The 72,089-nt window shown below is 46.1% G+C and overlaps 1 non-coding gene across 1 annotated transcript; it reads left to right on the top strand.

The window, feature by feature from the left end:
- The first annotated feature begins 25,017 nt into the window (after nucleotides 1-25,017).
- Trnat-cgu (transfer RNA threonine (anticodon CGU)) lies at nucleotides 25,018-25,090 on the top strand. Its single transcript has one exon. It is a non-coding gene; the product is annotated as a tRNA-Thr (tRNA).
- The last annotated feature ends 46,999 nt before the right edge of the window (nucleotides 25,091-72,089 follow it).

Raw genomic sequence — 72,089 nt, 5'->3', positions numbered from 1 at the left:
TATTTTTCTATCTCGGAGTTTGTTGATATGTGTTGCTGATGACACCCAACCTGACCTGGAAGTCCTGCACGCTTCTTGTGAGTCGGTTACGGTCACTGTGACTGTCGTTTGCGTGAGGGGCAGCGCCACAGCTAGCTCTTCCGTTTCCTTTGTCGATGCTGTTATAAGCGTGGCACTGACCAAGAGCTCTGTCTTTGTGGTGGCCACCACGGCCTGCACTCTTCTACTGTGAATTGCGGCTGCACCCGTACAGACCGCTTCCGGGAGTATGCCGTATGTCCTCTTTAAGCCTTTGTCTCTTGTTGCACGCCGACCGGAGTGGTGGACCGGGTGCTTGTTATTCGGCACTGGGTTGGGTATGATACGGTGCGGCGACCGCTCGGGAAGCTCTTTGGTCGGCGTGACGTCTTGGGAGCTCCATTTGATTCGGTTCAATAGTGTTTGACCAGTTTTAATCACTGCAAGCCGTACTGTCTGGCTTGACAGGTGGCCCTCTATGAGCTCGTTCACCGTGTTGTGCAGGCCCTTGGGAGGACTTCCCGACTGCCAATCTTGGTGGCAAAACAGCGCAACTTGTCATGGGGAAAAACTGCTCAACTTATAATGTAAATAGGACAGGAAGACTACAGCATAACAATAAAAGCAAATAACAAAAACAAGCTGGCTCAGTGCTCGTGCTGTGTTTTTGTTTCTTCTGCCTACAGTAGAAGCTGCGCTGCTTTAGCACCCCGAATAAGGTAGTTTCATTTTAGAACACCGGCAACATAACATGTCAAATACCATTTCTTTTTTGGAAACAAAACCGTTCTTTTCTTGCGAAGACAGATCGCGGGGTGGCCACACCAGAGTGAAAAATATTTTTCCCATCACCCTCGGCTCGCGCGAATCCGGAATGGAGTTATTCACTCGGTAGAATTTTTGTCCTGTCTCAATAAATGGTTATTTATGGGCCATCCAGTGGTTAAAAGCAATAAAGGTGGCCGTTCAAGCACCATTACTGCAAGCACAGTGGCCGAACCTTCGCATGTAAATATTTGGCAGATATCTGCCTCGTGGGGAAGGTACGATTGAGAAAAATAAGCGCATACTACCAAAGAAAATACAATACATTGAGAACCCGGCTGAGGCCATGCTACAGCGGCGTCTGATGGTCTGTCCGTGCGGTAGGTATACCTTGCATAGATATTCGCTCTCGAAAACACACCAGCATGCCTGTACACAGAGGATAGCTTCAACATAGTGATTAAGGATTTTTATGGGCGCAGCCCCTTAAGGTCTCGGGCTGTCGGCGTCTCCCCTCGTCGACGTCATTTCATGTCCTGACTGTACTAAACAGCAGGGCACTCGTTTTCCAAGTCCTCACGCTCAACGTAACGCTGTTAAAGTACGCAACAGGGCAGTCGTATCCAAACGCCTTGCGTAGATCGTCTAATCTCCGTGGGCAAGAACACGTACTAGAAGAACGCACCGGGACAATCGTTTTTCAACGCCTCGTGCTGAAACACTTTGTGCTTGAAAGACAGTACACTTTTACAGCAATGTTGCATACCTCTACCCCCAACGGTTCTATCTTCGAGGGTGAAAATACCAAGCGGCCAAGAATGCACTCATACAATGCATGCTTTGCCCCTCTTCAGGTTTCACGTTAGTGTAGATGGCCCGGTTTTTTTGAGTTGGCTCTGCTATAAACAGTAATTACCTACGACAGCTATATCGTAGCTTCTGTGTACGGTTGAATATCAGAATCTTTAAATCCGCCTTCAATCATATTAAACCATACTTATTTCGTTTGAAAGCAAGTGCACCCTCTTATTGGTTTTAAAGCCATACACAAGCCCGAGCTACAGCCTGGCAAGCATCGTCGCATACTGCATAAGAAGTAAGGAGGTATATGCAGCCACATGTTGCCGTAATAAAAGGCCAAAGCTGTCTCACCGCTTCCGGCCACCTATTCGTCCAGCTGAATGGGTGTTCTAGATGTCTGCTCTTTCAGAAATCCAATTGCATTCTTGTAATTTCGATGGCATCTGCAGTTGAATGGTTTATTCGTTATAGTAATGCTTTAGAGCTCCGCTTATAGAAAATCAGATCCTGAGGGTGGTAATGTGCGGGTGAAGACAATGCATGGTTGTGTGCGACATAACGCAGCACTTGGTGTAAGTTAAAAGCACGTCAATTTGTGCCTTTTGGAAAACTGAGCACCAATGCTTGTACGAAATTAAAAGAAAAGAAGTTTTGCGTTTAGCACTGGCGCCCGCAATCTTTATGACTTGAGCTTCCCGAAAAACAAATTTCCCTATCCGCTGGAATATTCCCATACATCGCATAAAGTAAATACTAAAAACGTGCCCCAAAAATTCAGTCTTACATAAGACAAGCCTGTTCCTTTTACCGGTTATTCACGCTACTCCATATCAGGTGCTCGTTTTCATAGACAACCAGGAACACAACGCCTTTGAAAACTCCAGTGGTCCTGGCGTAAGCGTAGCTTCGGGACAATGCTCCTCCCTCCGTAGTTCAACTGGGATATTTATAAAATTTCAAATATATCTCGCATCCGACTTGAGACCCATGGTTGCAAATAAAAATAGTGAACATCTTTTAAACTTGTGAGCGAAATTGTGCGTTTCCGGTGTCGGCGTTTTGTTTTGACGCAGCGTCATCCCTCTTGTGCTATCTCGTTCCCAGAGCACTTCACTCACACACACAGTTTGGCTGTAACTCCGTACAGCAGGCCATTTACCATTGATTTCACATTATAAATTAGGGCAGTGTGAGGCTTGGCTTCTAAGCCGTAGCCTCAAAGTACAAATTGCAATCATAGATAAATACACCACACTCATCATACTCATAAAGATACCACTACTTGCCTGCAGGACAAAGATAAGACGAACGATTAGGTGGAGAGAAGCGACTAACTTGCAATATGTGCTCGGCAGCCATGATCAACCTTGCGCCCGCTGCTACCCGCCGCCCTTTCATCGTCCTCGTCGTTGGCGATGCTTCGCCCATTCGCCATGAATCATGCGGCAATACCAGCACGGTCCTTGGACGTCTTGCTTCGCAGGGCATAGAGGCCGGCCATACACTTACGCCCGCCGACACCCTCCCTACAACTCGACTCCCTCTGCCTACATTACAGCAGATAAGAACTTATCGAGGTGCATAGAACCTCACAATACATGTGCCTCTCTCAATCACTTACGTGCTGACACAGCCTACACAGTACAAGCATGCCCCTCTCTTCTTCTTGACCATGAAAAACACGTCCCGATCGCCTCCTCCACAGTGTAAAGCCCACCTTCCATCAGATATGTCACCTGACCGGCTCTCACCCTCACATCTTAAAATCCCCCCCCCCCCCTACCAATACACAGCGTACATCGACGCGGCAGACTATCTAAACGGTTCCGATATCGCGCTCATCATCAGAAATTCATCAACTATGAAACCAACGACATCCGCCACCATACACGTCAAATCACCAATCACTCCAGTAGGGGGCGGCCTTCGCACATCGACCAACCCTATCTTTGTGCTATCAGACTCGCCGACAGCGATACGGAACTTCTCCAAAGGCATTATTTCCTAAACCGGTGTCATAATTCCTTTAGCAAACTCCCTTAATCAAGACGTGTGAATTTTATCTACTACTGCCCATATTAGTATCGGTGCTAATGAGGCGGCACGTCAATGTGCTTGAGCTGCACTTCTCTGGGCTTCCGCTTTTTTTCACCCAAGCACGGCATCACTGAACTGACCGGATCACCCCTTGTTTGTTTGGACATCGCATAATTATTCCACCTCGTATTCGTAGAATCGTACACTCCCCAAAACATAATTACCCTCCCCCCACTGCTTTTCAATGGGCACATTAGACACTCGCAATCACTCTCTATATGAATGTCCAGATGCACCCGTTTCCCTCTGCCCAACCTACCCCTTCCCACTGGGAGTAGCCACTGGGGAGCTCGGATCAAGCAACCCACGAAGTAGCGACCACCCCGACCCTGGAAGTAGCGGAGGCTATGTCGACTCCATCCGTTCCCCCTCCCGGAGCCCTTTGTTTCAACAAAGTGTTTTCCTCCTTCAACGAGCTAAGGTCCCTGAAATTACTAAGGTAGCGCCATCTATAGATCTCGCCGCCTTTCGCCCTGACCCGCGCTCCTTTCCTCCTTTGTTTTTTGCCGGCGAACGCCGCGCCATTGGCCAACGGCCAGTGACGTAGTACCTCGTCCCCGCGTTGTTTGTTTTTTCTTCTCTTCGCCGCCACTGTCCATTTAAATTCGCCATTTTAGGCTCAGCTGCCTCGGAGCAGGCCTTATCGAAGCCGCCAGCGTATAACAACCGATAATAACCGAAGCGTCAGCTGCTCGTTTGAAACAAGTGTTGCGTCCGCGTCACTTTATGTAGCTTCGCGATGCCGAGTTGTTGTGACTTCGGCTGCTCGAATAAGGTCAGTGCAGTCACGGCCAGCTCGGCTGTAGCAAGCTGTAATTTATCAAAGCCCACACATGAATCAATGTTAGCTGTACAGCATGAAAATGATTCACAATAGCGCTTGTTAGCGCGCTTGTGCCTTTGGAATACGGTAGTTATTATAGAACTGGGAACTACAGCTAATTGTAAGCTAAGCGCATTCTTTAACTGCGCGTTCTTTGTGCCAGCCTTTTCCAGATATGCCCAACAGGGCCTTACTCGCAGTAATTGTGAACGCCAATCGCACGAACATTGGTATGCCGCGGACGCACTGCCACAATAGCAGCCGTCATGGGCGAGGCCAACGAGGAGACGCGAGAACTTTGACCTGGACAGCAGCCTATAACGACGTGAGGGTGACATATATTTTGCAACAGCATCAAATCACCGGAAAGTGCACGGAATAAAGGTGGCATGAATGTCAGTAGCTAATGCGGGACGCATACTGAGCGCTGCCTAATGATCTACAACTAACGCAAAAAACGCGAACGCAAAAAAGCCAGCGCAGCGCTCGAACTGCCGCGAACCAAGGTCACCGCGAACCATGCGCAAGCCCTCTGTGCAGCGCTTGCACGACCACAACTTAATCACACAAAGGCAAGAACGGAATTACTGTAACAGAGCAATTTGAAACGTCCACATTCGATCCTTTCGCGTTCACGAACTATCGTGAGCATGCCGCACACGTAAACAAACACCGCGCTGTCCGTATGCGCCAGGGGCATCCATCCCGCAAATATCCCCTTCTACACAAAAATATACAACAAAACAGCCTCACGTAGGGCGTGTTGATAATACGGGGCTCTAGAAATACTATGTAACAGAGCAGTTTGAAACGTCCACGTTCGATCCTTTCGCGTTCACGAACTATCCTGAGCATGCCACACATGTAAACAAACACCGCGCTGTCCGTATGCGCCCGCGTCATCCACCCCACAAATATTCCCTTCAAGACAAAAATATACAACAAAACAGCCTCACTTAATGCGTGTTGGTAAAACGGGGCTCTAGAAATACTTTTATGCTACCAAAGATCGATTGCGGCGCGAAAACAAGAGAAAACAGCACGAAAAACTACGAAAAACTGCAGCGAGCGGCCCGAAGCGTTGCGAGGGCGTCTGCTCTGAGGAAGCCAACAAAAATGGCGGCCCCGCCGAGGAGTTAAAGGGACCGCGGCGCCGCGGGTGAGGGGAGAGAAAAAAGAGGAGGGCAGCGGAGAAGGAGGGAGCAGTTGGCGCTACCTTAGTAATTTTAGGGACCTTACAACGAGCTGGTGAACGACGCCACCTATGCTCACGGGCTCGTGGCCGTCGTACAAAGCACCTACCCTTAACCATCTCTTTAGGGTCGTCTGGCTTAGCATGATGAATAATCAATTTTCCTCCATCCCTCGATCTATCCATCTGTCCTTTTTCCCCACGTTTTCTTTCCCGACGACCCTCGGCACCCAATTGCACAGGTTATTCGCTACAAGTTGCTTGGCCACGTACCCAGACCTCTACATTTTCTGCTTTTCTTGTTCCCTCACACAGCACCAGATTGAAACGACCTTCCCAGCGATATTTCAACTTTTACCTGTCCGTAATTCTTCAAACAAAAAGCATCCAGCAGTTTTCTTTCTGTTGCATTCTTGGCTTATCCGTTTGTTAATTAAGCCGCCCACCCGTGATACTCCTACAAGGGTCCATAAGAAAGTAGACTGAAATGAAATGAAATGATACGACTCTTGCTCAAGCAGAGGTAGTACCCTCAGCCAATCGAATTCGTCGAGTTGGTTGCGGCTTCCGCGGATGTCAGGCTAGCTGTGTTCTGGAAATCATCGCAAAGAACGCAGTTCGTTAGTGGCTAGTATACCTCGCTTGCTGCCACATAAATGCCCCTCGTCTCTTCCCCGTCCACCTGTGAAGCTTTTCCCCTGTTGCCTCGCTCCTTCCACCATTAACACTATTGACTTTTGCCTAGTCAATTCAATTTCGCCGCGTTCCACTGCTCGCGCTCCATCTATTGGTACATTTCGTTACTGTGGGAATTCTTGAAATGTCACCACAAGGCGCGAGATACTAGCGTTAGCGCTTTATCTATTTTGTGGATCAAAACATTGTTTTTGAACCGTATTTTTTATTTCACATCGCGGGAATCAAGCCGACGTTTGTGTTTATTTAAAATACCTGTGCAAACACGAGTCAAGTACTGATGTTTTGCCTCATATATGCCTAATGTTTCTTTTTCCTGAACACTGTTGACATGTATGAAGTGGGATTAAAGATTTTTTCGTTTGGAAACATTTTGACTGTATAATCTTCCTGTTCAAGCATTCATTCGTTTAACATTTGGCATGAAGGCTCACACAATAGCGTTCCACATACTGCCCATAGTAACGTGATCGTGTTGACCACTCTCAGTGTCTGTATATACGTGTACGCTTTGCACGTGAATGTTGTGTGTGTTGTGATTGTAGTGTAACGCTTTGTGCGTGTTGCTAATACACTTTTTCTATAAAAAAAACAGGCCAAACACACCGAATTTCGTTCGGTTAAAGTGGCCCAAGCAGAACTGTACTGTATAGTATTCCCATTACACTTGCCTTTGAAGCGTGAGGCACTCGACAGCGTTAACCGTTGAACAACGAACGCACGGGTGTGTGTACTATTAGCAGACAATCAGCACCAAATATGGCTACCGTACAAAACATGATTTCGACGTCATTTCTTCATTTGTGTATGCACTTTCAGTGGGTAATGGTACCAATGGGCATGAGTGTCTAGATAAGTGGAGCTAAAACAAAATTGTATGCGTGTATGCATACGTTTTTCTTTATGATAATCGCTCTGAAAGCTCAAGAGAAACAAGATTTGCCGTAACCAGTGGCCTAAGTTCTGCGCTTCACCTGAATGTCATTAATCTAAAAGCTCCGCCGGTCACCCACCTTCACTTGAGAATAATGGCCAGTGTTTTTCAGCTTCTGTCGTAAATTTATTTAAAATGCCTTTTTTATTGCCATCTGGTCTTCCTGTTTCGCGTATTGTATTTACCTTATTTGAAATGTATGCAGCTAGACCCTGTTTGACATAGCGCTCTTATACTGACAGAGAGACAATGAACTTTATTGTGACAATGAACATTGCTGTGTTCTTATACTTCATTCTTATTTTTCTATTGTGCTGTTCCATTTTTCTAATGTCAGCATTCTCCCTTTCTTAAGTTACAATCTCAAGGAACAGGAACAAAAGGTGCCTGACTGCACCTGTCTGGGTTCATGACTGCATGCATTCTGCATGACCTACAAATTTGTCCGAATCTGTGTCCGTGTTTATATTTTAAAGTGAGGTATTCAGCCTCACTGCGGCCGGCTGTAGTCCGCCCAAAACGCCCCGCAGGAAACCAACGTTGCCTGACAATGATGATAATCACTGGCGAAATGAACAAAAATTAAAACGCTTCCCATGGTAGCACTGGAACCCGGGTCCCTCGTGTTATGAAGTCAACGTCTATGCGACTGCACCATTCCCGAGCAGTTTAATTCCAGCGCAGTTTGAATTTGAGAGGGGTGCAAGGACCTAAAAAAAGTACCCTGAAAATGAGCCGCTCCATCTGAGGACGACGATGGTTGACCGCAAAGGAAAGCCCCAGAAGGCCCGTATCCATAAAGCACAGGAGAACGCAGTAGCGGTGTAGTAAACCTCCCCGTTACGTAACAGGTGTTTGCATAAATAGCTCACAGTTTTACGTCGTGCTCGCTTCTGGGTTGGTTAATTCGGTGTTGGACTTTATATTTGAAAACTTCTCGGACCCTCATCGTTGTCGTTCCGACAGATGTATGGCCAATTGTTTTGTTTCTCAATTTAACTCTTCACGTTAAAAGCTTTGCGTATATCTTTTTCCTTTAAAGACGATAGTCTTTCTTGGGCTACTTAAACCCAAAAATTTTGGTCTGTCCGTATGCCTGTCTGTCTGTCTGTCCGTCTTGGGGGGGGGGGGGAAATCTGACTGCCACCTGCTCGTGGTCCCCCCTGCCAGCTGGCTGGGCAAAGGCGGTTTCGGCTGCCTAGCTTTGGTCGGTTGCCAACGGCAGCGGTGGGTGAGGGCCAGGTCTCACCCGGTGATGAAAAACCCTAAGGGAGTGGCAGCGACTCCCTGGAACTGTATGGGCCAGTTCCTGCCCCAGAGCCGATGCTGGACGCGGAGGCAGGCCCGGACAGCCTGGGTGGCTACCGAGGTTGGCTCTGGGAACTTGGCAAAAAGCGGTGAAAAAGGTTCCTTTATTACAGGACCGCCGCAGTCACCCCACGCGGGCACGACTGCTCGCTGCCGACACGAAGGTTCCTGAACAACAGGATTCAGGGCCTTCGATAGGTGCTCATGATGGCCAATGTCTCTGGCCTTTAGTAGCGACCAGTCTAGGAGGCGCGCACTTGCTAGGACCGAGGAAAGAGGGATTGGCTCACTTCTTAGGAAAGCTTCTCGTTCTCAGTGTCGGGAGTAGGGCTGGTCGTACTGTATAAGGATTACTCCTTCCACCTGATGACTGCTGCCCGTATGGGGAGGGGTTACCTGGTGGGTGAGTGGTTGGCATAGGAGCACATAAGAGGTCCACCGAAACCATATAAGTCACATAGGCCTTCCTATGGAGATAGGTGATTCAGGTGCACATAGGGATCGACGGATGCGTACAGGGTACAGTTTACCCCGTCTGTCGGACAGTTAGCTTTACCAGTATCCGAAACCGCTGAGACGAGGGGGATTAGTACCTATGTAGGCTGGGCAGGGTCTCTTGAGTACTCGGGGGACCTGGTGGGTGCTAGCTGGGGGGCTGGCTGTGAAAGGGATCCGGAGACTAGGTGTCGTCACTCCGTCGCAGGTTCTCCCTGTTCTTCGATGTCGGAGCTCAGAGGTTTGGAACCTATAGTGGGGTCCGCTGAATTCTAATTTGCACCGTCTGATGCCAATCCTGAGTTTTAAGGCCTATTTTAGGAGTCAGACATCTAAGGATTAGAACAAAAACCTCGCTGTCCCCATTCCCACCCTCTTTCCCATAACCCATTCCTTATCACCACCATCCACATCCCTTATCCCTACATTTCCTGCTACCGTCCCAGGCGAGATCAGGGGAGTCTCCCCGGGCCCGCTCTCCTGGCTGTGGTGTCGCTGTGTAGCATTTTTCCCTTTTATTTTCCACTTCGGTGGGTATTTCCTTCTCGTCAAAACTCTAGTTGACCTCGGTCCAGTTTGTTTATTTTTAATTGGCGTCACCCGTGATACGTACGTGGTACGGGGTGGCCTTTTATTTTATATTATAGCCCTTTAGCTTTATGTCTGTCCGTCTGTCTGTCTGTGTGTCTGTAACTCGATTCAGCCACCCAGCCAAAGTAAATTGCTTACTGCGCAATAGTCTTATATACTCACAGCTAAATGTAAACGTCTAAGCCTGGTTAATATGTTCATACTTGTGAACTTTGTTGTACAAGAACAAAAAAATACGCAAATATAAGGAAGGAAATTGGTACACAGGGGATATTTACAGTGTTCTTTTATTAAAAAATTCCTCGATGCTTGGCTTTTGGATAGCAAATAATATTCTACATCTACTGCAGAAAAACGCGTACCGCCTGCTGTTGCCCGCGCCACCTCCGGGCTGCATATCAGAAATCACGCGGCAACAGCAAAGGAAGGTTCCACTAGTTAGGCGTCACGTTCTGCTTGGAACGCACGTGGAGCACGGCAACGCGGTTCTATAAACCTTGAAGTCGGCCACCTCGATTCAAGCGCGTCTCCGCCGTACTGCAGCGCTGGCATCGAGGAACCCCGCCTGTAGCAGTGGAACGGGGTAAATTCAAATCGCCTTGAGCAAACCTTTCGTGTGTTTATCTTGGGATGAGCGCGACGGAACAGGAACAGCATGAGAGGCGAGAAGGAAAGCGAAGGGGGGCATTTTCTTGGCAAATGTCTACAAAGACTATCGTCTTTTGACGACATTTGCAACGAAAGGAGCAGATACGCGGTCAATTTTTTTTGTTGCGATGGGTAGCCAGTGCGAAAGCAGTTTCCTTCTTTTCTCACCTTAGAAATTGACGTTGATCGCGAGCACAAAGAGGAAGCCTTAAGCTGATGCCCGTTCTATCGATTCGAAATTGAATTTGAAAACTGTTTCCTGCCGCTACGTCCTGGTTCTAGACGATAGCGATGGGGAAGAATTCGGTGTTTCCAGTCTCTGTGTGTGCCGAAGGCTTATGTGTAAGCCCTACGAGATTATTTCCGCCTGGGCCTTCGACTATGTACCACTTTCTCTCTTGACCCCACGTGAGGTTTTGCGTTGGAAATATTCATATACGTGCCTTTTATCTGTATTCTCTTTAAACCGCAGTTGCTTTGGCCATAACCAAAGAAAGCTTGGCTGGTCGGATACTGTTCGCAATAAAAACAGACAAACCAGCATAGGGTACGATAACCTGAAGAAAGGCAGCACTAGCGTTAGTATCGTCCTGTGTAGTTTGTGCGCAGTCTTTTGCTGTAATCACAGTTGACCACTCGATAAGAAAACTAACAACATGGGTCATCGGGTTGAGGGATGGGTGAGAGCCAGGGCTGAGAATTTTTTTCTGACAGGCATGAACCTTTGCGAATCCGTCGTAAAGGCGTAAATATTTATAAAGAGCATAAATACCGAGCCTAGATAGAGGATGATGAGGGGGACATGTGAAAAAAATGTTAGGTTCTCGCTGGTGCGTATACAGCACCACCGTGAGACTTTTAGGGGTTAGAAAACCTGCTGCTATGCACAACCACTATTTTGACCTGGGCATGACCAATGACTGTGACGTGCAAAATTTGTTAGATTTAAGGACGTGTTTCCAGAGGCTTTTCGATATGATTTGGTCAACTGTTTATGTACCCTGTCAGCTTTTTAGCATTATCATCTTGGTTACCAGAGCACTACGCGGATGACTAAATTGGCCGCAAAAACTATTTTTCTTCTACCGACGGGGAATGGAGGACTGCCTCCGTTGAAAAAAAAAATGGTTAAAGACAATAGTCGCGTCACGGGTGACCTACAAAAAGCGCGCATCTTACACAGACGCAAGGCCTTGCGCAGTCAAAGGTATTCAAGTCCTCGGCTTTACTACCTGTCGTTACTCGGCGCCACGCAGTTCCCTAATCATGGTAAAATGATTATGTAGGCTGCTGTTAGGACTAGAATTTACCTGAGCTTGTTGCTAAACTTTAGAGATACTTCGAACGTTTCTTATTGGTCTTCATAAAAGCAGAAATCTCTCTATACGCTCGGTCGAAATATTATGTCGATAGGCCATACCTACTTACCGGTGTAATATTGCCTTAGTAGCATTAAAGAAAACTTCCTTATAGCCAAGAACGCCATGTGCTATGATCCCGATAACAAACGTTTCTCGGTGAGATCAGCCTGAATCACCCCCTAAAGAATAATGTTGGGGTTGACTCACGGACCAGTACTTCACTAAACTTTTTTACACCCTTTTAGCCAAAAAGGGTATAGCATAAGTACAAAAAGGGTGTTGGGAGGCCTTTACATCCTTTTTTCACTTATGCTACACCCTTTTCCTAGCTCTACACCCTTTTTGTGTGAAGAAAAAAGTGTTGATCAACTTCAAACCCCTTGGTTTTTCATAGGGTGTTGAAAGGGTGTGCAAAAGGCGTTCAGCTGTTAATTGAATAAGGCCGTGCTTGGTTGCAAATAGCACTGTAAAGAAGAAGACATCCCCTCATATGCTCCTCTACTCGCAAGAAATTTGCCTACGTAAGAAAAAAATAATAGCTCATATGCAGTGATCACTCGTTTCCATATGCGGTACACCTCATGCCCCAAGTTTAGCTTTGGCGCGTGAAACACAAACTTGAACCTTCAAAATGAAAAAAAAGACTATAGTCGTGTGGCGAAAAGGGCGACTGCAACACGCTTGGCTTTCTGTATAGGTTGTTGAAACGGTGTGAAATAGGTACTGAGTTGCAAAAAAAAGAACAGCGGACCTGCGGATCTACGTAGTTTCTTCCGGTGTTGCTAAGTAATGTTGTTTGCTAAGCTTTGCAATGTTCTTGCTAAGCTAGGATGACCGCTGAGGGGTGAGGCCAAGTTTAACCGGATTTTACAAGGTTGTTCCAGTGTTCCCCCCCTCCCATTGGCAAGGGATTCAAGGGGGGAAACAAGCTAGGTCGGCTCGCAGCTATGCTGTTTCTCCAGCCTTGCACCACTATTGAAAGCTGCGCCAACGTTTTCTTGCCTTTTAAAATCTAAAAACGACTAGTACCTTTGAAATGGTACAGTAAGAGTTGCGCATACGCATACGCCCCTTGTGCTCACACTCAAACAAGCCAGAAAGCCGTCTTCACTGTTATAATACCCAATCTACGGTGGTGCGCCCTTTACGGGAGCTACAGTTCTTTTTCTTTGTATTTTTAGCTAACATCGCCGAACTAAGCTCAAGCTTAAAGAGCTTCACTGGTAATAAATTGTGCCAATTCATATTGCTTTAAACATTATTAGGTACAAAACACTCCCCGCTTGTAGAAAATGTTCAGTCGACCCGTGTAAACAGGTACAAAAAGCCTCCAAATTTGGAGGGCTCTTCACCTTTTTTCTTAGTTGGCGGTCTTTTCTTACACCCTTTATCTTACACCCTTTTTTTTGCGCTCTTTTTTTAGTTTCGAACAGCCTAATTTGTAGCTTTACACCCTTCCAAAAAAAAGGGTGTTGAAATAATTAACAATCCTTTTGAAGGGTGCAGAGGTGGCGGGAATGATTTCTTTTGTATAAGGGCGATGTGTGTGCGTTGCCTATAGGCGACGCACACACATCGCAGGAGTATGCGGAAAGTCCTGTTACAGAATTTTTTCCAGACAGCACTGTGGGCAAATTCAACGCAATTGTAGGCTAACATGCAAAAAGTCAGTATAGCGCTATGTAAGCATATCAATACGCTTTTCGTGAACTTGAACACGGGATTCCCAAAAAATAAACATATATTAAACCTACGTGGATCCAGTGAACTAAAGACGAAGGGTGGGAGCTGGAAACAGGGTTTTTGCCCAATAAAGTGGCTGAACAATGGCTTACCTTGGCGGTATGTGGTTAGTGCAAGTTCTTGGTCGAGGAATGATATTAGCACTCGATATTTATTTGAAGCGTCACGAACAGTAAATGACCCACCGGCCCAGTCAGAACAGTACCGTGTGCTAAAGCTACACCATTGGGCGCTAGCAGACAAAGTGAGTATGTAGCTGTACGAGTGAGCTTTGTATGAACAAGTGCAGCAAATCCACACATAAATACTTTTTACATTGTGTGGATCCAGTAAGCTGAAGACTAGAACCTGGGCTTATGTGTTTGTGTCAAAAACACTTTGGCTTTATAAGAAGAATGGCAAGGAAAACATCGGCTCCAGTGCAACTCAATTACACGTTGAATAAACAATCATTTTCAGGTGGATGGCGGGTTGAAACGATCTTCAAGTCATCGATCAGGCTCTCAGCTGCAGTGCTGCAGTGTAAGTTCCTTCGCCAGTGGAACGGCCACCAGGGGGCCGAGCTGATCGAACGTCCTCCACATGAGCTGCGTGGATTTTCCATTCCTGTGGCCGACATTCCACACGTGGACCGACGAAAGGTATTCCACCGTATTCATGAAGGTCGACGCACCCAGGGGACACCAAATCATCGGTGGACGGACCGTCGCCAGAAATTCTACGGCCTTTGTTTGCAGCCGGCCGGGCAATGCCTGCTAACCTCAACGAGGCCTACAACGGCCACGGCTCGCACGCTGAGGCGAACGCTCTGTTCTGGCACGCTCTGGCACGTGCCGTGACTTCCAGTGATGCTGGGTGACTCGGCGGGTACTTCGCATCCTGAGAGACAAAACGCCTCCGGAGAGCCAAGTTGAATTAGTATGGGCTTCAGCCCACTCCTTGGTGGAGTGCAATGAGTTTGCCCACCGGCAGGCCCGTGCGTTAACATACCGGGCAACGGCTGAGGAGGAGGCCAGAGGTGAACCTATGGTGACCTACAGAGAGATAGTGCGGCACTATCGAGAGGATAGGCAGAAACTTCCTGCCCCGCACCCAGAACTCACGCGGGAGCAGCAAGTCCTGTATCGGCAGATTCAGTCAGGATCTTTCCCTCACCCTCGCTTACTGAATAGCATGTTCCCAAATCAGTACGACAAGACCTGCCCGTTATGTAAGCAGCTCGGTACTCTTCGCCACATGCTAGGAGAGTGCGACGTCAGCCCAAAACACCCACCCCTCATCAGGAACTCCTCCACTAAGAACCCCACCCTTACCCCTAGCGAGCGATGGGAGATCTTGCTGTCCAGCCCCGCCTTGGAGGATCAGCTACGGCTGGTTACCAGAGGCCAGGTGGCGAAGGCAGCATATGGAATCCTGTGAGGAGGCATCCATTCTCATCCAGCGCGTTTAGCGCTGACACGCCTTCGCAATTAAAGTTATTCCTCCTCCTCCTACCGTCACCCACACTCTTGCATGCTCGGGCGCACTGGCGTGCCCACTGGATGCGCGCTGGCACGAGCCGCCGGGGACTTTTCCAGCCCCCATTGCAGTCTCAGCCCCCGCCTAACCGACACCCAATGAGGCAATATGGAAGTCGTGGAAGTGGATGGCGAGCCAATCTCCCCCGAAGACGACGAAAACGACGCGAGCTGGATTACCAGCCACCAGCAACGAAGCAGCCGACCCAAGGCTGGGCTCACTGATCGAGACTCCTGAAACCAGGAAGGCGCCCGCCGAGAGCACGCGCACAAGATCCAAAACCAGCTGGGAGTGCGCAGGCCGCGCCTGCCGCCTCTTCCAATAGAAGATATGTAGGTAGTTATTCGACCACACGACGGCTTGAACACTTCGCGTGTGAGTTACGCCCAGCTCCGTGACGGTGTGTTGTGTTACGTGCCGCCGCAGTGTCGACGGAGAGGGCGAGTGACGACATCTTTCACCTTCAACCCGGACAGAACATCATGGTCGTGAGTACGCCAACGATGGAAAATGCAAAGAAGTATCGCAGCATTAAAGAAATTCAAGTCTTGAACCAGACCTATGCTACGACGGCGTATGTAACGCCCCCGGTCGACACATCGAAAGGCGTGATTCGCAATATACCCAACTATGACACTCAAGAAGACATCACAAAGAGTCTGGTCAATTTGAAGAACCCCGCGATCCTCCAGGCGAGACGAATGGGCAAGACAAGCTCGATTATTATCGTCTTCGAAGGTATCAACGTTCCGCACTACGTATACTACCGCGGTGCGGAATATCGATGCTTCTTGCACAAGAAGAAGGTGGAAGTCTCCAACACCTGCGGTCATCTCGGACATCTCACGGAAGTCTGCCCCAGCCCAAACGAAACATACTGCCAGGGCTGCAGGAACAAAGACCCGCCGGCACATCACCGTTGCCATCCAACATGCGCCATTTGCGGCCAAGCGCACGTCACAGGCGACAAAAAATGTCGCAACCGTTTCTGGACACCTTACTTGCTCAAGTAACGGCAATGGGAGCATCAGCAGCGCTCGAGACAAGAAGATGGCAAGAGAACCAGCTCAGGGATTCCCCGCAGGAGAAAATCACCTGAGCAGAGCAACGAGCAAGCAAGATGCCACCAAAGACAACGGATACGACCAAAGAGAGCGCTCCAGCTCCTTCCCCCGACTCGCCCCCCTTAGAAGTGAAAAAGCAGAACTCCAAGCGTCATCGGTCTCGGTCGAAGTCAAAAACCAGGAGGGATTCAAGGCGGGCCCAATCCCGGTCCTGCTCCAGCTCCAGGCCCCAGACCAGGAGGGGTCACTCGCAGTCCTGGGAAAGGAACAAAGAAGACAATGCAAATAAGGTGAGCTTGGCAGATGCGGTCCCTCATAATGCTCCTAGCAGAGACAACAAAAAGTCAGGGCCCCCTAGAGCAGGAATTGGTGAGTATCAGGTACATTCTTGAGCAAGTAATTAAGGAAAACAGAATCTTAAAGGAAGAAATAGTAAGGCTGAAAGTGGATAAGCAAACTCACGCGCAAACCGCTGCAGCGCCAATAGAAATGGGAGAACCAGAAACAGAAACCGCGCCGGTCGCAGTTGCCATGCAGAGTGATGGGGATTCTTCACCACCTTTCAAAAGAAAGGCGAGGAACAACCAAAACAACATAACGACTCTGAAGAACTAAAACAATTAAACCACAGTAATAACTGCAGGTTTGAAGCTATGGACCGAAGGATCGAGGCTGCGATCTCTGAGTTAAGCAACGCCAAAAAAGATCAATTTGACAAGGTGATATCCCGGCTTACAGACTCAGAGGCTAACCATATGAACTCCCGCCCGGCTGGCGTTGGGCCGGTCAAATCCTCAAAACCTTACAGTAGGCCCGCTTCGGCAGACATGGCAAAATTTAACAAGAAAGAATCAAACTCGAACAATGGCCAGGAGTAACGACAAATACGTCATTTGGCAATGGAACTGCCGTGGGTTTCGCTGGAAACGACGGAACCTGGAGCAGTTCATAGACACCAATGTGCAAGAGGCGCAGGACGTAATACCGCTGCTGGAGACAGGGACACAGGCAAAATTATCCGGGTTGTAAAACTTACAGTAAAGCCTCGGACGATAAGACGCCCGTCGCCACCCTTGTAACACGAAATTTACCGGTTATGGAACACGAGACTAAAGTGGCCACCGTGGACCGCGTCCTCGTTGAAATTATTCCGACCAAAAAGGAAAGGAAGGCAGCGTTTTCGTTCTAAACGTATACAGTAGTCCCAGGAAAAGGCGCAGGTCCGGAACACTATTTCGTAAGGTCTTAGACATAGTCAAACGACAGCCACTCGTTGTAGTAGGCGACTTTAACGCGCCTCACCTGGCCTGGTGGTACGGTAGGGAGGTCGCCAAAGGACGAACCCTCTGGATGGACGCACAGCAGCAGGGTCTCACTCTGGTGACCGATCCTGCTCATCCCACTATGGTGGGTAACAGCGTATGCCGCGACACCACTCCCGACATAACCTTCGTCAGAAACATTCCGGATCCTGATTGGTAAACACTCAAGAATATTTGGGAAGCGATCGCTATATTGTAGCCACCGCTGTGAAGGCAGGTCCTTCGAAATTAAAGGGTAACAAGATCAAAATAACAGAATTGCATTTTTTTCGTGATATCAGGACAGCAGAGAACGTGAGAAGCGAAATCGATGACATCGAGTCTTGGACCAAAAATATACACAAATGCGTAGAAAAAAGCTACTAATACCATACCCGAGGAAGCCGCACAGAAAGTGGCTGACAGCAGACTCCTGCACATGTGGGAAGCGAACAATGGCCTGCAGTGACGGCTCAGTAAGCAGAAACATAATCGTAGCCTGCAGAGAAGAATAGCAGTTTTAAACAAAGTAATTGAGGACTACGCGAATCAGCTCACCCGCCAGAACTGGCACAGCATGTGCGACGGCATGGAGCATCAGATGGGGATCAATAAAACTTGGCACATTCTCGGATACCTAATCGATCCCGAAAGTAGTTGAACTACCCAGAAACACAACCCGAGTAAGATTGTTCACACTTACCAGGGAACGGAGCAGGACTTGCTCAAAGAAATTAAAGATAGGTACATTGGATCTACCCAAAAAAAGGCGCTGAAACGGTACACCGGTAAGGAAAACACAGACCTTGACCGACCCGTTACGATACCCGAGATTCGGGCAGCTTTGGACAGTCTCCGGACAAGGTCCACCCCCGGCCTCGACGGTATATTGAAGAAAATTTTAAGAAATCTAGACGACGAATCTTGACAAAGTACATTAATGTATGCTTTCAAAGGGGTAGCATCCCGCGGCAATGGAAGACTGCCCAAGTTGTCATGATTCCAAAGCCGGTAAAGAAATTACAATTAGAAAACTTGAGACCCATCTCCCTGACGTCGTGCGTCGGCAAGCTGATGGAGCACGTTATCTTCAATAGACTGAACGCCTACACGAAGGACAGAGGGCTCTTCCCTCACACCATGATAGGGTTTAGACTCAAATTGTCTACCCAGGACGTAATGCTACGCCTCAAACATCAGATACTAGATGGAGACGAGAGCTCGTCCCTAGACACTAAAGCAATTTTGGGATTGGACTTACCAAAGGCCTTCGATAACATCTCTCACGAGGCCGTCCTAGGAAACTTACAAAAATTGGAAGTGGGTCGTAGAGCTTACGATTACAAAAAAGACTTTCTCTCTGACCGGAAAGCTCATGCAACTAACGGAGGTGTCAGATCAGGGGACATAGAATTGGGTAGCCGGAGAACACCGCAAGGTTCTGCCCTGTCGCCATTTCTTTTTAATGTCGCCATGATTGGGCTTCCTGAAATACTAGATCGGATAGAAGGCTTGAATCACAGCCTTTACGCTGATGACATCACCCTCTGGGTCACCGGGGCCAGTAATGGTCGAATTCAGGATATTCTGCAGACAGCGATCGACGCAATGGAAACATACGTGAAGCCGAGACGTCTAGCGTGCTTTCCGCAAAACTCCGAGTTGTTGCTTTACCAACCCATGATGAGAGGACGCAACCCTACCTTGGAAGTCCCCAAAATAGAGATTTTCGCTAATGGTAATCTCATTCCAGTTGTGACGAGTATGAGGATTCTTGGCTTGAGAATTCAGGCCAACGGACAAAATACTGAAACCGTTGAAGCTTTGGAAAAAGGCGTCCATCAAAACTCCAGACTGATTTTCAGGACGGCAAGCAGACATCATGGAATGAAGGAGGGCAATTTGATCATGCTAGTACAAGAGTTCGTCCTGAGTCGCATAGCGTGCGTAACACCTTTCTTGAGACTAAGGGCGGACGAAAAGATCAAAAGTAATACCATGATCAGGAACTCATACAAGCAAGCTCTCGGGATACCAGCTACCACGTCCAACGAACGTTTCGAGGCGTTAGGAATTCATAACACATTGGAGGAACTAATAGAGGCCCAGAGAGTTGCCCAGCTCGAGAGACTCACAGAGACCTCCACTGGCAGTCATATTTTAATGACATCAGGCATTCGGTACGAATCTAAATTCGGCACTAAACGCGAGACTCCATGTGAAGTATGCGAATGCATACACGTGCCTCCTATACCGAGGAATATGCATTCTGAAATCAACAAAGAAAGAAGACGCGAAAGAGCGAAAGCCTTACAAAAGAGATTAAAAAACTCGGAGAACGTGGTATACCTGGACGCCGCGGAATACGAAGCCCGCGATGCCATGTCCGTGGTAGCCATCGATTGCAACGGCAATTTCGTAACTAGCGGCACGATACTGACGTCGTCGCCGGATGCGGCAGAAGAGGCGGCCATTGCGATGGCGATGGCCTCCACGAAAGCTAAATTTATTGTCAGCGACTCCAAAACTGAAATTCGGAATTCCGCAAAGGGACGGATCTCGTCTGAGGCACTGATAATTGTGGTCCAGATCAAAGAATGGAGACAGGTCCAAATTGTGTGGACGCCGGTCCACTCTTCTCTTCCCGGTAACGAGAACGCTCACGACGCGGCTACATGTTTGGCTAACCGAGCCGATTACGTCGAGGAAACATCTGAGCACTTCTCGCGCGCTGGGATGAGGAGGGACCGCATTGTCTCGTACAGAGACATAATTAATCATTACACACTTGAACGGGCTAAGTATCCTACCCCTCACTGTACTCCCAAGAAATGGCAGTTTGTAGCATGGCGCCTCTTTCCGAAAATACATTCCCTAATCCGGTCCTGTACAGCCATTGTTACCCGGGCTCTACACGAGCGAATGTAAGCTATGTACGGCCAGGGCAGAACTGCGCCATATTATTTGGGAATGTCCCCAGAAGAAGAATCCGTTAGGGGCTTTGCTATTAATTAAGACGGAGGAGCAGTGGGAGACCGTTCTGCGCAGCTCCGATCCGGAGGTACAGATTGGGGTTGTCTAAATGGCCGAAGACGCCGCCGGAGGCCAAGGACTTCTGGCTGCCGTCTGAGGGGGGTGTAGAGGCTCTGCATCCTTTGCTTCAAAACCATGTTGGACAAATAAATGTTGTTTCTCTCTCTCTCTTTCGCCAGTTTTTTCTTCTTGTTCTGTTATCTCACAGACGAATTATATTGGGGAGAAAGTCAGCTACACCGGTAAAGCCCCACATCTCAGCATGTACAACCAATTTTCAGGGCTGCTGAAATAGCGAACGAGGCGTGCTGGTGAAATGAAAAACGGGGCTCAAGGCTCTCACGCCTGCGGACTTCGATCGGGGTCCGTAATCCTAATGGCCGGCACCCATTTCTCGCGTGCAGTGTCTTGGCACGTAAACCCGCCGCAAAATTGGCAACAGCTGCGCGGTCTCTGTGCCCAAGTGGGTCGGTAATCCATTTCCACCATTTTTAGTTGAACAACCCTGCCCCGTATGTTCACGATAGCGTTTGGCCCGCAGGTGAATGTCCTGAAGGCTCATTCTTTCACGCCTTCGGTCCGACTGAAAATTGACGTATTCTGCAAATATAAGCTACGCAGTTTTAATGCTACAAGAATTATTTTAGGAAGGTTGTAGTGCGACTTTTCTTAAGACAATTCTTGTTGAGAAAACGAAGGAATCACATCCGTAAGCTCTCAAAATAATGCTGTTCCCGCCCTCAGAACCAACGTGTTTAATAATCACCATACTTCTTACAATCTGAAACTGCAATAAAATCTCCCCGGCCTACTGGAAAGTCGCGTGGCATAGTTCTTTCGATTATAACCGGGAATTCGTGCATATGGTATGCGCGGAGATATGGGGGAAGAACAAATTATCCATTGTGTTGGTCAAATGTTGGGCCAACTGCAAGGAAAATACCGTAAGATCCTAAAGTTCTTCCAACGTTGTTATCAAGACTGATAAATTCAAAACTGGAAAAGCTGAGCATCAGAGAGGAAATCACGGATCTCTACATATTGTTGCATAACTTCCCGGTTCTCGAAATAGATAATACCACCTGGAGAAGGAGCGAGCAAAGGAGTTTAGGCCGCTGTGCCCAATTTCTCGTCATGCGTTCGGTGGATTGATTTGATGCCCACGCCAGGCTTAGCTTTCTCTCGCGCAATTTCGCCTTGCGCAAATGTACTAAGGCATATCCGATGCGTGCAGAGGGGCTTCGCGAAACAGGTATTAAAACTCAGCTCCGTCCTCTTGATGCGACGAACACCCTAATCTATTGAATAGCAACGGTTCCGGGAGAGACCTAATTGAGAGAGACAGACGCTGGACAACAGCACACAGCGATGATGATAATGTACAGATGAAGCAGAAGCAGCTCGACACCACTGCATGATGATATTGCCGGTGCTTCAAACAAAACTCCCCTTGAAGTGCACATATGTCCTCACACCAATTGCTCCCTCTGGTAAACGGCAGGCGCCCCGCAAATATGTCCTCAAAATATCACATGTGTGCATGTATGTGTGTGTGTCTGTGCCCGCATGTGACAGTTTAGCGGTTGTTGCTTCCAACGTAAGTTTTATTACCAAGATGAGGCAGCGACTATGTTTTCATTACTCAAGCAGAAAACACCACTTACAGTTGTCTTCAATGATTTTGTTAACTAAATATTTCTTCCTATTTTGCCTCTAACATTATCGCGAAAAAGTGCCCCTATGAACTCCGTACTCCGGTTAGTCAGCGAAGCTCTAAGACCTGGATGCAGCACCCACATGGCTTAGGCGAGCTCGTTCTCGTTCCTGCTGGTGGCGTCTCTGACCACATGGTGTATCCCCTTCGAAACCACGTATGACGGGTGGCGTACCCATTTCAAAATAACGTGCAACCGGCGTTTGCCCATGCCAGGATGACGCTGCTCCACTGGCATCGGCGTCGTCCCGGCTCACAGTAGCTCCCTGCACGCGCATTCTAGTACGACAGAGGTAGACTCAAACAATCTCTCACCCCTTACTTCTGACGCCTCAGTAACCCGGTTTTATTTTCGCACGTACTGTCGCGTACGGGACTCTGGGGGACCTCTGCGGCCATTAAGAACTCTGGCGCGCCTCCGCATCGCTGCCGCTTCGGAGAAACATTGAGATTGGAGCCAAGGCCAAAAACATACAATTGATTTAAACCGCCCGCTGTGTGGCCTGCCGGTAAAATGGGAACACGTGTGCGACTCAAGGAAATCGGGGGGGACAGCCGGTCGCGGCTTCAGCGGAGGCCGAAGGTCGGCTTCTAGGAACCGCGCGGTCGTGGCTGTGCGCGCGACTAGAGACCTCTGGGAGAGAGAGAAACGGGAGAGTCATTCTTGGCAGCGGTAGAGAGCGGCTGTTCAAGGCACGCACGTCCGGACATCGAAAGGCCTGGGGACTCGTTCGTTAGGATGTAGCCGAGAATAAACGTCCATTTCATCGTCATCGGTCCAGAGTCTAATCTCCCTCGCTACAATACGCTTAGGGTTGCTCCGTATGACGTTCTTGCGTACACTAGGCCAGCGGATTTTCCTTCGCCTACCTTTACAGAGCTTCGCTTTCAAAAATGAGCTCAGGTAAAAACACGCGGACCACGGAAGACAACGCATATCCAATGAACGATCTCTTGAAGGGTGCAGCTTTCAAATCCCCTTTTTCAGTGTAGACAAAGCAGTTGTTACTTCTACCAGGGCCTTATCATTCATGCCTCGCCTGTTTTTAAATAATTGAAAAAGACAGATATGAAACATTGGCGCTCTGCCGGACGGGAATGTTAGCCTTGCCACTCTTGGTGGGGCCTTGCACACTTGAGTGGCTGACATCTGTCGCTGGCCTTAATTTGAAAGAGCCTTGATATTGGCGGAAGCCACTGTTTATTCTCTTAGGTTTAGTGGTTCAATGAGGAGTACCTTGCTACCACCTGAACAGCACCAGAACACTGCTTTTGTCCCTGTGGACCAAAGAACTAAAATCTGTTGCTCTTGCTAAATTCTCTTAAAATCTCTCGCTAAAATTAGTGCCCTTCAACTCCAAAAGTTAGGCGCATTGCAAGGAGTGCATATAACAAAACACGGTTGCTTACAGTTTACGATTGAGCATTCTTCCTGGTCAATTGGCTGACTAAAACTCGGAAGGACTACTGGTTTGCTTTAGCGGACAAAAAATAAGGTGGCCGTTTCCCTCCCCTGTTGATGCCATCTCTCTTTCTAACAGACCAACCCAAACCACTCTGTCACGGTGGTTAGCAGACAAGTGGCATTGGGCCGTAGCACATCCACTCTGAAATCTCCCGACAGCTGACCGTGCGTGTTATCAGTAACGCCATGAGACCTTTAGCTGCGTGTGAACTCCTCCCCCAAAAATGCACAAATAAAGATGACATGAAAAGGTAGACTCCTGAATGGCCAAGAAAAGCTAGAATGACGTTTCAGTGGTTGGTGCGCTCAGTTCTCTGCAATGTCCTTACAGGAAACCGTCGGCTACTTGTACGAGCACTTTTTGTATGCCTACTTGTACAACCAAATCGTGGCATCTCCAATACCTGTTCGTGCGGAGATTAATGCGCGTGTCATCGAACATTAGGCGGGGTGATTTATGGTTTGGGCTCCGGCAAAAAAAAAAAAACAAGACACTGAATGTGGCAGTCACATTAAGGGTGAATTGGTGCTTATATAATGTTTCTGAACGCGTCCACCATGAAAGAGCGTCCAGCGTTAAAGCTGAATTCGACCTGTTGCGCCTGTTCTTATTGTTCTCAACGTGATTTGTTTAGCGCACGAAAAGTATGTTCTGGGGGTATCACACTTTTAGCATTCCCCTCAGCCTATGCCGGCATTGTTTTCTTTGCATGGAATTCGTTTTGCGTTTTTGTTTTGCATGGCTCCCGTTCTCTGAGCAGTTCAAGAACTTTCCACATTGACAAATAGAGCCTTCACAACTAATATATATAAGGAAAGGGTCCTGGCTATAAGGTTAACTGTACGATGGAAAAGTCGCCTCGAAAAACATTAGAATATTTATTCTAATGTTTCGACCGGGGGCCAGTCTTTCTCAAAAACCGCCCCTCGAATACGCGGGACAGAATAGGCAGGAAACAAAAATACCTCAAAATAAATACGCTCAAAAGTGGAGGGGAAATAGCCCCGTGGGTAGCGTAGTGGTCATCTCACCAGACGCGTAGTCTGAAGGTCGTGGGTTCGAATCCCACACGGCGGACATTTTTTCTCTACTTCCTTTCTGTCTTTCCAAATTACTTATCTATTTCAATGGCCTACCACATCCTCCCCTTTGCTTTCCTAGGTTTTCTTGACTGCCAACCCTTATTTCGCTCTTAATTCAACCAGCCCCTCATTTTCCCTTCAGATTGCTATATGCATAGCGAGGGTCTCTGTTCTGGCAGTCTTCGTGCCATAGGGAGCGTAAGAGGGTTCAAGGCTGGGTAACCACTATCGATAAGTAGTAAACACTGGAGTCATGGCCCGGTGGTTAAAAAGAATGTCCCCTTCACCCCGAGTCGTCCGAGTGGTGTTGGCTCCAAAAGCGCCGGAAAAGAAAATCGTTACCCCGAAAGGGGAGGGGAAAATAACCCCCCCGGTAGCGTAGTGGTCATCGCACCAGACGCGTATTCTGGAGGTCGTGGGTTCGGATCCCACCCGGCGGGCATTTTTTTTTTCGCCTTACTTTCCGAGCTTTTCTTGACTGCCAACCCTTACTTTTATACCTCTCTCTCTCTCTCTCTCTCTCTCTCTATATATATATATATATATATATATATATATATATATATATATATACATACATACATATATATATTGCGAGACAGAGCTCCGAGATGCTGCAGGTCCACTTGTAATTAGGCTTCTGAGCACAGGCCACCGAAAGACGGAACTGTCCGGGGATGATGATGGTTATACACAGATGACAGTGGCGATGGGTTTGGATGGGTAGAAGGAACAGAGGGATTGACCCGCCGTGTTCCACACTGGATATAACAATGGTCATGTCGCTTCCACGCATAAATATCACAACAGTACACCCCAAATGCCCGCAATATATATATATTTATATAGTTAAGAGAAAAGGTTTATGGCTATGAGAATAGCTGTACCATAGAGAAGTCGAACTGAAAAACATAACATTTATTCTAACGTTTCGACCGCGGACTGGTCTTTTTCAAAGATACAAATAGTGCAGACCAGTTCGGTTTAGATATATTTCAGTTGTGGGAGGAGCAAGCAGATGTAACAAGGTGGGAGGAGGAAGCATTGGAGAAGTGCCTGGGAACAGAGGGGAAATGTGGGCGTAATCAAGGCGGGCGAGGCTACAGTATTAGAGGAAGGCTCTGCATGGCACTGAAGTCACTACGGGAAAGCAAGAAAGTGAGGGACTAAGGAGGGGCTCGTTTGATGCTCGTTTCTTATTTGGAAATTGACTGTTAGGAGAAAAAGGTGGGGGAGACCAGAGTTAATTACGGACGCTTAGTGCAAGCGTTAACACACACTAACACACACAAAAAAGGTAGAAGAAAAAAAAGAGGAAGGAAGGAAGCGGGGGATTGAGACAAGACATTGGGTTTTTAGCGGGAGGGGTGCGAGAACCGCAGCGGGGGAAGGCGGGAATGAAAGAGGTTCGAAGAAAGCCCCAAAACGGCACGTGCTTTCACATGGGGTGAAAACGCGGAAGCGATTTCCTATATATAATGACCATAAATATATATATATATATATATTTACAGAAAGATAGGGCAGCAGTATACAACGCCAAAGGAGGCATAGGGGTGTGGTTAGGCTCTTTTCTTTTTCACTACGGTTACTGAAGTAAACATTTTTTTTAATATACAGAAGAAAGAAAGAAAAAAACACGCGCCCAGAGTGGGGACCGAACCCACGCCTCTCGATTACATGTCGAATGCCTTACCAATTCGGCTATCTGGGCAACTGCGTTATCCTTCACTTTCAGGGCTATTTGTATTTGCTAGAAGTGTATCTGACGCTTGATGGTGGTAGCCAGCGCCACTCTGACTACACGGGGAGAAGGGGACCTTCTTTTCAACCTCCAGGGCGTGACTCGAGCGTCTACAGCCTGTCATGAGCGGGTAACTGGCGGAAAGCCCTCTTTTGCTACCTAGGCATCAAGGCTGCCAGAACCGAGACCCTCGCTAGGCTTTCGCAGAATAATATAGTAACGAAATGAGGGGCTCGTTGAGGAAATACAGAAAGATAGGGCAGCAGTCTACAACGCCAAAGGAGGCATAGGGGTGTGGTTAGGCTCTTTTCTTTTTCGCTACGGTTAATGAAGTAAACATTTTTTTTTAATATACAGAAGAAAGAAAGAAAGAAAAACACGCGCCCAGAGTGGGGACCTGAAAGTGAAGGGGAAAGTGAAGCCCAGAAAGTGAATACACTTCTGCCCTAAAGTGAAGCCCAGAAAGTGAAGGAGAACACCGTCGCCCAGATAGCCGAATTGGTAAGGCATTCCACATGTAATCGAAAGGCGTGGGTTCGGTCCCCACTCTGGGCGCGTGTTTTTTTCTTTCTTTCTTCTGTATATTAAAAAAAATGTTTACTTCATTAACTGTAGTGAAAAAGAAAAGAGCCTAACCACACCCCTTTGCCTCCTTTGGCGTTGTAGACTGCTGCCCTATCTTTCTGTATTTCCTCAACGAGCCCCTCATTTCGTTACTATATTATTCTGCGAAAGCCTAGCGAGGGTCTCGGTTCTGGCAGCCTTGATGCCTAGGTAGCATAAGAGGGCTTCCCGCCAGTTACCCGCTCATGACGGGCTGTAGACGCTCGAGTCACGCCCCGGGGGTTGAAAAGCAGGTCCCCTTCTCCCCGTGTAGTCAGAGTGGCGCTGGCTACCACCCTGAAGCGTCAGATACACTTCTAGCAAATATAAATAGCCCAGAAAGTGAAGGAGAACACAGTCGCCCAGATAGCCGAATTGGTAAGGCATTCGACATGTAATCGAAAGGCGTGGGCGCGGTCCCCACTCTGGGCGCGTGTTTTTCTTTCTTTCTTTCTTCTGTATATTAAAAAAAATGTTTAATTCATTAACCGTAGTGAAAAAAAAAAGAGCCTAACCACACCCCTATGCCTCCTTTGGCGTTGTAGAATGCTGCCATATCTTTCTGTATTTCCTCAACGAGCCCCTCATTTCCTTACTATATTATTCTGCGAAAGCCTAGCGAGGGTCTCGGTTCTGGCAGCCTTATTGCCTAGGTAGCACAAGAGGGCTTCCCGCCAGTTACCCGCTCATGACAGGCTGTACATGCTCGAGTCACGCCCCGGGGGTTCAAAAGAAGGTCCCCTTCTCCCCGTGTAGTCAGAGTGGCGCTGGCTACCACCCTCAAGCGTCAGATACACTTGTAGCAAATATAAATAGCCCAGAAAGTGAAGGAGAACACAGTCGCCCAGATAGCCGAATTGGTAAGGCATTCTACATGTAATCGAAAGGCGTGGTTTCGGTCCCCTCTCTGGGCGCGTGTTTTTCTTTCTTTCTTCTGTATATTAAAAAAAATGTTTACTTCATTAACCGTAGTGAAAAAGAAAAGAGCCTAACCACACCCCTATGCCTCCTTTGGCGTTGTAGACTGCTGCCCTATCTTTCTGTATTTCCTCAACGAGCCCCTCATTTCCTTACTATATATATATATATATATATATATATATATATATATATATATATATATATATATATATATATATATATATATATATATATATATATACATATATATATTTATATATATATATATATATATATATATATACATATATATATTTATATATATATATATATATATATATATATATATATATAAATATATAGTGGCTATGTTTGCCTCATGAACGAATGGTTCCTTCACTACAGCATAAGTGTTAAATGGCAAGTGCTTACAATTGGTAAGGCTGACAATGCTGTTTACTTGATCCTGCGTCCCTCGAACGACAGCGAAGTTAGGGAGCGGGTTTTGATGAATCGATAAGCAGGCTGTCGCTGTACACCATTGCCAAAATTTCATTCTCTTCGCCCAATTGACATTTTCATTATTTTTCTTCCTGCATTTGCCTACACGTTTTTTACAGAAATTCTTGCTTGAGTTATATTGAAGAGCACCGCCTGTTGGTTAGGTGACGTATCAGATTATATGTATACGAATACTTCATCATTGACGTATCACAATAATTATTATACCCTAGGTGCATCACCAGACTACACCTTCTGGTTTCTTATGAGCACGGCGGCAACATTCTACCAACAAAACGGGTGTAACACGTTTCCCCATGCATGTCGCATTTCCCCTGTCGCAGTTTTCCCGCACCGTTTCCCCCTTGTCTCAAAATCCCGCTGCCCATAATGCCTTTCTTTCTTTCCATGTGTTGCACCTCCCCCTGTGGCGTAAGCCCTCTCGTCGAGCTGTAGAGGGAAGCGACCCTTTTACTGGGAACGAGCAGGGGAGCTCAACCTGACATTGGGCGAGATCAGTTCCTGCTGCAAGTAAATAAAAAAGAACTGCAGCGGAAGAGCAAAGTGTCTGAACTTTTGTGGCGAAATGTAAATGCCTCGGTCCGGCCGGGTCGTCAGTGTTAGGCTCGGTAAAGAGAATGGATAGTTAGATTTTATATAATAGCATGGTGGCCACGGCGCAGCCGCTTTTCTGATGGGAGCGAAAATCAAAACGCCCGTGTGTACGAGATATCGGCACACGTTATATATCCCCAGGTGGTCAAAATTAATCCGGACACCTTCACTACGGCGCGCCTTATCGCCTGCGTTGCGTCGGCGCGTTAAACCCTACAATCAATCTATAATAGCATGGAACTTGCACGTTGATGACGCGGCCTAAATACCGATTGATTGCTAAGTCCTAAGGTCCCCCCCTACAAGTTATAGCACGCCAGTATCTGCCCCTTTGTTCGTCTTGGCGGCAACAAAAGCCTACCCAACCCTTGTTTTTGCTGAGGAGACGGAGGAGGTCGAGGGGACACGTGAGGGTGAACTTGCTAACATGTGCATATGAGAGGAGGGATTTTGAACACGAGGGGAAATAGCCAGTTTATTTCGAGAGTGGGATTTTGAGACAGGCAAAACGCGTTCGGGTTGTTTCGTTGTCCACTCCAACAAAACGTACCAACGACAGAACCATTCTAAAAATAAGTGTCCACTGAACGCAAATCCCACGTCGACACCAGAAACGTTCGGCCGACATGACAACAAACTGGCTATTCGTAATCTCTGCAATGTATAGCGTATTATAAAATCTCTCCACACACGCGAGAGACAATAACGAATTCCACTATACGCCCGCTTTTGGACTTGCTACGTGTAAATCAACAAAACACTGACGCTTTTTGTTTTGTATGACTGTGGAAATTTGATTTTTCTGCAAAGTATTTGCTAACAGCATGACAGCTTACACCGCGGATTCCCCGAAGCCATAGGAATACTTAGGAAAACTGAATGCCGGATTGCTTGTCCAGGAGTCCGTGGTGAGTCCGGGACTGTAAATCGAAGAGCCCTAGCGAGGGTGTGAAACGTACATGTGCGCGTGCATATCGACTCTTTTCTCTTCACTACCGAACCCGTGCACGCATAACCGGGCACTTATTATGTGCGCGTGCTTAAAAGTTAGACGCCGGCGATAAATACCTCTCAAATCTATTCAAGTTGAACAAAAAATATTGGCTCACCTCGGCGTTCTAAGCGGGCAATTTGTTTCTTGTGCAGAAGGAATTCACAGCTACTCGATCAGCTGAAACTTCCGGCGGCAATAACGGTGGAAGAAACCCTCCCGTTGTTTCTGAGCCCATTCGCACTTCTACTCCGTCCGACGCTTCTTCAATTCCCGGTATTACTCTGAGCGAAGGACATGTGTCCGTCCCATAGAGAGTAAAAACCTGCAAGGACTCGAGCTTTATTCTGTGGAGACAAACATGTGGCTGTCCGCTTCCTTTCACGTCGTTTACGTCTTACTGCCTGCATAACACACCATCCCATACCCAAACTGCTTCAAACTGAATGCGACCTGCACAGGTCGCATTCCCAGCAGCACAACTGGTATACCATCGGTAGGGACATGACACGTCGTTGTCCGTGCCCGCCCAGTCCTTTACGCAACATTACAAGGAGACATTATCCTGCAACGTTATACACAACATTATCCGGCAAAACACAATAACAGTGCTGAAACCCCTGACTACACCAATTGCTCTTTCCAAGGAGCCGCATCGCTGACAACTCTAAACCGACCAGTTTTTAAAATCTGTTGTCAACCTCTTTGATTACAAATGAAAGGGGCCAAACTCATTTCAGCGTGTTTATTGAACTTGCGGGATAAATGAGCTAGCATCGTCCTTACGAGCGTTCGTCGTTGTAAGTACCTCGGATCGTTTTGAAAAAACTTTGACAAGAAAAGCCTTTCTGATATTGATTCGCTTTCTCTATTGTCGTCTCGGCTGTCTGGATTTATAATAACTTCTATTCCGAACTACCTTCACGTAACTGGCTGGTCACAACGCTTGATGGCACAAGATTTCTTTTTCACCAATACTAATAAAAATTCCCAGTGAAACCACATTCTGCGATTGAGCCGCTATCTTTCCTAATAAAGCTCTTAGGGCTGATAATTTTACGGAAAGACTTTAACAGTTATTTTTTCACGTCCCAATATCCTAGTATATTTATTCCTTGAACCAGAGCACGAAGTAACAATTCGTAACAAGTAATAAAATTGAGGCATCATGTAGCGACCTATTGATATTCGTTGTTTGGATCTTCTGTTTACTTCGCAAACTGTCCTATTATCTGTGTTGGTTGTGTTTGGTGGAGCACTTATGCTCTTGTGATAGCAATAGTTCCCCATTTTTTCAAGTTCTAATTGTGCCTGCAGAAAACAGTGTTATACTGTGGTATCAAAATAAAAATATCAGTTGAAGCTTTAAAACGTTCATTTCAGAGAGATGATTTCTTCCACCTGAAGAGCAGTTCTCTATGAGGCGTATGACACTGCGAAGGGAAGAAAGACATAGGCTTGTTGCAGGACTGCCCGAAAGTACACAACAAAAAATGAAGTCATGAGCATGTTTATTTTATTTCCGTTAATTTATTTTAACGGTGTGCCCAATTTCGTGCTAATACGAGAGGGTGATGCAACAATAGAAGAAAAGATATGGTTAAAGGAATATGTAAATAGGGTACAAAACTGCATCCCAGAAAAAAGCAGAAGAGGTACTGAAAGAGAACCATTATCACGCTACCAACGTCTCACGAATTTGCTTGATGTGCACGCATGTCCTTTTTACAATTTCAAGACAGTTGTTTCTAGTGGCCATCATTACTTTGGTGTGTGGTAGTAAGTATCGTTTTGTTTTAGCCATCAGAAATGAAGGAACATGTAAAACAATCACAGCAAGGCATGCGAAGCAAGGTATATGTGCAGTTGCGGTGACAAAACTGGTAACTTAATTTTTTGTGAAAATCAACATCGCTGCTACTAAAACATAGTCTTGTATTACGAAAAATAAATATCAAATGGTCATGTTTTGCTTTCTTTTTGAACTATACTTGAGCTAGTTCTCCTAAAAGACCACGTTGTTGCGACCGCGATGGTATACAACCAATCTTAATTACAGCCACTAAGCTTGAACTAGAATAGATATATTACTGGAGGGAAGTTGGTAAACCACAATTTTATCACACTACAAATTCAGTCCTAAAAATATTTTATATGCCAGACTCCAGAATGTATGGGCTTGTCTGTTTTAAAGGAATGGAATGGTTTACACCTAATATATCTCTTAAGAAACCTAATTTATCTTTTAACGTATATACATCTAAAAAATCTGTCAACGTATGTTTACGCATACGTACGAAACAGTCAAGACGTGTTTATCGTGGTGCATTTCGTAAAATACATGTAATTCATTATTCATTGCTGCCTAGTTTAGAGTACGGACACCGTTTTTTGACGTAAACACGATCCCGAAGCTGACATCGCTTTTAAATATTTTCAGATTGAAATTGTATTGGTGCTATGGGCAGCGGTCCTGCTACGTCGTTTTAATACGCAATAATCTGCAAAGATCTTGTAGATAATGCAAATGTCTGGAGGCACGCCACTGCCAAAATACACAGATAGATAGTGTCTACGAAATACCATATATATTTCCCGCATAAAACAGGTGTATTCTTTTTCTTGCAACATCACTAGAGGTACTTAGTGCTGCTTTTTTAACATAAAGGTTATTCAATTAAAGGCAATATATAAAGGCAGGCCAGATACCGCAAAGATGTTTTATCAGCATATGTGCTTAAAACAACAAAATGTTCTAGGTTTGAAACCTAGATTGCCATAAAATAAGTAGTTTTTTTTCACGGCTGTTAAGGCCATTTCAGATAGGGAACTCCCAGTGAAAACGACGAAGGGAAAAATTTCTGTAGTTTGTCGCATTTTCGTGTGTCGTACGGTCGTCAGTCGTATTCTTGTCATGTCGTGATTTTGATGCTTTGTCGAGTGTGGTATTCGTGTCGTGATTTTGATGTTCCATCGTGCCGAATTCCTGTCTTGTCTTGATTCTCATGTTTCACCAGTAGTTTCACATAGTTTGAATGCTATTGCGCATTCTCAAGAGCAGCCTAAATGGCAGTTCGGTTGTGACTACAGGAATGGTTGTTATTGAGAATATTGACTTTTTCGTTACGACAAAAATGTGTGTCGTAACAACAGATCGGTCTGTCATAACAACAGGTCTTGTGTTGCCACAGCGAAGTTTTTTTCTCGTACAAGGGGAATTCTCGTAAGGTTTTTGCGGTATTCCTGTTTTGATTTTAGACTGCGCTTTCGGACACAAACACTTGAATAATGCCTTTTTTATTAAGGCTTGTTTCCTGCATCCATGATTGATTGCCCTGAGCGAAAACCGCATGTTCGTCACTTGTTCGTATTTTTTTGACAGGCATATTGTGCTCGATGAGATGAGCTCCTTTGTGTTCGCATGAAATAGCAATGCTGTGGATACCTACCCACAAGCAACTTTCAAGCACATGCAGGTTTTTACCGTAATCATACAGAGCAAGCGTCGTTGTTGAAAGGATAAGTAAATCTAAGAACAGTACAATGGAGTGAAACAACTGTGAAAAATAATGTTGAATGAACAAACTCGTTAGGCACGAAGAACCACGCAATAAATTGCAGCTGAACATGCAACTGCTCCCGTCACTTGGTACTCACAATAAACAGACGTAAGAGGCTGTAAATATATTTAAACGCACCACACACACACACACACACACACATGCAGGCACGCACGCACACTCACACGCACACAACACATACACATTAAAGAAACAAACTAGCGTGCGCCAGAACACACACTTTTAAAGGTCTGTATAAAATCCTGCGTCCCTCCGTTTCACCACGGCAATGGTTGAAGCCGAAGCTCTCCCGTGAAAGACGGCTTAGTTGTCTTCTTAGTTTGGACTTTAACTGGCAGGCAGTTTGGACTGTCACTCGCTGAGCTTTGAATTGTGTCACACGCAGTTCGGACTTGTGCTTGCAGAGGCATTGATTTTCACCTTTTGTAATTTGATTTTGCAAAAAGAAAGCTTCGGCTTCAATTACTCTCGTCATTAAATGGAGGGGTACATGATTGTTCTCTCTACATAGCACGCCTATACACCCCTCTGTAAATTCATACTGTTTCGACCGTGTCGGCATAACCAAATCACATGGACATCAACTTCATGCCGGGAAGGGTCGTGGTTAGATTGCGAGCACGGGAAGTGTTTTTTTACATTACTCCCGATCATCATGACAGCAATTAAAAGTACTCCGACCATGAACCCAGAGGATTCGGCTGTGTATTGTGGCCTTGTTCACATTGAAATGAGGGGGCGAAAGTGATCCGGTTACGTTGGCCTGAATATGTTACGTAGGAAAACGAGTGTACACGTGCTGGATGTTGCCAATATTGTAATTAAGCTTCTTCTATGTGGTCTGGATTGTCAGAAATTCTAGATAAAGTCGTGAGGCCCAGTCCATCTGGACCTTACGTCGTTTTCTTGACCTCACTACTACAATTTTCGCATTGTCCCAGCGCAATGTATGGCGAATTGCTTCTGTAAGTTCGGACAGAGCGTTGGATGATACGTTTTCTTTTTTACGACATACATTGGCTGCTTCAGTCTTTCCTGAAAATGGCCTGTCTCGCCGACATAGCTGTCGCGCCATAATCCTCGTCAGGAAAAGTTGGCTTCCCCGTAGGACGTTTTTTACGCGACATACGCCATCAATGATACATAAGAATTTGCCTTGGTTATAGAAATGATTGAAATGTTTTTGGTAAATACAATATCGAATAACAAGACTAGGGGGTTACAATCTGAGATGTTACTGACGTGTTCGGTAGGGGACTAATTCGCCGGGATGCCAATTTTAGGAAAACTGGGCTATAAACTGTCAGGATCCAATCACAGTAAACAAGATTGCACGTGTTGTGGTGACAGGATAATAACAGTTGTTGAAACATAATGTAAGAACTTAGGTTGCCAAAACCAGAATTGTGGTATTGGCATGTCACTTAAACCGACAGAAAATGTGGGAGTAGTAAGGGGAGCAAAAAAGAGAATACAACCAAAAATTGTAGATAAACAGCTACCAAAAAAAGGAAAGGAAAATAAACAGAGAACAACGCGGTTGCCTAATACTATATAACCGCGGCTTAAACAGGGGTAGCGTTTCGGTGTCAGAACAATACCCAAATTTTTCTTGCTGTGCAATGCCCCGTCGGTCCCTGCCTGCTTTCGGCTATTTTTTGACCATTCTGTTCCCACGCCGCAACGGTATATCATTATAAAAAAATCAGAAATAAATTTCAAATAGAATTTAATTTTGTTTACGGGCAGACTATCCTTTGCTATGGGTTTTATTTTTTGCCAGTTGCGAATAAAACCCCCTAAAAATATTTCTTTCCCCCCTAATGCACGGTGCTAAGCGAGAAAAAACGTTCTAATAACAGAAACCCGGGAGCAATTACACGATTGCAAGCAATACCGCAATGTTAGAATGACTTGACAAACTGATAGTTGCGCTAAGACGTGAAAATGCTAATTGCAGGCACGCGCACGTCCACATACACATATGGCAATACACACAACCTATATATGTAAAAAACAATATGAAGATTATACAGAGGCACGTCTTTGTGCTCAAGAATGGTTGCGGGCTGACTCTTTATTTCTAGCCCTATTTTTTATTTTAATATGTAAATATATACATTTCCCTGACTTCCCCATCGGGATGTGAGCGAGAAGTGACTTCAAATTTTGTTTACTTCATTCGGTCGATTGGCTGACCACCTACGTTTATATGTTTGAATATGGCAGCTGAGTAACGGCCTCAATCTGCGACTTATTATTGTTGAAGCTAAGTCCGAAAGAGTTGACCGTCTAGGCAGTGTAGTGAAACCGCCATTCTTTACATTCGAGCTGATATTGACTTTCTTGGTGTCAGTAGTGAAGCACCCGTACTTGCGGCTGCAGTGGTTGTGCCGATATGGGAGAAAATTCGGCATCGCAATTTTTGGTAGGGCTGGCAGCCGGTGTAAGGTGGCCGCCTGGTTTTAGAGCAAGTAAGTGAACCGCACACGTTCGCAGGTCGGTGATAGACTATCCGCCGCGGATCTTCAACATTTTCAGAAGTGGCTGGCTGTGCACGAATATGTTTGGGTGCCTTTTAAAGAGTCTGCGTTTTTTTAGAGGTTAACGGCCAATAACTGAAAACCAGAGGAGCTCTCGGCTGAATGTGGGCCGTCTCTACGGGAGAAAAAGTGTGTTCCGATCAAGCTTTCGCGTGTTAGTGCTTCTTCTATATTATGACTCGAGTTTTTTTGTCTAGGCAGGTCATCACGGGGAAACTGCACATTTTTGTTGAACTGGGATGCTTGTGGAGATATTCTTTTAGGACGAGACGAAAAGTTTTGCCCGCTGTCGCATTATTTAAAAGTTTGACGGAAGTTATACAGCATTAGGAGGCGACTTAGCCGCTGTCAATTCACGCGCGATGTGGGTTCGTGGTGGTAGAAAACAACCAGCGCAAGAACGACGAGGACGAGGAAGGCAGTTGTGAGTGCCGCGCCGCGCTGTGTATGTTACCTTCCTCGTTTTCTCTGTTGTTTTTTTCGTCTGTTTTTTCTCTGTCTCTCATTACCCCAGACCAAATTCTTTCTTCTGCTCCATTATTTTGCCTCGCATGATTCATTGTAATGAAAACGTAACTCTTCTTTGCCAATCCCCCTATGTGGGTATGCGCCATTTTTCTGGCCACCACCACCACCACCACCTTCCTCGTCCTCGTCTTTCTTGCGCTGGTTGTTTTCTATCACCATGAACCAATACCAACTCGCCCAGCTTGCCAACTCGGTGGGCACAAGTAACGAATTTATCCTGAGGAATTAGGTAGGCAAACATAGCACTCCCACTATCTACTGTGGATTGATTTGTTGACGGTTGGCCTAGCTCCTCTACACGCGCCAATAACGTATGCGGTTCTTGCCGGAATTTATTAGGACCTAAAAAAGATTGATATTCTAACATAATTTCCACCCTGCTGATATATTTACCGGGAGTACTCTAAGCATGACCACCCAGTTCTAGTAATATTGTTCTGGAGTACACCGGCGTTTTTACTATTGGCATCCATCAGAAAAGCCTCCCACGGCTGCCGGGAACGAACCCGGGCCCTTCGGTTCAGCAGCACAACGCCTAGATACTGAGCCACAGCGGCGAAAAACAAAAGATTCTTGCCTTTGAAATTACGTAGGATTAATATTATTTAATTATAAAACCATCCGCTGGTCAGTCATTATAAGGACTGCATGTAAGCCAAAATGAATGCAGGCAAATCAAGAGTTCCCCCAAAAAAGCGTTTTTCTTCTTTTCTGTTGAAAGGCTTTGCTTACTTCCTTGATCGTTCACCCGGACTCGTTGGTCACATTTATATAGACACGACTATGTTAGGAGACCCAAGGAGATATATGCAACAGCCATGAGGGGCGGTGTAATAAATATGCCTCACCAGATGTTGTGCTAGCAGAAATGTAGCTTCTGGAAGCGTTAATTTTCATCTTTGCTTGATAAGCTATCAGCATAGCGTGTCCGCTGGATAAATGTGCTATAAAGAAAAGGAAAAACGCTTTTCGGGTGAGGAGCTCTACTTGAAATAATATTGATGAGACGTCTCTCAGATCCGTGGACAGCAACTGTTTATTACTGCGGAGCCTCATTGACATAACTAGTTTAATCAGCGTCATGGAATTCTTTCAATGTGAAGTTCCACGAGAAATCCTCGCTGGGCACTCGGTATAGTATATTAATTTTGCTCAATTTGCTTGATTCCAGCTACTTACAGGTACCCAAGAAAACACCATTTTTATGTTCACTACCCCTGAAGCCGGTGCCCGGTCTAATGTCTTAACGCAAACAGGAAATGGGAATAAAAATATACGAATGAAGACTCAGCTAAATATTGTTCTTTTCTTCCTGTTTGGGTAAATACCAATAATCCTTACCAATAATGATAAGCTATATGCATGGTAAATATTTACATTCTTCAATGTGCGTGCCGACCTTTTGATGTGGGTTGACAGAAACGTTCCAGGGCATTGGGCGCCATCGATGTCGTTCCAGTGCCAACAAGATTTTTTTTCCTCGTTTATTTCTTAGCCTCTACTGTTGTCGTTATTTATGAAAGCAAGTCATTGAAGAACCCTCCTAACTTCCCATGTCTCGTATCTTGAGTTTGTCGTTGTCCATTGCGACTCTAAAATCAAAAACGTGTTTCTTTTTGAGGGTGCGTTCCATAAACGACGAACTACCCTCCTTAAAGTTTCCCTGTATACGGAATTACGGGAATACGGCGTGCTTTCCTAGAATGACACAAAGCCGCCACAAAACAGGGAATAATTGCTAGAAACACATGAAAATATAATACTCCATACATGCCAAAAAATTTGGCACCAATTTTATGTGTGTAAGCTTGCTATAACCGCAAATCATCGTCCGTTTGAATTCCGTATATACGGAGTATACGGAAAACGTACGGATTGTGATTTTGCTATTAGTCAAGATAAAAACACAAAAAACTCTGCCAAACATTCTTATTGTGTGAACTCACATTATTCCCTGGTTATTAAACTAATATCTACTTTAGTTACTCTTAAGAATGTCTTACACCGTATGAACTACGTATTCCCACACTTGCGTATACACGGAACGTTTCAGTAAGCTATAAATAATTATGAACCACCTTTCTCCTGCACCGAGGTTCATAATGCCTAAAACCACGATAGTTATGCGCATGAGGTATGCGCATCAGCTGGCATGAAAGGCTTAGCTCCGGTAAACGTTGCAATGTTACACCTTTTTCTTAACGTTCCACTTCTAACACACCTTTGTTTTTGACGCCGCCCCCTTACCCCCTAGTCTTGTATCCCTTTTTCACTTGTTCTATACACTTCTAAATTCTTTCTTGGGGTGGTTGTTGAAGTATTGCGGCCACGATTACATTTCGGTTCGAGAATATTAAAGTACTTTGCCAGCATGAGCTGTACCAGCACCAGATTTCTTTGTGAATAACGGTCAGTTTTTTTTTCAATTGGGAAGGCACTGCACAATTACAGATAAGTAATGGGATTGATTTTAGGACAGGGTATCTCATCCCTACACATTGATGTATTGAACAACAAAAGGCAATCCCAGTTTTTTCAAAGTAGACTGATTGCTTACACGCTAAAAAGAACGAGGAAATAAATAAACGCATTGGAAAGGCTCGAAACATGGCTAGCCCCATTTCAAGCTCTGTGGAACGGAAAGTATCTTCCGTAAAATGGTTGCTCCCTATCAAAAAAGCTCGATATTGAAGTAGAATAGAAGAAGAGTACTGAGTGCTAAGAAACTTCATCTCACCGCCGTCATCTATAGAAAAATATTTTTCCATGAGAAGCGATTTTTCTGTTTTTCCTGATATTATTTCGAAAGCTCGGACTGCTATACAAAACATTTCTCTAGCATTGCTTCTAAGTACTATCCAGGGGGCAGTAGTAACATTTTTGCAGGCCTCACAAGTTTGTTTGTCGATACACATGCGTTAGGCTCTGAGCGGGTCTATCAGGAAGGTGGTGTCCGGATCTTCGCTCTTTGAACACTTCCGCCTCCTGGAGAGTGCGAAGTAATGTTGCATGGGAAATGAGAGACACCGTATTGAACGTTGCTCAGTCGCGGTGGCGGGAGTGCGAGCTGAGCTATCCGAATGCAAATACGTCAAAAATCAGGCGGCTCAAACAAGTCTCCTCAGCACGGGAAACGGCGGGTATTCGCTATATTGACTAGTAACATGTGAATTTGGCCCTTCTCGGCTATATTCTTTTTAGATATCGCCAAATATTTTTTCTCCTCGAAAGTGTTTGTTTGATCTGAGTATGAAAATCGTAGATTCGACGAGGGATGTTGTTCAAAATAGGCTAGCGAATGCCTTGCAAACCTTTCAATACTGCTGGACTAAGGGAACGGAGGCACATAATAACTGAATTACCAAATAAACCCTCTGTCTGATCGACACTAAGCTGGTAGCAGCTTCATGAGATGGAGCACAGGAAAAGGGGTTCAAATTATATTTGTACAATAATTTCAGTATTACACTGGATACCTACAGTCACACATTTGAGTGTAAGTGCAAGTAGAAAAAAGCATGTTATCAAAAAAATTCTGTGCTGACGGTTAGACACAAGGCAAAAAACCATTACGTAAATGTAAGTCCATTAGTTCCATTGAAACAGCTTCCGAATCGCCCCTGCCTCCCTCTCTTCAGCCTTCTTCCCTCCCTTTCTTCTTCATTTCTTCTTGCCAATCTCCCTCCTTCGCACCTACCTTTTTCTTCCTTCCTTCCTTCGTTCCTTCCTTCCTTCCTTCCTTCCTTCCTTCCCACACCCTCTCTCCCTACCTTTCTTCACTTCTTTTTTCCTTCCTTCACTCTTTCCTTCTTTCTTCTGTGTTCCCTTCTTTTCTCCCTTCCTTTTTGCGTTTGAAACTCACTATTACGAGAACACGCTTGAATACCCATACGAAAATCTGTGTGCTCGGGTGTCACCCGGGGAGTATGTTTTCACATATTTCTCGCTATCAGACATTTAAAAATCTATTTCAGAACAAACGTACTGAACTTCTTTCTTATATTGCTTTCGATTCGGTGGTGCTTTATTCCTCACAAGGAAACAACATACAATGGTTATCTACAGGAGGAGGTCCCGAAGTCAAAGACTGCACTTTCTCGGCGTTCTTCACTGCTGGCTGTCCTTTCTGTATATATTCACAGTATATGTCGCTAATCTGGTGCTCTCGCTACTCCACCGGTGCGACAAAGATAGACACGGCTGGAATTTTGATTGTATTCAATTCATCACACAGGTGAGGAGGGGCAAGCCAACATACACATGCAAAACCAGACCAACCAGCAAAAATTAACACGCTTAGTCTAAAACTCTATTGCACCCTATATGCTCAGCAAGCTTCTGCAGAACACACCTCAAATATTATAGTACAGTGAGCTCCGCAACTCAGTCTGCGGGGACCTCAAAAAAATCGAGTTACCCGAAATTACAAACAAACAAAAAGCGCAATAGTAGCATTCTTATCTCTCCGCATCACGTTTTCCTTCTTTATTTTACTCAGAATCTTGACTTCTGTTGCCCCTTTCAAAATTGCAACACGGTTGCCGTGATAGTTCAGACTCATCGCTAAATTCGAAGCCTGAACCGTTCACAGCGTAAGCCGCTCACACGGTGCTGTGCGCAAAAAAAAAAAAAACGTTCCGGAACTGAAAGGCAAAGGCGCCTCTACTGGCGCTAGTCTCAACTGACCCGCCGATTTATCATCTGTGCGCGGCCCCAGCTCCGATGACGCCGATCTAGTGAAGAGCACGGGGGTGTTTTGGCGCTTAAAATTTTGAAATTTGTCGAAACATGAGGGTCCTCCTGGTGTTCTTTATTCAACGTAACTTGCAATTACCCGATACAGAATATTTACTTCAAATTATCGAGCAATATTGTCCATTTAAATGCATTTAAATGGCCGGGAACAGCACATCACTATCAATTGACTGAAAATTGCAATTAGCTCATTTAAAATATCGAGAGCATGCGGTAGTAACTCTTTCCGCAAAAGTCTGAAAACGTTCTGCACCTGCACTGATGGCACAGCGTCTCCAAGGATGTTAATTGTTCACATGTGGGACCCCTGGGGTCGCTGCTTGGCCATTTATTGGACACAGTGGTGTTTGTCAGGTGATTAGGTGAGTGAAAATGGTTTCAAAGGTCCTCTTAGCGGAGTTTTCATTTTTAGCTTTCCTCAATAAAATAGCGTCCCTGTCGAGCAATCCCAAACAGCGTGCTGAGCCCCGTAAGGTCCCAAATGCTTCACCACCATTGCAGCGGAAGCTTTTCTGCCGTAGCCATCAACAGCATAGTTCGCAGTGAATGATTTAGGCAAACAGTATAACTGTGCCAGAGCTGATATTTGTAGGGTAAGCTAGACTACGCGACCTCGGGCAGTCTTAGAGGGGTGACCAGTTTTGCCCTTGAGCGCTTAAGGTCAAACCACACCCCCTTCCGGCAGCGCCCGTCACGGAGCCGCAGCCCGATAACGGGGAGAGATAGGCGCGGAGCGAAAAAAGACGTGCGTGGGACCCGTGCGCGGGACGTGGCACAGGGAGGCAAAAGGGCCGCCGCCACAGCTATAAGCGCGCGCCAGGAAGGAAGGCCATGTGCTGCGCAGAATGGTGTGCGATAGAGGAAGACGACCATCAACCAGTGATCCCTCGTACAGTGGCGAAGCTTAAACAACGCACTGAAGTGAAGAAGAGGAAAGACGCTACTTTGGAGTAGAGCTTCGCTAACTTCAAGTCTTGCGCATAAGTGTGAGCTTCCTTCATTTTTCAAGAGGATGTATACTCTATGCTGGTTGTCGAATGAACTTTGTACTAAACGGCAAAGAGAAATCTGGGGTTTTCATTCAAACATCCGCGTACATTTTATACTCAGTAAACGCTTGCCAGGAACCTGAAGGCACCAGAGCAACTAGAGCTAATTTCAGAGGTACTGCGACAACGCCGCCAGATATTTCCTTCTCCGACAGCCGTGTTTTACGCCCCACAATGTCCACAAAATACACTGAGGGGTTCGAACATTTTTTTGGTGAAGACATACGAAATGCAAACAAATTTTTTCGAGCACAAAATCTCAAAAACAAAAACGAGTTAAAGGGCATTCAATTGTAACAGAGCTACCCCTCTGTACAATCTCACTGCGGTATTGTTTAATTACTCCTTGGTGCGCAACGAATGGCCAGGAAATGATGTTTCGATCCGACAAAAGCGAGGTACAGTAAGCTAAGAGAGAACAGCAATTGCTGCTGTTTAGGTCAATGCTTTGGTATCCACTTTGTGATGCGAAGGCGACAAATTCTGCCATCAATGTCTGCAGATCAGAGGGTCCGAAAAATGGAGTCGTCTTAGCTGAGACCACTGCATTTTGTTTACTCAGACAATCCTCCTGAATTCGAAGAAGAAAGAGATATGAGGGACGATATTTTTCCTGGGCTTCTTGAGTCCTGCGACGTCTCGGCTTCCCAATGCTGGCGAGAAGATGTGACGGAAATAAAAGTGGCTGTAAATGGTATCTTCCGGGCAATGTTGGTTTTTATGCCTTACTACGCGCTGCAGTAAAACGCCTGTTCCAGCACGAGGCACTAGAGCAAAGAAATGGCGAACACTATATTTCGTCCCGCAAACCAGTAAAGGGATGTTACCAGTGAAGAGTTCTTCATAGCTTCATAAAAATCCGCTTAAATGTCTTTCACGTCATGAGTCAGGAAAAGGTACGCTCAGTACTAGACGATGTCTTCTCCAAACAAGATGAACTGGAGCGAAAGTGGGTCTGATGGTGACCACTCAATTCTGATGCTGCGTGAGATTAAAGCAGCAGTGCCGCTTTTTATTACCTCATGAAAATGTGCTGGGGAAGTGGTACGTGACGCTCAAGCATAAAATCGCAATGGCCACCCAGAATAACGCTACGTACCTTTGCGGTTGGCAGGATATATTTCACATAAACTTTTTGTAGGGGATACATCTCTATGCTATTATGGAAGGCGCCGAACATCACAGGTTGTCTGTAACAGTTCAGGAAATTACGCATGGGCTAATGTGCACAATCACGCAAGCAATTTTGTACCACTTTATGAACCATAGAAGACACGTCCCCATGGCCCATGTCAACACCGCAGGCATATCGTCACTCGCCAAAGGTCCCAAAGTTTGGTTATAAGCAGAAAACTACAGGTACTTTGCTGCATACCCGGAGGAATAATGTTTCACGGTTGGTTATATTTCGTTTCGTTATGAAATCCTCTTTTGTCTAGACCGCTGCTTTATTGCTTCAATAATTGCACTTTTCCTCTTGGAATGGGTTTTTACGCACCGCGTTTTCTTGCGCGGCTGCAATAAAAAAAAACACATATATTGCTTATTTATACCAAACGCTATGTGCTTGGGTTTTAGTAATGTCATTTTAATCATTTCATGGAGCTATTCAGTGTAAATGGGAAGCCTTTCGCTAGTATGGCCGCGCCTCGTTGTGCGTACTGGCTGCAACGGAATGACCAGCCGTCATTATGCTGGCTCTTATCTGCTCATGCTTGCAGCGCACATTCCGCTTAAATCACACTAGTTTAAGTATTTGCGGCGACTCTTATAATTGGCTTTGAAAGCATACTTACTGAGCCTATATTAGGAAATGTTTACATGTATAATTGAAATTGAAGCAATGGCCGAAATATTTTTAGGGTAGAGCTTCAGTCAACATTTTTTATCTCCTTTTTCGGCCAGTACACGGGTTGACCTCCTTAGCTTGCGGCCAAAGATGACGATAATTGAAACACAAAATTTGATATTGTTTTCAAAACAGACATTATGTCATCGCTTTATTCCGAACACAAAAAGTGATGCTTTCAGTGAAAAAGCTGGTTGCTGGCGCCCGCAGTTAATGTAGCGAAATGGTTCCTAAACTTTTACCTTGCACATACCCGTCGAAGTGTCGTCATACACGTAGAAATGAGGCCTAACTTTACGCTGTGAGGCACAAAGAACCTCACAAGTCTTAAGAAGTGGGCGTATGACTTGCTTTGGCCGACCGAAACGCACTGAGGTCTAATGACTGTGACAGGTATCCATATTTTGAAATATTTTCAGTTTGGTGTTGATGGGCATTTCGGTTTTCTAAACCTTAGGGCAGCTTAACTAAGAATAGCAAAGGCGGAACACTGGCTACGGCTGATGCTAGTAGTGTAAAGGTATACACGTTTTAGGGTGCTATTTCCGGTTTGGCGCGTTAAGCCATGACGTAGGTGTGGCGTAATTTCCGCTACGTCACTGCAGTCGTTTATTATCGACCTCCCGCAGTGCATCCCGGGATGTTCGTTCGAAATTAGAAAACATGCCGTGTCCCTGCGGCCAGTCGCCATCATCAGTACTTGGCGCAGCCATCTACTAGTAAGTGGACAGGCTGAATTACCGGAGGTCGCTCTTTAACTTACCTTTGGCATCCGCGATGCAATCTCTGTTTTCTATTATCACCGCCTTCACTAATTAAATACTTACTCATTCACGTGAACGGTAACCTAGGCCGACTGCTGTGTATTAGCAGAGGCTGTAAGAGGAAAATCGCTTACCCGCTCGGCCGGGATCGAGCCTGGTGTTCTCGCGGTACGAGCCCGACGCCTGTCCCCCTTCTAGACACCGGGAGGGTATTATTGGTGGGAAAATGTTTGGAGGGGAACTTTGCGCTGCACCGTTGCCATGGACGATGCCGTAGTTAGGCCGCGCTTCAAAATGGGAAGTAAGCGGCTAATTTGAAATTGCGGATTTGCGTTTTGACACCGCTGCAGTCACATGTCATTCATTAGCGCTACGTCATTGTCATTGACGATGTCGTTGTTAGGCCGCGCTGAGCGCTGTGAAATAGCGGCTTATTCAAAAGTTGTATAGCGTGGTGGCGTTGCAGACATATTTCACTGTTCACAGCAGCAACGGTGCCATGGGCTGCGCTGCATGCCGGGAAATAAGTGGCTCATTTGTAAGTTGACCCCCACTTTCAGGCATCTACGAATTGTCAGATTTATAGAAACCAGTAAACTGATTTCTCCATTTTTGGATGGCATCTTGGAATTATTTTTTTTTTCTGGCAGTACCCGCTCGTCGGCGAGTACCTCTTTATGGTCGTTATGAAAAGTATCAGTTGTCTCACCGCGATGTGAGCTTCTCAATTTTTGTTAAAAAGAGCAGCGCAAAAAAGCAGTACTTGTTTTGACATCAACATAGTTTAACTGAGCCAGTAACACCTCCGACTAAAATTTTTGAAATATGTTCGGAAACTCTTGTGTTCTATAAAGATAGACAAAACTTTTGTCACTGCTACCGTCAGCGTGAAGGATCAACTGAAAAAAGAAGGTCACTTTTCATTTTGCTACATTTTGCGGATTAGATTTTCTTTATGCTCCGCTGTGTGTAAATGCCAAATTCTCACACGGAAAGAACTCAAAGAGCTTAACAGGTTTATCCTATTTGCCTTTTAGTGTAAATACATTCTCCTGAATTGTAGGGCTCCTTGTTCGCACCATAAATAAAAGCAACAAGCACTTCTTAAAATTCCTTGTACTTACAATGTATGAATGATATTTTCAGGTAATGTCAATACAGCGCATGGACGATTTCTCATCTGCACCTCCTCATAAAATGCATTTTTTGTCGTTTATATCTGACGGTGTACATGTCCTTAATATTTATATATTGATCTGAAATCGAATAGAGCTTTTGCTTCCAACGATTCTGTTGTAGTAACATATATCTCTGCCATTGAAGAAGAGCTTTGAGCTGACATCTATCCAAGCAAACTTATAACTTGACATCGGTCTTAATTTATTCTAAAGCTCATTTCTTAACAAGCTCAGTAGTTAATTTTTTCATCAAGTAAAAACTTAGTTCCTGTTGACGTGAAAAGCACTTTGTTTGCTAAGATTGTGGTGAGCGATTTCTAAGCCAGCCAACGATACTTTCTAGCTTTATTCCGATCCTTCCGGGTTTAAAATAAATTTTCCTGACTATCAATGTATTCTGCCATGCACGCAGAAACGATTCTGATAGAATGGTGATTCCGATGTTCTCCCGGTAAATAAACCACTTAAGGATAAAGAATTTCAAACTACACAAGTCTGTATTTTAGAGTTAAGAACACTTTCATCGATTTTTACAGAAACTGCATTCCCTTTGTAAAAGCTTTTAAGAATACTTCCGGCAAAAGACATGTCAGTTTTCATAAAACCAAATGTTGCATTTTTGAAAACCGGGTTGGAGTTACCAGAGGTATAAATTGCGGCCATGCTCCAAGCTTTACATCTTCCTTTAAAATATGTTTTCCCCCATGAAAAAACTTGAGATTTCATTTTAAGAGACTCAATCGTTATTTTGGGAAAGTCGAGTTCACCTTTGGCACAATATGAGCGACAAATGTATCAACCGTACTTGATAGAATGTACTGAATTACTGGAGCACTACAAAGTGAACCATTCGCAGTATTGTTTCAGATCATCATGTTTACCGAGGCGCAGAGGGATCAAACGCCCGGGATAGATCCTTCATCCCCAAAAAGCCCATAGCACTTTCCTTTGAAATTAGTTGAACTAAACACAAAGAAAATCGTAGGCGCCCCAGATTTAAAGAAAAGACACACATGCAATTGCTTTTACCGCCCACCTTGACAGCGCGCAGACGTATTTACGAGTACCAACGGATTGAGTAAACCAATCACGTGACGTTTTCGCCTTCTGTGTTTGGTCTCTGCAGAGGACTCCCCGTGTAACGTTACTCTGTTTAAAAACTGCCCTCACAACTTGATCTTTGCCGTGCCGCGTTATGTACCCTCGTGTCAGTTCAGATCCTACCCGAATTGACGCAGCGGAGACGCTGCGGAGTAATATTTTTTTTAGTGAATAAGGACAGTGCAAGCACTCTATATCGGCTGCCGAACTACATTTAACCTGAAACAGTGAGCCCTATACAAATCACGGATGATTATGAAAGAGATATTTTTGAAGAAACACCTGGAAGCGGTGAGTAGCTGTTCAAAAAATTATAGAATTTGGACGTGTCAAGGATGATTTCTGTTTTCATTGCACATTTAAATAGTGAATGACATCTAACGTCGGCGTACTCGATTATGGGCAAATAAACAAAGATTCACATCGGCTTAGTCGTACAGGGGGTTTCATTGGATTTATCCACAAGATGGTCTCGTAACTTAAAATGAAGTTAGAAAATTTGCCTAGGGATTTGTTGGTTGTTCAACGTAGCTGCTTCGGCAGCTTCAGAACTTAACATCCTCCTGGGCCTGCTTACCCCCAAGGCATTTGATGGGTTTTTTGTTATTCGTAGCTGTATTGAGGTAAAGTGAGGGATTTCCTGATATAATGTTATTTCCGTTTCCGAGCATATTTCTATGTGTTCAGGGCAATTTTTGCTGCCGGCAATCTATTCATTATGCTGTCTTGTACTAAAGTGAAGTGTAAAATCACTGATCCGTTTAGTGTATTTTTTCCGTAGTGTCTGAGTATATTGCGATATACATTCCGAAGTGGCGTTTACTCTGCTCCAGCAGTACGTGGAAAATCAGAATAACGAACCAATTAGAAATAAATAACAATATCTAACGACGTCATTTTAGGTATCTCGAATAGCATGTGTCGACCGCGGCACTTCCTCTTTTCTTGACAGGACACATGATGTACGATGGTGATTGTAGGGAAAATATACCGTCTTGCTAAAAAAGGTATTTTCATTGACATAACATAACCTGCAGCAGCATTCTTTGTTTTGTGGGTACGTGAGTTGCGAAAATGACATTTCTGCCAGCAAAGTTGCAGTATATCATAGGGTAGGGGTAACTACGTTCTAATAGTAGAAAATTCGCGCCAAATCAACTTAGAGAAAAAGGGGAAATACTGCGGAATCGCTGAAACGGCCAGAAGATGGCGGGATGGCACCCCTTCTCGAGGCCGTCAGGGCCGTTTTTTATATAAACATAGTTATCACTACATCCCGAAAATAGAAGTTTCTCGCTTGATGAAACGATTTAAAATTTTGCTACATTCTTTGATTTGAAATACACTACAGGTCATGACTTGCCATTTCTGTGCCGTTCACCTGAAGCTCATTGACGAACTTCCAATATTTATCCTTGTGAATGAGGTATTTCTTTCAAGTACAGAAAATAAAGACATTGATTTGAATCAAAAAAAGATTTTAATTTGCTTTGGCCAAATACGATGCCCGCATCGCGATGTGGTCGCAAATAGACTGCAGGGGTGGCTTTCCTCTTTCCTTTTATTGGTGACCGGTAAAATGAGTATATACAAACGTGGAAATATTTCGGCAGCAAGTCTTCTGGTTTGGGCACTTCCCAAGCCGTTAGACGAGCCGGCAGCAAACAATTTCACGCAATCGATCACTATACTGGATGGCGGCTACCTCGGGGAAGGAATCGCGTTACAGTGGGAATCTGGACTCCCCATTTGGATCCCGAGACAGATGCAGTTTACTCGAGCCATTGTAACCATGTAACCATATTGAATCATTCCCTTTCTTGTACCGGACATACCGCGTCTATTTTTTTCAGCTCTCACATGTATTGCGTCTCTATATATCCTACTCTAACGGCCAGGCTGCCATGCCAGACGACAAAAAAGAGTAAATAACAGAAGAGCATCAGCTGTTTTAGTGCACCAGCTCTACTTATTGTTAGATCTTGGTAGTTCTAGTGGACGAGCGACAGGAGCATTGCACTATAGTTCAGCCAAACAGAGGATCAGAGTTACAAAGTTATCGCATGCCAGATAATTACAGTGGTTGTTACATGTAGAAAAAATATTTGAAGGAATTTAGTGCACCCAGACAATTCTTTCGAACGCACACGTTTTCATGTCAATTGAGTGTTTGAATAATTTTGTTTTACGTCTGTTACATCAAGCCTTCAGATTACTATAAAGAAATTTTTTGTCGGATAGAATTCTAGTCCTGGTGTATATTTTTCGGAGATTTTCACAGAATATTTTGCGATGTAAATTTTGATATACCAGCCATGTTCAAAATTAGTACCGGAAGCTGTTTTTTGGGATATGTATTCTGCGTTTCGCATCACTTTTAAGCAATTAAAAATACTTACAGAAAGATAAACAACTATGTGGCAAGATTTTAATCCCTGGAAAAACCATACGGCAAGCAGCTGATCACTAGTTAGTGTCCAACAGGAAGGATTCATGCTTTTGCAACCCTTTAATACCGAAAAATAAAGTACATCAACAAACACAGAGAAATATGGTGTGACCGCGTTTTATATGGTTTGACTGGTTAAAGCCCATGACGCAATTGAAAGAATTGCAATTGTTGGCGGTCTCTACTGTTCTCTTATTGACGTCATTTTATGTAGCAGTGTTTTTGTAGGCCCCTGGTTATACAATAGTTCGACTTCGAGAACATGTGAGTTCCGCCGCTCACGCTAGGAATGGTTGGCGTACAAGCCTAAGTATATTTAACGTTTTAAACTTGACAAACTTCAATAGCCTGAACCGTACAATAAGCATGGTTCTATCATAAAGGAAAGGTACCTCACGAATGTATTTGCTATTTCAGTAGTAGGAAGGAAGTTTTCATTTCAAGCACGTACTTTATCCACTTGGTGTGGTGAAAAGAGCTTCAGCAGGGCTATGTGTGGTCGTATGTAATGACCAATGCGTTCACAGTGCACTGTAGTGACCATTAAACATCGCCCATGACGCAATTACCAGCTAGTACGCAACATTTGAGTCAAAGCTGGGACGTTTCCTGTGGCACTGCGTAAGGACTTGATGCTTGGATTATGCACCAAATGTTTCAGTAAAATTGTATGCTATGGTTCATTACTGGTGTGAAGCTTGGCCACACCACTGCCTCTTTATGAAAGTGCCGTAAATTACTCCGTGACACTACGCGACGTCACGCCCGCTATCCGGTGCTTGGCCGAGGCCCGTGAATGAGGAGTTTAAAATTTCCACGATGCATACCTGTGTTTTCAGTTTATGCTGGTAGCTGAAGCTTCTGTGTCGTGTAATCAATCCTCTAGTGCTATTAATGGCACGCGCACGGGACTTTTCATTTGCTTCTGCAGTTCCTTCAAAGTAATTGTTACCTACGTTACCCAAAATTACCTGCCAGGCACAAAACTCATTCACAATTACTTTAACGTTCCGAGAAAGATGACATAATACTACGAAGAACTACGGAGCAAAAAAATTAAAACCCCTTAGCGATTTCACGCAATTGTTAAGCCTACTTAAATAAATTTTAAGCTTAAAATTTAGATCTCTGTTTGGCCTCAGAGTAGAAGCGACTAATTCTATATGTCGAGTGGAATTGTGTTCCTAATATATTACGGAATGAATTACCACCAGTATGCTGTGCACAAAGGCTTTACGTGTAACCCAACTAAAAAATTAAAATAAATATAAATTAAAAATACGATTGCTCACAGCACCTGTTAAGAAACAAAACACATAAGGATATCCACTTCACCTAGTCTGGTCAGGCTCAATCAGCGCTAGCAACGCAGCTGTGCGAAAGTTTCATATTTCTTGCTTATCTAATTTGCGGTAGAAATGGAATTGCAAATACGCTAAGGCTGTATAATTTGAGCGTAAACATTTGACCGTAAACATTAGCGGTATTAATTGTGCTTGTGGAAGGTCAGTCAATTTTCGTTGTAATTGGCAATCGTATGAATATAGACTTCCGCAAAATTGGAACGCCTTTGTAAAAATTGCTAATCACTGTGGGATACAAGGTCCTGTGTAATTTTTTGTCCAGTGTTGTTGCTAAGAATATGAAAAAAACGATTGCACCTGATTAACATTTAAGAAAAAGCCATGCAAAATAACTAAACTGCCAGACCCTTATCCAATACTGACATTTTCTCTAATCTAATGCTCTCATTTCTCTAATGGTCGCATTTTCTCTAATCTAATGCTCACAAATTGGCCGTACATTCAAGGGGCTACTTCAGAATAAGAGAATGGCACGAAAAACTCCTCGTGAGGAGGAACATGCAATACAAATTGTTCTAGTTTAACTAGCGTGCCCGCTCAATGCAATCTACGCTCTAGCACACCCACTCGCTAGACAGAATTATTGAAGGCGTCGGCGTGGTTGTCGTACGCATGGAAACACTCGTGTCACCAAAATATTTAAGGAGGGAACATTCGGTGCTCTATTGCATCTCATGGTCGGAGCAATGATACTTCCACATAAGACAACATTACGATCCACTGAACGAGTATGCCCTCGAAAGTTAGAAAGCGACTATCCCTCCAATGGATTACCACAAAACTCGCCGCGAACTTTAATTACGGAATGATAAGCAATGTTGTGAGGTGTGCCCGCAATAACTTAACTGTTCTGTCTTGGGACGTTCCTCGGAGTTATTGAAGGAAGGTGGTGCCCCCAGACATATCTGACAACAAAAATATTGTGTGACCAGAAAGGAGAAAATAATCCATGAGTTTTAGTGGATCTAAGCAATCGGCCATGACAAATCGTATGTTGATTGCGGAGGTGCCGCAAGGTTTCCTCAAATATCGGGACAATATTCCAGTAATTATACATGCCACAACGTGTGAACCTGTCTAGCCTCCGTAAGGCAAAATAATTTTGCTTTGATATGATTTACTTCAGAGTTAATTGTTTATGTTGCAAAACAAATGCCATTCGGTGAAGCTGAAAGTGTTGCCAAACGTTTAGCGAATAGAATGAAAGACTAAGCTGAAATGCTGCTTCATCCACTACAAAGAAATTGACTAGCCCTTTCTGCTTAATATGCATCGAGAGAAAGTACGTTTGGGATCGGCATATGATATTTAAAGGAGACGGCAACCAAACAGTGTTTTATTTCAAAATAATGGTCACAACGACACTATAGTTTCTTTAAAAATACAAAGTTCTTATAGACAACCAGAAGTGAAGTTTCATTTGATGAAAATGGCTACCTTACGAGGAATAAATACAAAGGACAATGATGTTTATACCCAATCAGCATCACCATTTCTCTTAGGCGAAATGAGAAGTGTTTATGAATTCTTGTTTGGACGCGCCGCTCCATCGTAGTGCAATAAGACGCCAACAAAGTAATATGGATAATCTATCCCCAAGAACATATCACAACGAAACGCTAAGGTATGCTTCTGGCATTAACAGCAGTGTTAATTCGTTCATTTTGTTACCTGAGTGTGTATACTGCACAATTTCTTGGTTACCATACTAGCCCCCTAAAAGACCGTGTATACGCGTAGCCCTAAAAATTCGTTTTTTTTTTATTTCAGCATTAAGCTATTATTAAGAACATAACACAGTTGAGGCGACCAGAATGAGGCAAGATTTGAATAGTGGGTCATCCAGATGTTCGCCCGTAAAGTTTGAGTATACTGCGCTATTAACACCCAGCTAGAATTACTGCACACCTGACTTTTCAAAACATGCAAAATACTTTTAGGCAAGGCAACATTAAAAAAAATAATCCCCTTGGATATGGAGTACCCGCGTTACTCGCCTCCTTTTTTCGAGGAAGTTGCATTTCTACCATGATACCGCCAGGAAAGTGCACTAGGGGCTTGCGAGTTTTTTTTTGTGTAACTCAGCATTGGCTAATTTGATATTTAATTTTGGTGGCGGAAGCTTAGTGAAGTTTGTTGCACTTTGATACCAGATAGCTAGCTCGGCGTTATATGAATCTTGTATTTCATGCTCCGATTCATCGCAAGCGCTTACTGCGCAAAATAGAAGTAGGAAGTACAATGCAAAACAGAGGCAGGAAATTTACGATGCCCAACCCCTACAGTCGATTCATTACCTCGTTGTCCTCGTGACCTGTAGTCATAGCTTAGAGCGTTAGGAGTAGTTTGTGCTGAAATAGGAGACAAACAACAAAACTCTTCAGCTTCATCTTGCCTCTATTGTCTCCTCCTGGCATACAAGTTACGATGTGTAGCTGAACTCAAGCATGAATGCAAAAGTCACGAACAGGTCAAAAAAAGTCACACTGCTGTCAAGGGGAGAACTTCGATGGCGCTATTTGCCCTTATTTCACTTGAGGTTCGCACTCGATTTGGGGAAGTAGGCAACAGGAACGATCAAACAAGTCAGTTGCTTAATAGTACCAGTTTAGCTTAGGTATCTTTAGCAACAATGTAAAGGACACATACAAAAAGTCTCAGACATTTTGCTGGGTGGATTCCAAAACGCGGTGCCGATAGTTTGTTTAGCCCATATTTTCAACCGCGATAAAACAAACCTGATCATTAAGAAAGCCGTATTTGATGAAGGCTTTCGTTTCAACCTAAAAAAAGATAAATGTGTGTGATATTTTCATTTTCACACAGTAAGCTCGACCATCAAAAATTTACAGAATTTTTTTAAATTTATGCATAAGGTAAAGCTTTGCCAGACAGCTTCTAAATATTTACATTGCGGAAATTAGGAATAACTTTACGTATCTACCTAAGAAGGTTCCTGACGAGATGTTTTTGTTTTGATATGGAAATAAACGGTTATATCAATTGTGGGCACTGGACGCTAGTTCACGATGCACCGAAAAAATTGACGCCTTAGCTATTATTACAGAACTGTTCTTTTATTTCGTGTTTCCCTACAAGAATAGTTGAGTCACAGGCGACTCGCCTTCAATTATATGTTCTCAATTCGGCCTCGTTTTGCAAAAGCCTACGAAATACACGTAATATATTTGTGCCATGGTATCCACGTTGCGTTCTTCAAGTATAAAGTATCCACGTTGCGTTATTCAAAAACTGTAATTTAATATACTAGACTTTAGGAAAAACTTCACCAATAACTATAATTCCATAACCGGCCTAATGTTGCTGCTCTGCGGGGTGTTGTTTTCTGTTTTGCTCACTATTCTGCTACTGTTTCTTGTCACACAGGTCATCTGGAATTGCAGATGTCGCACAAAGAACTTTCCCTTTGTCTGAACAAGACGCACGAGCGATAAGCTTCTAATAAAGCGTACCCTATTTAACTGTCCCGAAGAAAACGCATTTCGTTTCCAGGGCCATTTCCGGGGCTTAGCAACGCATCCCGACTTGTTTTACTATACCTACTTTCGGTAGCTCGTACTTCGTGAGCCACGTTGATGTGATTACTGCTGAACGGGAAAACAAAACGGGCAAAGCGTAACCCAGGGTGGCAAAGAAAAAATAATTGCACCGCGAAAGCGAAGAAATGCGCTGGAAGGATAACAGTTGCCCAAGAGTTTTCCCGCTCGGACATTCTTGTTCTTAATCAGGCGTGGTATCGTCACACCACGCTCTATGGGCAGCGGCGAAGGAATTCACTTACCTTTTCCATCTGGCGTCTCCAGGTTGTCCTCCCGGATGATATTGAATTAGGCTTCTGACTCAATTTGGGTGACCGCAAATGCTTCCGAAACGCTGTGCACTGCGTTCCTAACCGTGTTATAAACACCTCAAGTGCGTTCTGTCATGAGCACCTACTCCGTCGACACTCCCTAATCATGTCGTTACCTACAGAGTTCGGTCAGCCTTACCCTAGCCCTGTAGCATTATTGTTTCATACATGTACGATACTGGAGCATAAGGGCATTGTGTCCATTTGAGATAAACTGTGTCGCATTATATACACTTTCAGGCGCATTTTCGGTCTCTTCGTCTTTGTACACTGTTTGAATGGCTGTTACGTACGTTTTGCTATGGAAGGTTTTGTTTTCTTCAGCGCTTACAACTGAATGAACTGATTTTCTTGATTAATTGTTTTTGTTTCTGTCATTATGACCACGCACTTACTCCGTAGGTTCTCAAACCTATTAAGAAGGCTTGTGCGTTATATTTAAGAAGCGTTGTATTTTTTTCTGAGCATACATCACAAAAATATTGGGACTGGTACAAAACTTGAAGCATCTCCCCTTATTTCTTTAATGCTTACATCGTGCTAAGAAACTGCGATGGAAACAGTTTCCATACTATAGAGTTAACGCGTGGAGCCAGCACCATTTTGTTACAATAAGAAAAAAAAATTGATGGAGCCATGCAACCTAAAAATGCGTATTTATAAGAAGGTCAATTTTATTTTAAGTTAACTGGGCCAATGTCTATCGCCGGTATAAGGTATAAGTATAAAATTTGTGTTTGTTTTTACTGTGGCAGTCATACTCCTTTCAGCTGTTTTTTCGGGTTGAAGATCTGGAATGGATGCAAAATGTCGTTCAGTGCTTTTGAGGAATGTCAAGCGCGGATGTCAAACAGTGCCCTCAAATCCTCGTCAAGCCGATAATTCTGCCACGAGATGGAGAGGAGCTCCACACACCAAATCTCCTATCTGCGCCATCGAGGCTATCCAAATGTGGTCCTGGTGTTGATCTGCGAGTCGCTGCGTCAAAACATAAACGAATAAGTCTCGAGAAGTACCGGGGAGGCCATGGACAGGAGCAAGCTTGCGGTTGTGCACTATCACACGGAATCCCTCACAACATTAAGATAGCGGCTGGATAGAGCGTGACAGCTGTGTGCTCAGCCCCAAACATAGGGTATGCTATGTGCCGGTGGGTCAAGCAGCCAATGATAGCCAGCCATGGCACAACTAACCACCGTAAAATGTACGCAGCATGTGTGCAGGATGTAGTGTACGGGCAACTATTAACGTGCGGAAAAAGCTACACTGGCGAGACCGGCCATTATATAAACGATCGAGTTCGAGAGCGCGAGGCCGTAACAGAGAACGTTCCGTCTGCACACTTGGCCATGCACTTCCGAGATTGCGCCAAGTGCGAAGTGGACTTTCATGGCGACATTACAATGCATAAAAATAATGACCGGCTTCCACATGATATCATCGAAGCGATGGAAATTGAAGAAGACGTCAACGATTGTGTCAGCACTGCGTCAGCAGCGCTTAGCGATAAAGACAAACTACTTCTGCGCCCTGTTACACCTAGACCACGTGGCTAGATAAGTGTATAATTGTAGAAGGCGAGGCTTAAATGAATACAGTTGGTAGTGTCAGCGTTTGTGCTTCGTCTGTCTTCTTTACCTGTGTCCTGAGTTAAATTTAGGCTGAGAAGCATTTAAATCAGTGCTAGCCCTATTTGTTTCCTTGAATCTAATTCCTTTTTTTCTCACCACACACCCACGGGCGTCATAAATATTATTGCTACAACACCCAATTAAATAGTGGTACCAATGATTATTTTCCCCTTGTGATCATTAATGGCTTGTTTACTGTATGTTCATCAATTTGGCAAAAGCATTTCACACCGTGTCCCATCCCCTTCTGTTTAAGCTTAACATGCTTAACCTAGACCCCAATGCATGTAAAAAGATTTCATGCTTTCTTCACAAGGGTGCACAAAATGTCGTAGTTAATGGTTACGAATCCGCCCTTCGCCAAGCGACGTCTGGCGTGCCGCAGGGGTCACTCCTAGCACCTCCCCTATTTCTGATATATAATTGTGACCTTCCTGCCTCTGATTTCTCTTCCCAGAGACTTTGACGAAGATTGCGCGCTATACCAAAACCAACGAATGTTGCTTGCTCAAAAGCTGACCATAACAACATCTGTGCACGGTGTGAACACTGGATGATAAAATGTAAAAGCAACAAGTGTAAATCAATAATAATTTCTTAAAAAAAAACTAATCACGAAGACTCAGCCTCTTCTCTGAATTGCTTACTGATATCCGCTGTCAAGAGTTATAAATACTCTTGTGTTTATATTGTTGCGTGGCGGGAGGACACAGGAAATGAACAATGGAAGATGCGAGTGATGAATGTACACTATTTACACGATGTCGGCCATGAGGGAGCCCGCCCAGCTGGGTGTTCTTCTTCAGAGGTTGGGCCGATAGCTCTCGTTGTCTTCTTCCCGTGACACATCCCCCTCGTCGAAAGCGACCGTCCCGGACGAGGCCTTGGTAAATGTACAGATGCGGTGACGATGCGGGATGAGAGGGAAACGGGAGTCCTCGCCGTCACGGATGAGGATGATACGTCGTGGTGAGCAATGGCCTCAAAAGATCAATGTCCGCCGACGCCGGAGACCAACGTCCAAAGGCCTCGGAGGCGCGCCGGAGTTCAGGGCAGGGGAACGGTGTCGTCTTCTGTTCAAGTCACGGCTGCTCTCATCGTTTGGTCTTGGCAAGTCACAGGCTGGGGACATGGGGCTGGGGAATGGTGCGTCCGTGGCTCACCAGGGCTGGGCGAGCCGACGCGATCCAAGATCCTTTGAGCGATGTTTAGCAGCGGAGGCGAACTGGAGCTGGGACCAGGATGGGGATGACCTCCGCAACCTCCACCAAAACATGTTACGTGGCGGGAGGTCACAGGAAATGAACAATGGAATATGCGAGTGATGTATGTACACTATTTACATGATGTCGGTCATGAGGGAGCCCACCCAGCTGGGTCATCTTCTTCAAAGGTTGGGCCGATAGCTCTCGTCGTCTTCTTCCCGTGACAATTAATATTACTAATAACCTTACTTCCCGTACTCATCTTAAGCACACAACCAACTGTGCTAACCGGGTGCTGGTTTTATTCCAGGCCCTGGTCCTGACGGACTCCCGGCCAGCTCTGCTGCGACTGCGGGAGGCAGACCAGCCGTACAGCTCCTGCGGGCACGTGGAGACATCGTTGGCGGCCAAGTTGCACGCAGTGGCCTCTGGCGGCTGCGACGTCCGTCTACAGTGGCTGCCGTCCCACATGGGGATCTCGGGGAACGACGAGGCCGACACCCTGGCAAAGGGTGCCCACCAGCAGGACACCCCGGTCTCCCGGGACGTCACAGCGTTCGACGCTGCACGCCAGCAGCTCATCCAAGTGGCCCTCGCCATGCACCCAGACCGCCGAGTGGTGAGTGGCCAGGCCCCTCGGGTCTTCCCGGGGCGTCTGAGCAGGGACGCCCGCAGCCTGCTGCTCCGGCTGCGGCTGAACTGCTGTGACGTGGCAGCCCGACTGGACCGCCAAAGCCGCTGCGCCTCCCCCACCTGTGTCCAGTGTCTCGAGCCTGAGCCGGTGGAGCACCTGCTATGCTCCTGCCCGGAGTTTGCGCCACACCGAAGAGTGCTGCAGACTTCGCTCCAGCGTCTTGGGCTGCCCTATCAGCGCCTGAAGAGCCTGCTATACCCAGCGGGCCCCGACGGCACCCGCCGTGACGCCTTCCGCCTCCTGGTGGTCTACTTGGAGGCCACCGGATTGCCCAGCGTCTGTAGACGGTCTGCTGGACGCGCCATTGCTGCTGCTCCACCAAGATCCATGTCGAGGCTCCGCGCTTTTGTTACCCGCCCACCTATCTCTTTATCACCCCCTTTCTCCTCTTTAATCTTTATATCCCCCTCCTCACACTCCCCACCGCACTAGGTTGTAGGCAGATGAGCCCCGAGTTGGGCTCAATAATATCCCTAGTGCACTTCCTTTCCCTTTTCACCCGAACCACCTAAGAAGAAAAGCTGGTTTTATTCGTCCAAACATTCCTCCTGCGCCCAGCTCACTCTTGGTTTATAAAACGCTAGGGCGGTTAAAAGCAGAATGCGCAACACCGGTTTGGGATACATCAACACCCTTAATTTCAGGCTCTAGTTCGTCCATAAAGGCGCTTCACTACTTGTACTTTGAAATTTTTCTCATTTTCTTAGGGTCAACCGATGAAATCTTTATTACATCTTCCTGATCTCTGGGCCCCACGACAAATATCTCGTATATCACTCTTTATACTTTATACACAAATATAGGTTTAAAGAAAATGATTTAAGGCGCCCTATCTACTTATCATCTCGCAAATATCACAATTTAAATGTTGGCATACCACAATGCAGAGTTAACCTTTTTTATTATACTTCCAATTTGCGGCCCTTGTTGTCTCAGTCATTGGTCATTCCGTTTTCAAAACCGCACTTCTTGACTGTACACTCTGAGTTTCTTTGTATTTCTGCCAATCATTTGCTTATTATTGCTCATGTTTCCGTTTTATGTACCCCGTCATCTATGTAACGCCTGAAAGGCTGTTACAATATAAAAAAAATAAATAAATAATAAATAAATAAATAAAAAATAATGTATGAGGTTAAGGCCAGTCATTTGGACTACTTTCGGCGAGAATGAAATTGAAAAAAGAACAGGTTGAATGCATGTGATTAGAAAATTTCTTAACGTAACAAAATCAAAGCTGCAACTTTTTTCCTAGTATATTTTATTCCTGTGCTCCTTTTTGTACTTTTCAACCAAAGGTAGTCTAATTTAATTCATTTTTTATGAGCAAAATCTCCGAAAAGGGATTAACGTTTGTACGCCCAAAGAAAGGCTGAAAACCCTTACAGTGCCACCCGATATCGCAAGAAAGGAATCAATACCAGAATTGTAATCAGAAGGATTTGTACAAATATTCCTTCACAACCCCAATATTCCGCCGTTCATACCACTACAGGAATCACTTGCGATTAAACGAATTTCTATTCAGCTGAGTGCAAGGTATAATTTAAACCTATTCCACAGCCATCGAGATATACTCGTAATAAAGCTTTCATAACCACACAGTCATAGAAAATGGCATGGCCCCAGACGTTGTCCCAAATAAAGACATTGCCCCAGGTCAAGTGAGCAAACTTGGCTAGCACAGCAAACTAGACATATAAAAAAAAACTCATACACTTATCCAAACAAAGACATTTGCTCAGATGCCAGACACCCTACTTATCCCGGTAGTAACCGTGTGTGCCTGGCAAAGTAGCATTATTATGTGCGTACAGAAAGCGACTAACAGGAAGCAAGCCTTGCACCCAAAAGATTTTATAAATCCGGCAGATAAAGAGTCTGAAAATGTGAACGTCCTTTGAGAACTTTCTCACTCCTATTACACCAAATTTTACGTAATTGTAAGGAACATGCAGTCTGTAGAGGATAAACTTTTTCCTAGGCTAAGTTCACGAAACCAATAACGTATCCGGATGGAAAAAGGTTTGCCTTTTACAATTTTTCTTTAGTCTGGTAAACCTTACTCTATTTAACCATATAAACATGCAGAATGTCCTTGGGGAATGGTATCGTATTCGACAAGTTCGGTTGTTTGTTCACGAACGGCAGTTGGTCGGACGTCTCAGGCTAGAACATGGTCCTCGGATTTTGGTTGCTTGATTTTCATTCCAGGAAATAAAAAGCTAAATTTTATCGTCCTAGGAAAAGGAGGGATGGTTTTGCATGCAGCGATATGTCGGTACGTTAGTGCAGGTAACAGTCGGCTGCGTACAAAATCTTATAAAAAACAATTACTGAGACAAGGAATGAAACAAAAGAATTTACGCAAACAAAAAGCGACAGATTGTTTTGTAAACATTGGAAGGGACCCCCATATTGGTCTACTTCTGCCTTAGCAGTACCGTTTTGCTAGATATTCAGAAAACAGGTACCCACCGGCGACCGCCGCCGTCATAGTTATGAACCTGATTAAAGGAACCATGCAACGCAAATCTAATTATCATGTTTGTTTAAGTCGCAGGTAGACATTTTCAAGGATATTTGATATCCTAGCAGTACATCACGAAGATAATGATTACGAATATGGTTGTAGATGATAAAGAGGCACCCCCACCCCTCTTGAAGCCAGTCGCGTCGAAATTACCTCAATATGTTATGGTGACGACACGTCCATGTTTGTATGTCCACTTGCGTTTACTTTTTGTTGCCAGTAATTAAACTGACGCGATTTCGTTACCGATGATCGGCTATTATGTTGCTACGTGGACTTGCTTTTCGGGTAAGAGAACCACCGTCAAATTGAAAACCAAGCTAAGGGATGCCTGCGCCAGATCAATATGCAAGGAGAGTTGTTTGCGTGATTTAAAAAGGAATATTGGCATGCGCTACAATGCGGAAGACGCAGTCCAATTTTCCTTGAAGGTAATTGAGTGTGATGTTGTGTCCAACTTGTTACTTCTTCCACGCCGCGTGCCACAGCGATGACGACCACCATCGCGGTCGAGAAAGGGCAAATTTGTCTTGTGCGGCATGTCAGTGTGTTTTGCGGCATGTGAAACAACGACGACGGAACCATGATAGATGATGTGATGATTCAACGGAATCATAGCGAGGGGAACGAGGTTAGGCGAAATTCTTTCCTGACAGACTACTATTCGCGCGAATATTGCTTCAAACAGTATTAGAAATTTCGTCAAAGTCTCTCTCCAGTTGTTTTGCGAAAGAATGCCCAGTGTGCGCACTTACCATGGTTTTCACTGCACCGATTTGCCATTAAAGAACAGCAACTACCCTCAAGAACTGTCTAGACATTTTGCGTCGTAAGAAGGGTGCACAGATTGGCCAGTGAGTCATAGATAACTTGAAATACCTCAATACAATTATTAAAACCATCAATATAGGGTACCCTTAAATACTGAAGTTGCATCTCGCGCATTACCACATAAACTACCAATATTTTGGCGACATTTATTTCTGATTAGCTACCACCAACGCCCGGTAGTACAGAACTGCATCTCTGGTACTTTTTGAAAGATTAACTCTGCAGCCATATGTAGTGGTACTATAGGCGACGGCACAAGGCACACAGGAACGTGACGCAGCGCTAGAAAATACATCTGGCAACACCACCTCACCGAGTTTGATCTTGTTTATAAATAAATCGTTTCTGAACTGCGAAGCCGGTTGCTGACATCGGATCAGTCCTCACGTGGAGGAACATGACGAAACCCGCTAAGGTGCGTAAAATAGAGGAATTTTTATTCTAAGAAACAGGGCTTCGATTACGTAAGCTTCTGTTTCCAGCGCTGGTTACAAATATATGGCTGTCCAAGCAAAACGCTAAGTATGCAGAGAGAATTGGATAGGTTGAGTGAAGCTGATGAGCGTAGCAAACAAAAGAACAAACAAGTTTTGAGGTGCGGGGCATTGGCTACCACAATAAACTTTTTACATACGACGAAGCCCACGATGTCCACAATAATAAAAACAACGTGAATACTAGCTTGTCCTTTTATTGACACGCCATGCCCTTAGATTGTTGCGTTCACTTTGTCTGCATATGTTTCAGCGAACATGGACGCTTGTCCCGAGGGAAATTCGTCTCCCGACGGCGCACCGAAGACGGTACCATGCTGTAGTTTTTGCTGTTGCCTTGTAAGTAGGCAGCTCTGTGTTCACTGAACTTTTAGGGAAGCAATAAAAGGCATTTGGTTTATTTGTACCCACTTGTGTTTCAATGTGCTTGCTTCCGTACGTTCGCATCAATACTTTAGATAGTCTTCATTGATCGTTTCTTCCTAAACAACCGAAGAGGGGTCAAAAATTGCTTCCTCCCCTCAAAATCTGATTTCACCTGACTATTACGGTCCTGCATGTTCAGCGATGGTGCGACGTAATTCTGGGAAGAGCTCGTATCCGCAGTGCGACCACCAACTTCCCTCTTCGACGTTGCTCTCGTTTGGAGATTGTGTACGCCTGGCTCCGGTACCTTTGAAGCGTCCAGCTCCACGTCTTTTTACCACTGCTCTGCCTCTTTAACGAAACTCAGACGTCCTTCTCCGAAACTTTCGGAAATAACTGCGGCAGTATTTTGTGCATTGCTCCGAGCTGAGAACGCTGCACTAAATACAAAACAATACGGTAGAACGGTTCGTGTAGGCAACCTTCAGAAACTATGAAAGCTTAGGCCGTCGGTTGTATCAATTGCGACGAAGCAACTCGAATATTTCAGAATTACTACGGCGAAGAAAACCTAGCTACACACTTTTTTTACATAACGAGAGGCCCACAACACAGAATTCAGCAAAGAAGAGGTCGTTGCCAAATATTCCTACAAATGTGATATACCATCAGCACCGGATAAGCAATGCTGTTTTTTGTGCTACTGGAGTTTTCACAATTGGAAATCGTGTATATTAAGTTTCCTATTCTTTGAAAGTGGTTCCGCTTAAAAGTATCGTTCAAACTGGTAACACAACCATGCTTCATTGGTGCACTAAAGGTCTGGAAGGAACGAAGAAATATTTCTTTTTTCCCTTTCGTACTTTCTAGCTCTAGGAAGAGTGATTTACTCTAAAAGAATAGTGGCAGAAGGTTTTCTCCGAACTGTTTTTGTCACCGTGATGGATTACGCTCAATCAAAATCAATACAACTCTGCCTCTTGAACATTGTTGGTCTTTTTTGGTACCACCAGGGCATTCTTATCGCAGATGATACCTCCTTTAAGCCGGGATAAATTCTGGCACGGAGCTGGGAGCCATCCAAAAGCAATTTCGCAAATGAATGCTTTTAGGAAGCAAATATTGCGAATAGAGATATTTGCAGTGTTGCTAAGAGAAGGAAAGGATAAAGCATTTTTCATTGTGAAAGACCACAAATAACAGAAGAGTTACTCTTCGTAAAATCTTCGGCCACAAAAAAAGAAATGCAGCAACAACAAAAAACAACAACGGGACCATATAAGTGATGATGTTACTTTCACCTTTCGTTTCGTACCAAAAGGTTTGGTATAAAGAGAAGTAACAAACCTGGACCTGAAAGATGATAATACTACCACAAACCATACATACGGATTTGCTTGTGTGTTCTTTATTACCAGTGGGTGGTCATGTCCGGCTATTCACACTTTATTTTCCGGTTTGACAGATCGTAGGTGTCGACCGAAGGTGGCGGTGGGAGACTGGCTGTGGTTGAACCCACAAGCACGAGGCGCCATGGCGGTTGAGGGCACCCAGGTTGAGCGCCCCCACAGTTGAGCATGAGTTCTTGTTTTTATCTCCAGGACGTGCCAGACCCACCATGGTGGTACTCCGCCAGTGGAAAAACTAGAAACAGAATAGAAAAAAGCACACACAAACAAAAGCAACCGAACATGCAATAACGCTAGAACACAAACGGGACAAAAATAGGTTGAGTGGTGGCTCGGGGTTGGCCGGCAACGCATATGGCAAGCGACCTTGGTGAAATCAGTTACCCTTGCTTCCCCGAACCTGGCCTCTCAGGGCCAGAAGGATCTGTGGGTTTACCACGAGTAGAAAAAAGTCAAGTCGGCAAAGTGTAGACACACAAAAAAGCCGTTCTTCTCCAGACAAGAAATAGTGACGTGAATCATGGAAATGGAGTTATTGCGATTGAGAAAAGGTGTAGCAAGAGACAGAAGAAATTAAAAAAAAGTGAAGGAAAAAAAAAGTGCGATCAAGAACCTTTGATCAACAACCAAAAAATAATAGAAGTGTTAGATAAAATAAACAGAGCAATGGCGTGAATGGCATAAAAGCAGGTAAAAGACCCAAAAGGGGCTGTAAATGCGCTTAAAAGGGGCTGTAAAGTGGCCACACTTAAAAGACGAATGTATAAAAGATGAATGAGAAAAAAAAAAGAGCGAGAGTACAAGTGATTTGGAAAAGAAATGAAGCAATTGTGCCTTCGCGAGGTGCCTACCAAGGAATAGCCCCCCTACCTAAACGGTTATCAATTTGGCAAAGCGGTTGAGTCAGATGAGACGGCCCACCATTGTGCGGGCTGCAAGCCAGCCAATATCCCCGGCCGTTAAGCCGATTTCCTTGGCAGCCCTCTTCGTTATAGCAGACATGAGCCCGCGAGCGCCGAAAGTCAACCCCAAGACGGAAACGGGCTTGGGACCAAGTACAGGTATGAGTGAAGCGTACTTGGGTCGCTTGCCGGGGTTGACGTGCTCGAGGGAACCAGTGTTCGCGTCCCAAGCAACGGCTACATCCAAAACGTATACCCTATCGGGAAGGTCAAGGACGATGTCAGGCCGAAGCCTGACACCCTCCTTGTCCGTGATGAGCCGCTCGCTCGAGACGGTCGCACTGGGGTGATGTTTCCGAAGCTTTGTGATGATCTGAGATTCGATGTAATTGTGACGTGAGCACCTGGAGGCATGGACAAAAGTGCACTCCTGGAGTATGCAAGGCCGTCTCCTCCTTCTGACCGCAACGCCTGCAGAGACGAGCTCTGGCGTCGGCCGCATGCTTGTTGGAGAGGGTCCTCGTTGGGAACAGGTTGGTGCGCAGCCTGAGTGACTTAATCTTGTCACCATCACCCATGTGGCCCGCACCCGGCCGAAGCCACCTGTTACCCAAACGGTCCCCCTCGAAGGCAAAGAGACTGGAGTTTGAATACCTGGCCTTCCACTGTCTCTAATGGTCATTCCGAGCCCCGTCCATTGCCGCAAGGAGCTCCTCCGCACCAGAGATACCGTGAGGCACCCACAAGCTGGCGCTCAGGGCCGCACGGCACTCCATCAGAGGCCCCTCCAGGACGGCGTCGACGGTGGAAGAATTTAGGCGCTGAAGCCTAGCGAAAGCCTTGAGTTGGCATTCCGCCGCTACACGTGCCAGCACCAGCGCCCCCAGGCCACCTGCTCTATGAGGGAGGTGAATCGTGATGTCCGGAAAGCTGACGGGCAGGTGTAGCAGTTTCTTACCTGCCTTATCTCGAGGTCGATCTTCTTTCCGACTTGTTGAACTGCAAAAGATCCTGAGGACGCGTATAACAATTTCGGGATCAACAAAGAGTTGATACAGTGGAGCTTTTGAAAGGGTTTCAGTTGAGAGGATCTGATAAGTTCTAATTCTGGCCGAATTAGATCAACTGAAACCCGGGGCGGTTTATTGATGTAAAAATTGACTCCCAAATACCTGATAGGTATGTACCGGACAACCGGAGCGGCCACGGAACCACCGAGACGAAGCCCCGGGATGCCGTAGTACAACCATTTTGTCCGGTGGGAGTCGTATGTCCACCCAAAGTATGTCCAAACAAAGAGACGTCCTTACTGGCTGACGGCGCATTTCCTTCGCTGTTGGTGCGACTCGTGAGGGACATACCTTGATAAGAGAAAATGTAGCTTGACAATCTCTCCTCTACACAGCTTGTGTTTGTTCACCAATGTTGCCAGCCTTAGTCGCTGCGTCGGCTGCGTCGTTAAAGGAACGCAGTCGGTAAATACTTCGAGAGCGATTGCCCGGCATTCGATTTTTCGAAGCTCGTGTGCGCACCTCATCTAAAGGACTGCGCTCTCGACGTTGATATTCCTGGCCTGTTGTTTTTTGTGGCGCACACATTCGGCCGATAAGTATTGGTTTGGGAGTTAAGGTAATTTTACAGAAAAACCGGTAACACGAGAAATCCAGCGAATTACCACGACTTGTCATGAACATTTTATTTTACTTGAAACCTAAAATTGTGCGCAGTTGCATGGGAATGCTAATCTCACAAAAATAAACTAGCATACATAATTCAAAACACCTTCAATAATTGGGAAGTGTGTGGGGATAAGGGGTCTAGGCTGGGAACATGAGCTGAGAAAAACATGGGGCATACAACGCGAAAAGAAACGCTATAATCAATAAATATACCAAAGGTCTGTTATTGGGATGACAATGCATAAATAACTCCGAGGACGAAAAGAGGGGCAAGAGACACTTTTTCTTATTAGAGAGACCACTGAATTCGATCATTGCAATTATTTCACTGTACTGTCCTAATGCGGCAACGGTTCTAAGGTACCACTGCGCGGATTTCGGTATTTTCCTTCCCTTACAAACCGCACGTTTCACAGGGGTAGCTCGAGGTGGGAAAGAAAATTTTGCCGGTAATTGGAAACGCTGTGTCTGGTATTGAAACTTTAAAGTAGTCTGCCCAACGCCCTTTCACGTGCTGTTCTGCTGTCCATGGATAAAAAGTGGTTATGGTTTTATTAGAACATCCGTTCTTGGTTTAAAAAGCCCATCCTTATAGTCGCAGACAAGCCCACTACCGCGACCCCCATGGACAGACACACAGACAGACAGACAAAATAAAGGGCTATATAGTAAAATAAAAGCCCAACCCCTACCACATACGTATCACGGGTGACATCAATCAAAAGTAAACAAATGGACCTAAGTAAAAACAGTTTTTAAGAGAGAGGAAAAGAAGAAGGAAAGAAGAAAGAAGAGAGATCTATCACGCGAAAGCAAGCCAAGGGAGGGGGGGCAATCAGCGGTATTTTTTAAAACGAATATGTGAAAGCTCAGCTATGAATCAACATGTCGTTGTTCATACATGTGATCTTGATATGCCAACACATATGCAGTTTCAGTGCTTCCTCGATGGTGAAATCTCGTGCTCAATGCTGACTCCTCTTGATTAGTTGATCCTTTTTCCGTCTTTGTTCTCTGCCGTGATCGTGATCTCCATCTTCCCCTGTCCTGCGGTCCCTTGTGCCCTGGTAGACCTTCTGTAAAACTCAGAAACTGATTCCGGGGTGAGACAGCTCGCGTCAGGATTAGCTTAGAAAAACGTCATCCAATCAACAATGTGTGGCACTTAACGACCTAGTAAAGTGTGTGCAACGGCCAGCCGTAAAGAAGATAAACTTTACCCAAAGACGTTGTGTGCTCCCAAGTGTGCGTCAACGTCAGAGGCGGGTTCAATCCTGGTTTTGATAAGTCGTCAGTCACGTCTGTTGAGGGGCGGCAGCACTCGTTGAACGCTCTGGAGAAACCTTCAGGAAAAACTACGCTAAAACAAAACAAGGTGAAAGCGAACGCGTACATCAAAAAAGGCGCTGTATCTATTCTGGGTGGTCATTTGGAACTGCCTAAAGCTGCAATGCAGCACCCTTGCATTGACAGTACCTCCGATGTGCGTGCGTGATGATTTCCCAAGAGCCTTTCAAGGCATCAAGCAGTGTTCGCTTCTTAAAAAAACTCGTGAAGAAGTGCATTAAACTCGGTTGTAGCGGCATCTATAAAATCCCCGAATCAAATTCAGCGGTACATCAATTGTTCTTTTTTCTTTATTAGCTACAGGGATTACACTAGCCGGTATTGTAGGCCGTCCTGCGCAAGTCCAGCAGATAAAATATAGAAATATAACTTCTCGGCATCGTAAATTCACGGTGGTTATAGTGACTGAAATATCACATATTGTGCGTAAAGCTTATTTTAAATTATTCTGTAAAGGCGGATACATAGCGTTTGAAGGTCATCAAGACGTGTCTTTACGTAATGCAGCCCAGGGCGACATTTGCGCACAAAAGAAAATTTTAGTGTATTACAAGTCTGCAACTTGAAGTTGCTAAATGAAGTGACTAAATGAAATGACCAAAAAGTCGCATAACTAGACACTGCAAGTATTAGGCAAGTGGGGACACCAAGGACTGAGGCTTGGGCATGTTGGTTCATGACTAAAAGGAAGGGAACAGAAGGAGACGACACGCACAGCGCTGTGCGTGTCGTCTCCTTCTTCTCGTGTCTGTCAAATTTGCGCTGTTCCCCTCCTTTTGGGACACCAAGAACTGCTCAGTGGCAGAGCCATTGGCTGGTGACCACGAGGACGCGGGTTCCATCGCCGCACCGGGCTGCCGATTTTGTGATGTAAATAAAAAACCAAAACTTGCAGCCATCGATTTCGACACACAATAACAGAACCTGAGGTGGTCTGAACTGTTTGTCGGCCTGCATTATACGAGCTTCATAGCGCAGGGGTAGCTTCAAGGCATCAAACCCACCAGCATTTTTGGGAAGGTGTATTTATGGGAAAGCAAAAACTGCAGGCGCCACCACATGGTTTCAAAGTATTCCGCGCCGAGTCCATGCTTGAATAGCTTCTGCTCTTTTGTGCTGCATTCAGTCATACAATAAGCAAAACCCCAAAGGTAGATTTTGCTCTAGACTTTTCACAACGAAACTCTCATCCGCGAGCGCTGTGGTGCATGGTATAATCATGGCTTCCGGTGCCGGAAGGCAGTCCTGCAACAGCACCTGCGCTCCCTGACCGCGCCGGACCTCCCGGACCGCGCCGGACCGGGACATCGAGGAGTGGGAGGTCCGCCAGGCGACCCGCTCCCTGAACTGCCGCTCGGCCGCGGGCCCGGATCGCGCGACCAACAAGGCGCTGCGCAACCTGAACGACGCGGCGGTGGTGACGCTGACCAAGTACTTCAATGAGTGCTGGAGATCGGGCAGCCTTCCCAAGCAGTGGAAGAAGGCCAAGACCATCCTGCTTCCCAAACCGAACAAGCCGCCGGGCATCGAGAACCTGCGCCCCATCTCGCTCACGTCGTGCGTGGGCAAGGTGCTGGAGCACGTCTTGAACGCCCGGTGGCAGCGGTTCCTGGAGGATAACGAGCTGTATCCCGACGCGATGCTGGGCTTCCGCGCGAGGCTCGGCACGCAGGACGCCATGCTGCTGCTGCAACACGAGGTGCTGGCGCTCCCGGAGGAGCCCACGGCGGACAACCGAGCGATCCTGAGCCTGGACTTGCAGAGCGCCTTCGATAAGGTGCGGCACTCTGCGATCCTGGCCCAGGTGTCGCGCCTAGGTCTGGGGCGCAGGTCCTACGACTACATCCGAGCCTTCCTGTCCCGGCGCACGGCGCGGCTGGAGGTCGGGGGCACGCAACTGGAGGAGCGCGAGCTCGGAAGCACCGGCACCCCGCAGGGCTCGGTCATCTCGCCGTTCCTGTTCAACCTGGTGACGATCGGCGTGGCCCGGCGCCTGGACGAGCTCCCGGACGTCCGGTACTCCATCTACGCCGACGACATCACCCTGTGGGTCACGGGCGGCAGTGACGGCCACATCGAGTCGACGCTGCAGGAGGCGGTACGCACCATCGAGGCCGGCCTGGCGGGCACGGGTCTGCGGTGCTCGCCGCAAAAATCGCAGCTGCTGATCCTGCCCCCGCCGGGCCGGTATCGAAAGCGTGCTGCAGCGGAGGCGGAGCGCAACATCGTCGTACGAGCGGCAGACGGCACGGCCATCCCGTCGGTCCCCAGCGTTCGAGTCCTGGGCATGCACGTGGACGCGAACCGCGGCAATGGCACCACGATCGAGAAGATGATCACGAAGATGGGCATAGCGACGCGCCTCGTGAAGCGGATCTCCACGCGTTCGAGGGGGATGCGCGAGGCCAGCCTCCTCCGACTGCTGCAGGCCTTCGTGGTGAGCCACGTGGCCTACGTGGGCGCCTTTCACCAGTGGAAGGCGCAAGAACGGGAGCGCATCGACGCTGCCATCCGCAAGTCCTACCGGGCGGCCCTGGGCCTCCTGAACGGCACGAGCAACGCCGCCCTCCTGTCCCTGGGGGTCCACAACACCCTGGTGGAGATCAGCGAAGCGCAGCGCGTATCGCAGCTGGAGCGCCTGGGCAGCACCAAGTCCGGGCGCAAAATCCTGCAACGGGTGGGCCTCCGCCCGCCCCTCGGTCCCGCGGCGGAAGACGAGCTGGTCCCGCTGCGAGACGACGTCGCACGCCGTATCGTAGTGCCTCCGCTCCCGAGGAACGTGGACCCGGAGCGAAACGTCGAACGCCGGTCGGCGCGGGCGCGCGCGCTCGCCAGAACGTACAACGAGGACGAGGGAGCGGTGTTCGTGGACGCGGCCAAGCACCGCGAGCGGGCTGACACCTTCGTGGCGGTGGTCCTGAAGGCCACCTCGGGAGAACTGCTCAACGCCGGGAGCGTGCGGGCCGCGACCGCCCGGCAGGCCGAGGAGGCGGCGATCGCCTTAGCCCTGACCCTGCCCGGCACGCGGACCGTCCTCAGCGACTCGAAGTCGGCGATCTCCAACTTCGCGAGGGGCACGGTGTGCAGGAGCACCGCGCGGCTCCTCTCTCGGATCCGGGAGGGGGCCGCCAACAGCACGAGCATCCGGTGGTTCCCGGCTCACGCGGGCCGGGAGCTGCCCAACGGCCACCACAACCGCAACGAAGAGGCGGACGCCGCGGCCCGAGTCCTCGCCACGTGCCGGACCGCGCCCCCCCGCCTCGACCGAAACCCGGAAGACTCCGGGGAGGAAGCAGACGACGACCACGACGAAGACGCAGGGGAGCCCCTCGTCGCCTACGGCGAAGTGCTCCGGTGGTACAGACGCGAAAGAGGGACTTTTCCGCCTCCACACCCCGGCCTGTCCCGGGGGGAGGCGGTGCTCCTGCGGCAGTTACAGACCGAGACCGTGCTCACGCCGGCGCTGGCGCGCCACGTCTGCCCGGAACTCTACGAGCGGACCGAGTGCTGTGTGTGTGCGCGAGTGCCCGCGGACCTGGCCCACATCATGTGGGGCTGCAACGAACAGTGCGCGCGCGACGGAGGCGACCGCCTCCCGCCGGACATTCGCGCGTTGATCGGCTCCCCGGAGCACGGCAACCAGCTCAGGGCCGTCCAGCGGCTCGAGGCAGCTCTGGCGCTGCAACGGCGAAAGGAAAGCCAGCGCCCCTCGCCTCCCGGCCCCCGCGGGGGTCGAGCGGACGGCGACGGCGCGGGCGATCCGAGTAACCCGCGCGGCCGGCCGGGCACGACGCCTCGGGCTCCGCCCGCTACCTAGCGCAGGTAGTTAGACGAGGTGCGGCGAAGCCCTGCGTGGCCTGACCCGCACCTTTCTCGCAGGACGAATTTATAAAGGTCATTTCTCTCTCTCTCTCTCATCAGTGTCTCCAGACACCTAGAGTGGACCAGTACGCGCATTTTTA

The sequence above is a fragment of the Haemaphysalis longicornis genome, unplaced genomic scaffold (genome assembly GCF_048455015.1).
Source record: "Haemaphysalis longicornis isolate Haplotype H1 unplaced genomic scaffold, Haemaphysalis longicornis Haplotype H1 scaffold_5, whole genome shotgun sequence".
Taxonomy (NCBI): domain Eukaryota; kingdom Metazoa; phylum Arthropoda; class Arachnida; order Ixodida; family Ixodidae; genus Haemaphysalis; species Haemaphysalis longicornis.
Note: the sequence above shows the minus strand (reverse complement) of the source record. Positions and strands in the feature narration are given on the sequence as shown.